The sequence below is a fragment of the Callospermophilus lateralis genome, chromosome 9, assembly GCF_048772815.1.
Source record: "Callospermophilus lateralis isolate mCalLat2 chromosome 9, mCalLat2.hap1, whole genome shotgun sequence".
Classification (NCBI taxonomy): Eukaryota; Metazoa; Chordata; class Mammalia; order Rodentia; family Sciuridae; genus Callospermophilus; species Callospermophilus lateralis.
Genome location: NC_135313.1, coordinates 40,671,223 through 40,743,311, shown reverse-complemented (window position 1 = coordinate 40,743,311; position 72,089 = coordinate 40,671,223).

Below are 72,089 nucleotides of genomic sequence, written 5' to 3'. Positions count from 1 at the left end.
TATATTTACATGCCACATATGTTTGTAACTTAAAAGTTCACTCAGTCACTTTAGTTGGGCTGTTCATTTGCTATAGCATTTGGCAGATTTGATGACAACCTCAGGCATATTAATTCAAATAGAATGGTGAAATGGCAACTCATGAGGTGATACTTTAAATGTGATAAATCCTGAAGTAATTCCTACTAGGTGTCTCTGTTCTGGGCAGTAGATGTATGTTCTATAACAAAAGACGTAAGCCTTTTACCTCCGATGAGCTTGAAAGGGAGATGAGGCAGAGACAGAAAAAATTAAGTAATTTTAGATATCAAATACGATAAAAGACAAACTAATATGTTAGTTTTGAAGACATCAATAAACAAGGTTGTGGGGAAATCAGTTACTTTTAAGTAGATAGAGACTCTTTTTAAAGGTTTGGTGCTTGGCCTAAGACATGAATATTTTGATAAATGAAAATGTGCTTAAGAAAAGTAATGAGGAGTTACAAACTCAGAGAGAGCAAAGGCTCTGAAGAAAAGACAGAATGCCTAACTCTTCAAATAAAAAACTCTGTAAATTTGAGGGAAAGTGCTGAGTTGGTTAGAATTCATCTCTTTCAAGGAACACAAACACCTATGTTTTTTTAAAAAAAACTGAATTAACTTAATTCATATTTTTATCTTTAAAAAATGCAGAGAGAAAAGAAGAGATAAAAGGTAAATAGCTACTGATGAAGGACAGGAACACACACAAGTAGAACTTTCAGTCAGGAGCCCATGGATCATTTCAGTTGATTTGAGCTTTACCTGAATCATTGTTGTGTTCCAGCTCATCCGGGGCTAAAGCCTAATTACTTTGATTAGATGTCCTGCTCATACCAACAGCAGGTAATAGTACATAAGAGGGGAATAAGTTTCAATAAATGGAATTGTTCCCTAAACAATACAGAATGAAATGTCAAGATTCTATAGGAAACAGGTTGATTTTACAAAAAGAATGGGAAAGCGATGCTGTACAGAAGAATGAAATAAATGTACACGATATGGATCTCATTGGTATCAGACGGATGGGGTACATTAACATTGGCTAAGCAGGCAACTTGTAAACATGAATTTTCAAAATTTCACTCTTTTCCTTTTCACAGTGCTTTTAAGGAAAAGTCCAGCGCACACATCTCAGTTCAACATTTTACACACCTGTAAATTTTGGATAGATGTATAAAATTTGATAAATTACTCACATGTGCCTGCATTATTGAAAGAAGCATATTTATAAATACATGCAAGGTTGATTAACAGACATTTTATAGCTCAATATTTATAATTGATTTCATTATACTTCTGATTCTTCTATATTCTTCTGATGTGTAATTGCATATAAAGATAGCTAATTCTCTACTATATTTTTAATTGCTTTGGTCAAGCCAAAATTTAAAAAACAATTTAAAAAATGAAAACTTGTTTTTCTCGATGTTTCAGGTTTAAACATATGCATAAATTCAAAATTATAGCCAGAAACATATGCTCAACATATGCCACAGAAGTAGACGTGATTTTATCATTATCAATTAAGTGCTCACAGGCTGGATATAATAGGTCCTGTAAGAAAATGTCAGGAGCTGTAACTCTTGAATCACAATAATAGGGCAAGGCAAAAATTTTAAGTTACAATATGCAGTAACATGTTTTCTTCCACTTTTAAGTCCTTTAAAAATGGAAAGTTTTATTACCACTTGTCAAATAATTATATCAATATTATTAAAGTGCAATCTGAATTGCTACAGATTATTTTAGTGTCAGTGTTAGAGAAATAGCACCTATATATGTATCCCAACCTCAAAATTAGTCATTCAAATGTATATGCAGATATCTGTATGCAAATATATTTTTATATATTAAATTCTCATTTTTTAATGTCTCATTAGTACCTTATAGTTATACATAATTGGGGTTTATTTTGGCATAATGATACATGGATGAAATATAATTGGCTCCAATTCAATCCCTAGTACCCCCTCCTTCCTTTACCTCTGCTTCTCCTCATTTCCCCTTCCTATAATCTACTGGTCTTCCTTTTATTTATTTATAGTTTTTAAAATTGCTGTTTTGCAGATACACATAAAGGTGAAATTCATTGGTATACTTATATATGTACATAGCATAGTTTGGCCAATTTCTTTCACTGGTTTCCCTTATATTTTCATTTTTACAAACCATTTTGCATAAACCATTCCTATATACAAAAATAAATTTAATAATTATAATAATGAAAATATTATCATTAAATATAAAGTTCATAAAATTATGCAATTGCATTTAAATATTCCCATAATAATACAAACAATGTAGTGGAAAAATCAGTCTATTACCAGTGAAGAAAGTTAGCTTTATCATCATAATAGAAAAGCCATTAGATACCATTTACCTAAAATATTCATTTGTCATGCCTTTTGTTATATGTATTATATTCAGGTTTTTAAAAAGGCATTATCAGTCTGAAGATTATATTTCTAATATTTATAATATAAATTGCTAGTCATTTCTGTCAAATTTATTTGATGTGCATCATGATTGCTTAGTGAAAATTAGTTACATACCTCTAATATTTTGTCCTGTGGGGATGTCATCAGATAGTATATAGAAAAACATTTAGGGTTAAGTTTTTGGTAAAGTAAAATTTTGAATGACATTAAACAATTTTTTTCGTAGACAAAATGAAAATCTCAAAAGAAGACAGAGTGTTTCTGAGAGATTTTTAGCTATTGAAACATTTTCTGGAGTCAATTTCAAAGGGGTATTATGCAGAAATACACTTTGGGAGCCTTTACAATATAAAATAGTAAGTGGTGGGAGGATAGACTAATTTAATTTAATACAGGGGTTTTGCTTCAGCTTTCCTGGAGTGATGAATATGAAATGAGGTTTTTATTATAAGAACACAAATGAAGGCTGATGGGGTGTGCTCATGTGAGGAAAAGGAAACCCCATTTGTGAAAGCCCAGAGGAAGCAAAACACACAGAGAGAATATAGATGGTAGTGCCAGTGAAGACTGGAGATATGGAGAGGGAGGAGGAAAGTAGTAGGTTAGTGGGAAAGGTAAAGTTCAGCTATATTATTTGGAGGTGATAATGAGATATCCAAGAATTAAAAAAAGAAAATAGAACATAGTTAACTATAGTTTGTAAGAATTTTAGAGTCATTTATAAAATTGACTAGACTAGGTTGATAACCTACCTGGTGTACTAAGAATTGAAACATCCATATTAAAAATGACCATGGATGGTCCCTAGGTGTTGCAGCCCATTGGGTAGTACATTACATGCAGAGGAAATCTCTAAAAGAGCATTATCATTTGTAAGACCAAGCTAAACAATGAGTCTCAAGGATATTGAAGGCATTATCAAAGCAATATACATACACAAATAAAATCTTTAAATATAGATAAAAAAGCAAAAGTTAAATCCAAAGAATGAACTACCTCCACAAAATAGAAAAGTTAAATTAAAAAAAAACACACATATATATATATATATATATATATATATATGTATTTAAAAAAACAGTGATTTGTTCTAATCCTGCAGACAATTGATCAGTTAAATTTCCATTATCTTATGCTAAAGCAAGTCACTTCAGGATGATAGTAAAGAAGTAATTATTTGACAAGTAAATAGTAGGGGAATTAGGGATTATGAATGTAAATAGAAACCTACATAAGCACATAGAATGAATACACTCTTGGACCAATTAATTTGTTTTTAATTAAGAGTTATGTACTAGAAATGAATGTATAAAGAGAGAGAAAAAAAGCAAGTAGAAATCAGCAACATTTCCATTATAATAAGCAAATGTAGGAATATGATAGTATGCAAATAGAATTTCACTGTCAGGAGACATGAAACTAAGCAATGTCCTATGAAATGGCCTTAATCCTCATAGTGAAAAAGGACAGGACACAAGGCAATTTTTGGAAATAATGTGTGAAAATGCTTCAAATTATAATTTAAGTAAAAGTTTAGGACAAAACTGGGAGAAGAAATATATAAAATCCTATGAAAACATCACTGGGTATATAAAAGTCAGGTTTAGATTCAACTGAGTTTGAAGAACATAGGTTGATATTCCCTGTATGGTAACCAATTTTTGTTGGTACTATTTCTATCATATCTAACCAATTTAATGAGTTTTTATATATTTGAGTGATTTAATTTATTTAGAGTTAGCATCAGTAGAAATATTTTAATTTCCTTTAAAGGGGGAAGCTAAGTGTAATTGTTTAAAGGAATCTTGGATAGATGGTGATTGAAGTGGAGTAACAACTGGGTACTCCTAATTCATCTGAAGAACGTAAAAAAAATAAACAGAGGAGAAAAAAAGGAAAAGAGGAGATGGAAGCTAGAAAAAAATGTGTTGTTAACTTTCAGGATGTGTATAATTCCAGGCTATGACAAAAATTAGTGTGTAAAATTGAATGAGAAATAGAAATAGAAGAGAAATAGAGGTGAATTATTTTTCATCTGTATGTGAAGACAACGTTATCTATTTCATAAAACAGTGGTAAAAATTGAAAAAGCAACCTGTATAAAGATCTAAAAATAATGATTGGCATGTAGTACACATGCAATAAATTAAACAATTTTTATGATATTTGTGCAGTTCCTTTGCCATCTATTTAGTAATTGTTAATCTTGGTATCCATTTGGTCCCTACAAGTGTAGCTTCCAGGAAAATGTAGCAAAACTTTTCTCTAGAAGAAGAGGATGACAAGTTTAACCTGAATTAACAGGAAATTATTCTTAGAAGTCAGAGAAATCATATAGTCAAAGAATAAATGTAGCCTGTGATTAATGATAAAAATTACTTTCCAGTCAAAGTATTTATGAAGTTACTTATGAAAACCAACATCAAGTACCCAGAAGATGCTCAATGTATCTATATCTATCTATCAAATTAATCATCTATATATCCATCTATTCTTCCATCCATCCAACCATCCATCACAATTTTCTATTCACTTATGTATCTATATAGCTAACCTTCTATCTCTATCTATCTACATAATCTTTTCTTTTATGTAATATAAGAAAATATGAATGAATGGGTGGTGAAACGAATGAGTGAATAAAAAATTCTCTAATAGAGAACAGAAAAATAGATTCTCCTGGCTTTAAGTGGACAGAATGAATTCTTTCTTTCTAGTATACCAATGAAAATACATTGAAAATACATTGATACAGTATGCAAGTGAATAAAGTTAATATTAATTAAATAATATGCTAGTAAATTTTAAGTAAATATATATAATTTTTCATAATTTTTCCATATGTATTCTCTATGCATTCTTACTATAAATACTGTAGATACCAACCCATTTTTGTTCACTTCTGTGATTTAATAAACTCATTACTTAATTACTTAATTTGTTATTTTTATAGAACCAGATGCTATTTCTCATTACTTTAACCCTGAAAAATGAATTTTCAATTTTTTGGCAATTCAGAAATTATGAATTTGAGCACAATGAATGGAGTAATTCTAAATGCATTATTTTACTTTGTATAGCTTATTGTAAAGTCTTTGTTGAATGAAATAATATAATCAGTGTACTATGAGGATATTTTTCTATATGAAGTATGTAGTTATACTGAAAAAGTGTCTCTTGGGTATTATAACGTCCAAATTTATCTTATGAGTCACCAGAAAGTATAGTGATTGCCACTATATCATAATTCAACTAAGATCTTTTTGATGAAATATAATCATGAAATATAGTTATCAATAAATATATGGTTAAAAACCAACTTATGCCACATGATCACTGCCTTTAAAACAGAATAAAATAAACATTTCTATAAATACATAAAGCTACTATTGCTCCTATTGCTCAGTACAGTGGTCCATGCCTGAAATCCCAGTGATTAAAGGCAGAAGCAGGAGGGTTCCAAGTTTGATCCCAGCCTAGGCAAGTTAGTGAGACACTGTCTCAAAATCAAACATAAGATAGGAATGTGGATATAGTTCAGTGGCAAAGAGCCCTTGGATTCGGTCCCCAATACTAAAATGCATATAAATAAATAAATAAAACCACTATTTAAACCTATTCATGCAACTTCCTGAAATTCAGGCAAAGCAAGACAAAGACATATACATTCAGGATAATTTTTGTTGTTCTTTTTAGATACACATGACACTGTTGTGTATTTTGACATATTACATAAACATAGAGTATAACTTATTCTAATTATGATCTGATTCTTATGGTTTTACTTGATATGGAGTTTCATTGATACTCTATTTATGTATGAACATAGGAAACATATTTCCAATTCATTCTACTGTATTTCCTATTCCCTTCCTTTGCTTAATTCTCCTTTTTCTACTCTGCTGAGCTTTTATTCTCCCCGATTCTTATTGTGTGTTAGAATTTAAATACCATAGAGAACATTCAGCCTTTGTTTTGGGGGGATTGGTTATTTTACTTTGCATGATAGTCTCCAGATCCACCTAATTACTGGCAAAAGTCATAAAGTTATTCTTTTTAATGGCTGATTAATATTCCACAGTGTATATAAACCACCTATATACCTAGCTTGGTTCCATTGTTTAGTTATTGTGAATTGAGCTACTATAATCATTGATATGGCTGCATCACTGTAGTATGCTAATTTTAAGTTCTTTGATTATAAACTGAGCCTTTGGATAGCTGGCTAAAATGCTAGTTCCATTCCAAGCTTTCTGATGAATATACATACTGATTTCCTGACTGGTTGCACAAATTTACAGTCCCACCAGCAAAATATATGACTGTACTTCTTTCCCCACATCCTCACTGATATTTATTGTTACTTCTATTCTTGACAATTGCCGTTCTGACTAGAGTGAGATGGAATATCAGTGTAGTTTAAATTTGCATTTTTCTACTTGCTAAAGTCGTTTAACATTTTTTCACATATTTGTTGACCATTCATATTTCTTTTGTGAAGTCTGCTCAGTTCTTTTGCCCATTTATTGATTGGGTTATTTACTTTTTTGGTGTTAAGTTTTTTATGTATCCCGGAGATTAACGTTCTATCTGAGGTACAGGTGGCAACAAGTTTCTCCCATTCTGAAGACTCTCTCTTTACATTTTTGATTGTTTATTTTTCTGTGAAGAAGGTTTTTAGGTTGAAACCATTGCATTTATTGATTTTTAAATTTTACTTCTTGTGCTGTAGTAATCTTGTTGAGGAAGTTAGTTCCTCAGCTGACTTGATGGAGATTTGGGCCTACTTTTTCTTCTAGCAGGTACGGGTTGTCTGGTCTATTGCCTAAGTTCTTGATCAGGTTCAGTTGAATTTTTTTCCTAGTGAGAAATTAAACTTTGTTTTCTTTCTGTTACATGTGGATTATCTGTTTTCCCAGCATCGTTCATTGAAGAGTCTATCTTTTCTCCAATATATGTTTATGGCAACTTTGTCCAGTATGAAATGACTGTATTTATGTAGATTTGTCATTGTGTTTTCTATGTTGTTCCATTGGTCTTAATGTCTGTTTTTGTGCCAATACCATGTTGGTTTTGTTACTATAGCTCTGTAGTATAGTTTAAGGTCTGAGATTGTAATGCCTCCCCCTTTGCTTTTCTCACTAATGATTGCTTTGGCTATTCTGAGCCTCATATTTTACTAAATAAAATTCATGACTCTTTTAACTAATCCTATATATATAAATAATGTCATTGGAATTTTAACAGTAATTTTATTAAATCCATGTAGCACTTCTTGGTAGTATGGCCCTTTTGACAATATTAATTCTCCCTATCCAACAGCATGGGAGATTAAGGTCTTCTTCAATTTCTTTCTTTAATGATCTCTAAGTTTCATTATAGAAGTCTTTTACCTCTTTTGTTAGGTTGATTCCCAAGGTTTTATTTATTTATTTATTTTTGAGGCTATTTTGAATGTGATAGTTTTCCTAATTTCTCTTTCAGCTGATTCATCATTGGTATATAGGAACACAATTGATTTATGGGTGTTAATTTTATATCCTGCTGCTTTGTTGAATTTCTTTATGAGGTCTAGGAGTTTTTTTGGGGGGTCTTCTAAATATAGAATCATGTTGTTGGCAAATAGAGATAATTTGAGCTCACTTTTCCTATTGGTTTCCATTTAATTTCTTTCTTATACCTAATTGCTCTGGCTAGAGTTTCAAGGACTACTTTGAATAGAAGTTCATCCCTGTATTGTTCCAGTGTTTAGGGGGAATGCTTTCAGTTTTTCTCTTTAGATTGATGTTGGCCTTCTGTTAAATACATGCTGCTTTTAGAGTCTATGATCCTAGTATCCCCAGTTTAGCTCGTGTTTTGAACATGAATGAATACTCTATTTTGTCAAATGCCTTTTCTGCATCTATTATCATGCGATTCTTGTCTTTAAGACTTTTGATATTTTGAATTAAGTTTATTGAGTTCCATATGTTGAACCAACCTTGCATCCCTGGGATGAACCTAGGTATGGGTTTATTGTGGTGCATTACCCTTTCAATATATTTTTGTATGTGTTTATCCAGTATTTTATTAAGAACTGTTACATTTATGTTCATCAGTGATATTGGTTTAAAGTTCTTTTTTTTCCTCCCTTGATGTGTCATTGTCTGGTTTTGGTATTAAAATGATACTAGCTTCACAAAATGAGTTTGGAATGGTTCCCATCTTTTCTGTTTCATCAAATAATTTGAGGAGGATTGAGGTTAATTCTTCTTTGAAGTTCTGGTAGAACTTGTCGGAGAATCTGTCTAATCCTGCACTTTTCTTTGTCAGTAGGTTTTTGATGGAATGTTCAATTTTATTGCTTGAAATTGATCTGTTTAAATTTTCTATGTCATCCTGAGTCAACTTGGGTAGGTCATATGTCTCTAGAAATTTGTTGATGTCCAAGATTTTCTATTTTAATGGAGTATAAATTTTCTAGTTCCAGATTATTCTGTATTTCTTTATTGGCTATCATGATACTTCCTTTGTAATCCCGGATTTTACTGATTTGTTTATTTTGTCCCTCTTTCTCTTAGTTAGCTTGGCAAAGGGTTTATCAATTTTATTTATTATTTCAAAGAACAAACTGTTTTATTTATTTTTTAGTTCCTTTCATTGATTTCATGTTGGATTTTAATTATTTCCTGCCTACCTCTCCTTCTGGTTTTAACTTGTTCTGTGTATTGTAAGAATTTGAGATAAAATGTTAGGTTATTTATTTGGTGACTTTCTACTCTTTTAATGAATAAGCTAAATGCGATGAACTTTCTTCTTGTATCTGCCTACATAGTGTTCCAGAGATTTTGATATGCTTTGTCACTATTCTCATTTACCTCTAAGTATTTCCTTATTTAATCCCTGATTTCTTCAGCTATCCATTGGTCATTTAGTAGTGTATTATATAGTCTCCAGATGTTGGAGTAGCTTCTATTTTCTATTTTATCATTGATTTCTAATTTTATTCCATTATAATCTAATAGAATGCCAAGTATTATCTCTCCTTTTTTATATTTCCTAAGAATTACTTTGTGGTCTAAGATATAGTCTACTTTAGAGAAGGAGCTGTGTACTGCTAAGAAAGTATATGGAATGTACACTTTAAATTTTATCACATGTGATCTTGTGTCAGATTTGATTTCAAGCACAGATACTTTACCAAATGATATTCAATGATATTGTATAGCCACACCATGTTTAAAATTTCCAATTGAACAGTGATGACCATGTAGGTTATTTTCATTGTCTAATTTATGAATAATGTTGCTATGAACAGGTTTTGAGTGAGCATATTTTCATTTCTCTCTCTCTCTCTCTCTCTTTTAACCAAAGATGGAACCCAGTAGCACTTAACTGCTAAGACACATGCCCAGCACATATTTATTTATTGAGTCAGGGCCTTGCTAAGTTGCTCAGGACCTTGCTAAATTACTGAATTTGAACATATGATCTTTCAGCTTCCCAAGCTGCTGGGATTACAGGCATGTAACACAATGCCTGGCTCATTGCTCTTGGGTGTTTATGTAGGCATGGATTATTTGGGGTCATATGATAGCTAAGTAGCTGACCATTTTACATTTTAATCAGCAAAACTACAACAGTTTTGCTACCGTTTATGTATAGATTATATGCAAATATTATCCATTTTATAAAAGAGATGTGAGCAAGCATGGTATTTGATATCTGTGGGAGATCCTAGAAAAGAATCTTTTATATTACTAAGGGATAACTTGTATATGTATTTCGCTTCTAATTTTTTAAAGGGAAACATTCATTATTTAGAAATGTGATATTTCTACCTACTTATATGTGATTATTTCAAATTCCTGGGTTTTTGTTTGTTTGTTTCTTTCTTGGTTTTTGTTGTTATTGCTACTGCTGTTGTTTGTTTTCAAATATCATTCCACTGTAGTGGAAAAAACATGTATGTATCATTTAATTAATTTTTTTAAAAAATGTTTTATGGTTTATTTTTTAACTATCCCAGAAAATGTTTCATGTACCATTAAGTAGCATAGGTATTTTGCTTTTGTGGGTGAATTGGTTAAAAGAATTCTCATAGGCCTAGTTGTTCTCATGATTATTCAAATCATCTTTTTCTCTCTTGTGTTGTTTTTTTTTTTAATTTATTTTCACTAATAAAAGGGGGATATTGAAGTCTCCAAATATTATTGCCAAACTGTCTCTTTCCTTTTTATTTCTGTCAGATTTTCCTGTGGTAGTGTACTCTTTTATTTGGAAGATATGTTCCAAATAATGAATTCATCATTTCCTAATGAAGTAATTCATTTATACCTTTAAATTATCCCTTTTTATCTTTAGTAAAATGTATTTCTTGCAGTTCTTCTTCATAGACATTACAGTATTTTGTGAATGCTATTTGCATGAAATATCTTTCCCCTAATTTTCTGTTTAATATTTTCTGTATTTTTGAATATCCGGCATATCTCTTGTACATAAAATGCAGTTGAGTGGTTTTTTTTAGTCTGATGATCTCCGCCCTTTCTTTAAAAATGTATAATTGTATTACTGATATGACCTCTTTTTTTTTCTATTGTTTCTTTGTTCCGAATTTACTGCTTTCTTTTTCATTAACTCTTCTAGTTAAAATTTTACTTTCAGTAAACAATTTTTTTGTGATATAGTTTCTTTTCTTTATTATTTTTTAGTGTTTACAACATCTGTCTTAAACAGAAGGAGCTTCAGATTTTACTAACTTTATATCTGTGTGATATAGAAATGCTACCTTTGAACTGCTACAGTCACTTTCATACACAGCCATGGATTTAAAAAACCTAATAACAATACTTCACATTATTTGACATTTTTAAAAAAGGCTCATGAGGAATATCAAGTATATATTTATAAATTTCAATTTACAAACTTTCCTATATCTCACTTCTAATTCTCTTTATTGGTTCCTGAGGTTTTTCTCTAGAGACCTTTTTTAACCTGAAACACTTTTGTTACTGTCTATTTTCATTGGGTTTTTATGGGCAAGTATGACACCTTTTTATATGTTAGATGCTTAATAATATACTATAAAGGTATTGTTCTCTTCAATAAATTTTTAAACCACTTAAGATAAAAATAGATATGTTTGTGATTAATATCTAAAACATATGAAATGCTAATTCAGATTAAATTTAGATTAACAGTAAAATTCAATTTTATTTTATAGTTAAAATTAAAAAAAATTCTCTAAGAAATTTAATGCTTTTTTGAAATTATATGCTAAACATACCAATGAAAATAACAGGGATTTAAGTGTTAGCATTTCTCAGATAACATCACAAACATATAATTACTCAGTTCAGAAATTATATAGTAAAATGATAGGAAATATCAGTCTGTCAAAGAAGTTGAATATTTCCTGATTATCACAAAATAATTCAATTAAATAATCTTCTGTCTCTGATAGATTTCCAACAGTTAAATTGTATGTAATTTTAATAATGTAGTTATTTCTCTCTCATTTTGCAATTACATTTTTGGAAAGAGATATGTTTTGTCAATGGAATGCTTGTGCACAAATACAGTTTTAAAATACTTTTTGTTTAAGAAGTAACAAAATGTCAATTTTCCAGGTATATATAAAATATGCATGGGAGCTCTTATGCTCATTACACAAAAGTGTAATCTTCAAAATTGTGAGAAGTAATACTACTAATGTACATTTTCAGTTAAGTTTAGTCCTTAGGACTAAATTAGAGAAGGCCGGTTGATAGAATATAAAATAAGTTTCAGTTTCATGACATTCATTAGATTTAAAATAAAACACAAATTACATTGGCAAATTTTATGTCAGATTCTAAGGTGAGTCTTGATCACAACTCTTTATAAGCTTTTGGACCGGTAAGAGATTGAAATCAGGAAGATTTTTAATAATAACACAACTAATATCACAATATAATATGTTGTGATATAATTTATTGAACACTTATGAAAATGTTGGCATACTACAAACATAGTGTACTTGGTTTCTTAATATCTTTTATGTCACTTATCTTCCTAGGAATTGTTTGGTTATTATTTTTGTTTTATTTTCTTTTATGGTACTGAGTGGAACCCAGGGATGCTTTACCAATGAGCTACATTGAGCTAAACACTCAGCCTTTTTTATTTGTTATTTTGAGACAGCATCTTATTAAATTGGTGAGGCTGGACTTGGACTTGTGATCCTTCTGCCTCATCCTCCGCACCAGTACCTGGGATTACATGTGCCACTGTACCCAGCGCCCAGAAATTCTTGAAATAATATTATCCCTATAATATGCTGAAGAAAACTAAGTGTTGGGGTCATAACACAATATGCAAAAGTTATACAGACACATACTTTTAATATAGACCCCTGTAATTCTAGAGTTATTATAATTCAAAATGAATGGATATTTTGAAAATTTGTTAGTGTACCTACCAATGGTAGATATGCTATGACTGCACAAACATTATTAAAAAATAGAGAATAGAATTGACACTTCAATTCTATTCTCTCTGAAAAATAAAATATTATATAAAAAAGGAATTGAATATTTCAAAACCAGGGTACAATAATGAGGAAAAACACAGTATCATTAATTGATTTACCCCATTTTTTTTCTTTTCAGAGATACTTTTATCCACAACAAATTGCTTGATGCTCTTGTCATTTCATGATGAAAAGAATGAGTAAGTATTTATGATTGCCTATATCAATTACATTATTGGATTAATATAGTCATTAGAGTAATAATAATGACTGATATGGACTTTTAGAAGGAAATGATGCATTTCTTCAAAGTGAAGCCTCTAGAAAACATTTCAATTTTAAGATTATATCAACTAAATGGAAATGACTATACACTTTTCTCTTGGAATACTTTTTTTCTTTTATGGTAATATCCCCAGTCATTACATATTTCATATATTAAAAACAAACTGAAAATATTCATATTGACCAAATGCTTATTTTTCTTTCTTAGCACTAAACTCAAAAAGCTATCTAATTAATCTGTAGTGAATCAAGCTCTCAACTGAATAAAAATCCCTCTAGTGGGAATACAATCTATATAATCTACTTAATATTACTTCTTGTGTTTTGCAAATACAGTTTCATCAAATTAAACTACTTTGAAATAATTTTCCTTCTTGCTGTAACTAACAAATTCCAGGAATATGATATATGTAATACTTCTTTATTCATATTATAATTTGCCATCAGGTATTGTGAGATAGTGAGCATTTAAAATTATTTAATTTACCTGTAAAATTTTGTTTGTGTTTCTGAATTTTTTTGTTAACTTTTCTTATATTATTAGCTCATAATTGGAGGCATTAGAATTATATGTCCACAAGTATATCACATGCAGAATAGTAAAATATTTTGACAATTTTTCTTTCACTTTTTATTGGGTTTATAAAACCAAATGACCCTAAGTATGGACATTAAAATTACAGTAAAATAAATTTTAAAATGGATCTTTATTGGCAGTGTAAAAAGTCAAATAAAGACACATAAAACCTGAAAGTAATTTTTTAAAAGAGCAAAATATTTTCAAATCCTTTGATGAAAAATAAAAAGACATATGTGTTGATAATCTGTATGAAAATTTATAAATATTAAATTAAATTTTTGAGATAAAGTTGTCTTAAAATCAGTCCCAACATTATTTATTATGCTAACTTGAAAACAATTTAACAGGTGAATAAATAATTCTAAGGATCTAAAACCAAAATAAAGATTATACATAGTTGTGTAGATCATTTATCTGAATTAATATAAATATTTCATGCATTGCTACATGTATAATCACTTAATAGGATATACTGCATTGATTTGTGCCCTTTAAGTGATTATGATACTTTAATGATTTTAGCTGCATGATATGTGTGTGGAGTTATAAGTGTGTTTGAATATGGGTGTGTGTACATATACACGCATACATGTATGTATATGTGACCTTAATGAATTTGGGTAGGGGAACATCTTTTGACATTAAATATATAAATATATACATGTAAATATTATCTAGAATAGCTTATAATTATAGTAATAGCTTATAATTATAGTACATAATAATTATGAGCATAGCATAGTATTCCCACATGCCCCACACCCAGTTACCCTATATAAAAGTATTAGTATATTTGTTCAGATTAATAAGCAGATATTGATATTTTTTGCTAGCTAAAGTTCACTTTGCAGAGGGGGATCTTGCTCTGGTACCTAGGTCAGCCTACAACTTTTGATCCTCCTGTCACAGCCTCCTGAGAATAAGGGACTTCAAGAATTTGCCTTTGTACCAGCTGTAAATTCCATTCCGTATTTAAAATATTTTCCCCATGCCAGGAGCCCATCTAGTAGAGTGCATTACAATTTGTTGTAATACCTGCATAGCATCCTTTGGACTGTGACAGCTTTCCTTACTTTCTTTGTTTTGTTTAACAGCTCTGTGTACGATCAGACATATTATAAAGTGTCTTTTGATTTCAGTTTGTCTGATACTTCTCTCAGGGTTAGGCTCCAGTGGTGACTCTCAGGGAGGAATGCAACAGGGGTAAAATGCCCTTCCCATCACATCTTATCAATGATACTCATGATGTTCACCTGGAAAAGGTGGTGTTTGTCAGTTTCATGAGGTTATTCTCCCTACCCCAGGCCTGTTGCTGTGCTTTTCTCTGGAAGGAAGTCCCTCTGCACAACTCAGAGTGAAGGGATGGGGCCTTACTTGTTGCTACACCTCTGGAAAGTAACTGTGGAGCTTTGTGAGTTCTTCTCTAAAGATTTTTTTTTTTTTTATTCTTCATTTACTTACATGAACATGGAGTCAAAGACTTTGTTTTGTACTCTGCTTTCTTTTTTTCTGATATAATACACTTGGTACACTTGGTAGTGCTTCCCTGTCGTAATCTCTCTTTACTTACACAAGTGTTAAGTACTCTTTTTCTTTCATTCTTTACTGAGCTTTGTTTTTGCCTTTATCTTAATTTGGAAAGTTCCTCTTGATCTGTGCTCAGTTGCACTCATTATTTCCTTGGACCTCATTTTAACTTTATTTTATTAGAAAAACTCCAAACATGCAATGAACTAATAAGTTAAAATGCTACCTGTAACTATGGCCAAAGTTCTGTTCAAATCTTCCTTGACATGACATTATAAAATTTGTCATTCTTTAGCCAGGATATTTGCAGGAATTTGTCTCTATCAAATCAAATAAGTATACTTAATATGCTAAATGTTCATGATAAAAATGAAAAAAGATAAAATATAATCCAGAGAAACTCGTTTTTTTTGGAAAGAACTGCTCTTTCACTATTTTCACCAAGAATGTTGGCTCTAAAAAACAATAATTAAAACAAAGCAGCTGGTTTTGTTTAGTTTTTCTTTGGTTTTGCATATGGAAATTGCAAGAAGTGAAGTTGTAGAGGTATCTTTGTGCCAGGAATTTAGATCTTTACAATATTTTTCTTTAATAGGGTCCACTCTCCCTGAACAGAAGGTAATTTCTGTTCCTGCAATAAGGACGTACACAGAAATTAGTTAATATATGTAATACTAACTGCATCTTAAGGGGTTTTGAATGTGGCTTGTTGAAGAGTTCTATAAGCCAAATATGAATGCTAAATATGAAAATGATTTATTACATAACAATCTGAAAAAAATTGGACAACCAAACATGAATCAAAATGTATGAAGAATATCATTCAGATTAGTTATAAATAAATAAATAGGTAGGTAGATAGATATATGGATAGTGAAGCACACATTTTGGTCCATGTAAAGAAAATTAGGTAAAAGTTTTGGTTGCATTAAAAGGTAATATATGATTTTTAAAAAAACTTTTTAGTTTGTATTATCTGTTTGAAGATTTTTTGTACAAAGTATATTTGACTCAAGTATGAATTGGATCTTCTTGTCCCCATCTTTGATACCAAAGTTCAAGCCATTCTATCAAATTCTATAATACAGAAAAATATCATAATAACTCCTACAATATCACAGTTCTCAACAACTTTAAATTGATGCTTGAACTTCATTGATTTATGTTTTGGGTCTTTTCACTTTCTTCTAAATCCTGTCTGCTTTCATCACTCTGCCACCCTGAGTTTTAAATATATCCCTTAGTCTCCTCAATATTCCATCTTCCCCAGACACTCCAACCCATTTTGGAGGTATATTTACTTACAATTTGTATGCAAGTGAAAGAGAGAAAGCTTTGCTTTCCTACAATATAACATAATTAGAATTTTAAGACAAGATGAAATTTTTCATAAATGCCTTTAGATCCTTTTGCCACAGACCTCTCTGTCTAATCTCTCCCATATCTCCAAGGTCTTATAATTCCTTTTGGAGATCATTGTTTCTACTCTTGATATATTTTGATAGTCCATGAAATCATGGTCTTAGTCATTAACCTAAAAATCTTGTTGATATAATTTACTATTCAATTATTTTTGCTATATTTATTTCAAGGTATTGAAATGCAGTCTACCGTTACAGTGCGCATGCATGCGCATGTACACAACACACACACACACACACACACACACAATATTCTAATATTTAAAATTCCATACAACATGAATTTGATGAACATTGGAAGGTGATGTTTTAAGGAGTTCTATGAATCAATTCACCAGCAGCGTGAGAACTGAAATAAAAAGAACTGTTAAAATCAACCTTTTTTTAAAATCTAGTCAAGCTAGATTTCAGGAGATTGCTTGGGAAAGAAAGACAAGGGTACATTTTTAGTGAATTCTGGTGTTTTGTAGAGCAACTACCATCCTTCATGGTCAACCCCAGTAACAGATAGCTAGGAAACAGGCATCTATGCTATGTGAATTTCTGTATTTCTGCATTTCAAAAAAACCTGTAACTCCAAAATATCTTAATTGAATGTTGTGATCAACCTTCTGTTTCCCTGAAAGACTAGAAGAGAGACAGGCTATTAGTTAAGTAAGGCCCCCGAGTATGACAAAGAGTTTAGTGTAGTGTTTGTTGAGAGGACACAAAAAGACAGAGCCACTTTTCTGTTCTTTTCTTTTTTGGATCCAAACATTCCAAGAATTTGAGATCTCTTGAGAGACCTCACTAGAGAGATTCAGTAGCAAATTTGTAAAGTTTAAGCAAACAATAACAAAAAGATAAGGAACCTTGAATGTGGGATAACTGAAATTATCCAGAACAGAAAGTAAAAAAAAAAAAAAAATTGAAGGAAAAAAATAAAAAATATGATGCTTTGTGGTTCCATCTAGTGTACCAATGTACATTGTATGGTAGTCCCAGATAAAGGAGAGACAAGTAAAGAAAAAATACATGTGAAGAAAAAAATGACTGAAACTTCCCTAATTTTTTTTGAAAAACTATAATAGATTCCCAGAACAATAAACTCAAAGATTTTTGCAAAAAGTGAAATTATAATCAATTGTTGAAAGGGTAAGAGAAAATCTTAAAAGTAACAAAAGAGAAGTAAATCCTTCTGTAAAGAGCACATCAGTCGTTCATAAGAAAAACAGAGCCCATAAGACAGTAGAATGATATATTTAAAGTGCTGGGCGGGGGAGGGGGGGAAGCGACAAAGAATTTCAGAATTCTTTATCTTCCAAAAATGAAATGTGAAAGCAAAAGTAGGAATATTACCACTTATCCAAAATGAAAGCAGTTTTTGCTAGTAGATCTGCTCTACAGGAAATATAGTACTTCAGACCAAAATAAAAGAATGCTGCACAGTTAATTAAAGTCATATGATAAAACAAATATTTCTTGAAAAGTCAACTGTATAGGCAAATTAAAGATGGTGTAACAGAACTTTGTGTGATAATTCTTATTTTTGTCCACAAAACTTTTAGTAAGAATAAATAACACAATGATTGTAACTTACTGTTAAAGGACATGCAATGTATAAAGACACAATTTATGACAGAAACAAAATAAAAGGGGGAAACCTGTATGGAGTACATGTAAGAATAAACTAGATAGGTATAAATTTAGTATGTTATCAGCAAAACCAAGAATGACCACTAAGAAAATAACCACAAAATTCAAGGAAAGGAAATATAGAGGAATATAAATAACATACTAACGTTAAAAAAATCAATTAAATACAAAATAGAGCCAAATTGAAAGACTTGAGGGGAAAATGATATAGGTATATATAAAACAAATAGCCAATGAAAAAATTAAATCATTTTTAATAGTAAATTTAAATTTAAGTGAACTAAACTAATTGGTTAAAAGACAGAGATTGGAAGAATTGATTAAAAAATGCTATATAATATATACTCCTTATGAGAGACTCATTTAGACACAAAGATAAATTCATGAATGGGTAAAATAGATATTAAGTAAAAAATTGTTATAAGAGATAAAGAAAGACCAAATATGTGTGTATATACATATGTGCAATAATATACGTAAATTACATGTGTACAAATATGTAAGTGGTATTACATATATACATATATATAACACATATACATTTACTCTTTACATATATGCATCCAACATCAGAGACTCAGAATATATAAATGAAAAACACCAAAGTTGAAGAGATAAGTAGACAATTCTACTGTAGTTGAAGATATCAAGGCCACCATCAATTGTGTATAGATTTCCTAGGCATAAGATCTCTAAAAAATAAAGGTAAGGATTAGTGTTAGGATTAAAGGGCCAGAAGAACACTGAATAATATTTTAAACAAACTGAACCCAGCAGACATATAGAAAAAACTCCACTCAAAAATAGCCAAATGTACTTTCTACTCCAGAGTACACGGTATATTCTCAAGGTTGTATATTGTGTTATAAAATAATTCTCAGTAAATTTGAAAAGATGAACCATAAAATAATCCTCTATACTCACAGTGGAATGAAACTAGAAATAAATAACATAAGAAAAACTGAAATTTTCAGAAATACCTGTTGAATTAACAATATACATTAAACAAAAGGTCAAAGAAAAATTTCTATGGAAATTAATAGTAAAACACTTTAAGATGAATTAAAAGAAAACAGAAACTAACAATAGATATGGAATTCAGCACAAACTGTACTCAGAGAGATGTATACCTTTGAACCACACATTAAAATTATGAAATCTTAACTGGGTGCAGTGGCACACGCCTGTAATCCCAGTGGCTTGGGAGGCTGAGGCATGAGGATAGCAAGTTCAAAGCCAGCCTCAGCAAAAGCAAGTGTGAGCAACTCAGAGAGACCCTGTCTCCAAATAAAATACTAAATCGGGCTGTGAATGTGGCTCAGTGGTTGAGTGCCCCTGAGTTCAATCCCCAGTACCTCCTCCCAAAAATAAAATTATGAAATCCAGGACTGGGGTTTTGGCTCAGCGGTAGAGTGCTCACCTTGCATGCACGAGGCGGCCCTGGGTTCGATCATTAGCACCACTTAAAAATAAATAAGTGAAACAAAGGTATTGTGTCTAACTATAACTAAAATAACTAACTAACTAAATAAATAAATAATGAAATCTAAAATCAGCAATGTAATTTTATACCTTAGATTTCTAAGAAATGAAGAGAAAACTAAACACATAGCCATCAAAAAGAAATAATGAAATAAAAAACAAGTTGGAAGAAATAATAAAAATTAGAATTGAAATAAACAAAATAGAGAGTAAAAAATAATAGAATCAACAAGACCAAAATTTGTCTTTCTGAAAAGATTAAGATTGATAAAACTCAACTAGACTGAAAAAGAGCAAAAGAGATAAGATACAAGTGAATAAAATAAGAAATAAAATGGGGAACACTATATGAAATGAACAACTTTGTAGAAACACAAATCACAAACGTTGACACAAAAAGAAGTTGAAATTTTAACACCAAAAATGGAAATAGAGAAGCAGTAAACCTACTCCCCTCCCCCGCAAAAAAAAAAAAAAAAACTGAGTGTATGGTTTAATTCAAAATGTACAAAACATTTAGAAGAGAATTAACATTAACAGTTTCTAAATTTTCCAAAACTAAAGAGGAAGGAACCATTTATAATTTATATTATGAAGCCAGCATTACCTTGATGCTAAAGCCAGCAATAAATAATATTGTTAGAAATAAAAACTAAAGACCAATATCCCCTAAAAATATGGATGCAAAAATTTTCAATGCAATACTAGCAAATAAAATCAGGTACATTTAAAGTGTATACCCTATGACCTAATGTCATTTATTACACGATGTAAGGGTAACTCAGACTCCCAAAGTCAATTAATAAAAAAACATACTTATTAAGGAAAACATAAAAATTGATCATCTTAATATGCAGAAAAGTCATTTGCCAGAATTCAGCACTCTTTTAATGTTAAAAATGCTCTCTATGTAAAATAGGAATAGGACTTTCTTAACACTCAAATGTAGTTCATGAAAAATCCACAGAGAGAGAGAGATAAAGAGAGAGAGAAATAGAGAAGGAGAGACCTAATTAAGTAGAAGAACATTGTGTGGATGAATTGAACACTTAAACATTCAATGCTACTAAGATGGTAATTATTTACAGAGAGATCTATAAATTCAATGCAATTGCCAATAGATTTCAGTGGCCCTTTTGTAGACTTGAAAAGTCAATCCCTGAATTCATATGAAATTGCAAGGAGTTTCAAGTGGACAAAATGATCATCTAGAGGAAGAAAAACAAAGTTGAAATTTTCACAGTTCATTTCAAAACTAAATACAGAAATATATGGCCAATCAATATCAGTAATAATCATTCAATATGGAAATAATACTTTTCAACAAATGCCCTGGAACAAGGGAATATCTGCATTGTATTCATTCCTTTCTATTAACCTTGAGGAAGAATTCTTATCCTAAGGCTATGTAAAAACTGAATACATGTCAATCATCACTTGAAAGTTTTAAAGCAGTTTATACATACACTCACACTCACACACACACACACACACACATATATTTAAGAAGTTAATTAGATACACACACACACACACACACACACACACACACACACACACAGAAAGAACCAGGGAGAAAAAGATACCACACACTGTGCAATGTCATACTGGAGGTGCCTTCAGGAGTAAACAACCAAGTGCTAAGCTAGGCATACTTTGTTCTACCAAGGGGTTGCATGACTCTTATTCCCTGCATTAAGATGCAGAAGGTTTGTTTAAATAATTCTGTGAACTGGCAGGAAGCTGAAAGTAACCTACTCAAGGATAAACAGGTGCTGTACATGGTTCATTTAATAAGGTGACTTATTAGAGGGAGACCTTATCTGTTGAAGCATATGGGGAGGGGAATTGGAAGTTAGGCCATTCAAGGATTTCCCTCTTTGATCAGATGTTAAATCATCACATAGTATGGAACCAGGGTTTTAGGGCAATACCACACATATGCCAAGGAATGAAATTGGTACCCTAACTCACTACCTAGCAAAAATTAACTCAAAATAGATTGATAGTTTATATGTAAAAGAACAAATATTTTATAACACTAGAAGCACATGTAGGGGTACATTTTCATGACCTTGGATTTAACCATGATTTTAGACTTGACATCAAAAACATAAGCAACATAAGAAAAAAAAAGATGCATGCATTCCTCTATTTATTGTAGTATTACTCAGAATAGCCAGTATATGGAGAGGTCCTAAGTATCCACTGACAGATGAATGAATCGGAAAAAAAATGTATGCGCATCATGGAATATTATTAACCTTACAAAGAAAGACATATTACTTTGTGCAGCAAGACGAATAAACGTGGGAGAGAAGATGTTAACTGAGATACACTAGAACATCCAAAGGATATGATATAAGCACATTCAAGTGTCAGATGGAGGCCACACACCTTTACAAATAAGCTAAATGCCACTGAATTGTAAAAACTAAAATAGTTAATTGCATTTTATATGAACTTCACACTCCATAAATAATAGAGAACACACAAATGTGAATTGGATATTTTATCAATCTTTTTATCTGTGTTGTTAACCATTCCATTTTCTGGGTAAAAAGTAGTTTGTGGAAAAATTGCTTGTTTTTCTGAAGTTTTGAGTTAGGATTATAATTATAATGCAGTTCTTTTTTGGGGGGACTGGGATTTGTAAAAGTGAGATAGATATCTAACTTAAACTTGCCCATGATATAAACCTATATCTCCTGAATTCTTTTTAGCTAAAAGTATACTATATAACTGATAGAATGTGAGCAATATGTTCACTTACAAAGAAATAACTTGACTTAGAGTCCAATAATTTCTTGTATCTTATGTTAATTTTATAGTATCAATAATTCAAACGCAAACAGCCTTAGGCACAACTTGTCTTGTTCCCTGTCTTACACACACCCATTTATGGGTTAATGTAAATGATATGTTTAATGCTATTTTCTGAAATATCTTAATGTTTGATCTCAGGCTTCTTCTCAGGAATGCTGTGGCACTTTAGGGAGTTACTACTTACATGCAAAATGAGCATGCAGCTATTTCTCTATCTCATTGGCCTACAGGGAGCTAGAGAATGAATACCAGGTGCATCCTGTGCTGACTGAGTACTGCTTCTCTTTATTTTATTTTAAGTTGAAATGCACTATGCAATCTGTGACAGATACTGACAGAAATCAGAATATTTTTCTGAAGGAAAATAAAATAGTGTGAGGGAAAAAACAATTAACAATGAGTAGCTGAAGTGAATTAGTGGAAAGAATATTAACTTGACCTTGATTTTTTTCCAAAAGATTTCCCACACCTAAGTACCTTTCCCTCAAGGTTTTTTTTTTTTTTTTTTTTTTTTTTTTTTTATGGGAGTCTAGTATTTGTGACATAACACATGTCAGGGCAAGGTCACACATAACAGGATGCTTCAAGAAGTACCAATAACTGGGGAATATAGATTTTAATATCAACAGGTTCAAGTTGCTGACAGATTGGACATACTTGCTAAGACAAGCAGTCCCACAGGACAAGTGTGTTTCAGAAATTGATAGCTTATCTGACTGTTGCAGTGTATTGGGAAAAAGAAAAAGAAAAGAATGCGTTAAGGCTGAATAAACTTAAATTTTTCTGATTAAACATTGCGATTTTGTCAGATTTTAATCTAAAAATGTCTTAAAAACTAAAATAAACAAGCAAAACCTTTCATGAAAACTGGTTATCTTTTTCTTGAAAAGGTTCTATTTTTCTTCTGAGACAGAAATAGGACTATAAAAATTCATTTGTCGAGATTTTGTTCTGTTCTATGAAAAATTAAAACGTAGATATATTAAGCCCAACAATGTGTGTCACCATTACAAGGAAAGAGTAGTACAGAAAATACTAATAATCGGATGTAGTAAAATCCTTAAATCAAATAAAATCATGTCTCTTAATGGATTTTCCAGCATGCCTGAGGATGTCTGTAATAGGAAGAAAGACTCTATCCAAAGCGTTATAAATGAGAGCTTGTCTGTCACTGGAAATTAGTGCTAATGCTAGGTTTCAAGTGAGGGTATTGATTAGCTTACAAGTGGAAGGAAGCCACTTTTAGAATTTGTGACAGGATATTTAGAAATTCTCTTTGAATCTTTATGTTCAAAAGATAAATATGTTTCTATCTTCCTTTCTCCAGAACTTGCAAAAGTAAAAAATAAAGGCACATAAACTACTTTTAATGAAATCAAATGACAACATATTAAACATTGTATTCATGCATTATAGTTTGTCTAACTCAATAAATGTGTATACACATTCATTTCTAATACACATATAAGCTCACAACATAAGTACATGCATATATACATTTAAATATATGATGCATTTTTAGTTAGAATGAATAAAAACAATGTACAGTTAAGCAAAAATATACAATCTAATCTTTTTTTATGATATAATGCTATAAAATACCTGTCATTTGTAACTGTTTATTTTCTTTTTTGCTTACTTGGCAGGTCATGGTTTATCTGTATTTGAAAGCATATTGTATGTGCATCCTTTAGTTTTGCTGTTCAGTAAAACAAATAAACAAACAAACAAAAAATGATGGATTGTGAGAACAGCCTTGTTTCATGGACCAAGGATTTCTAACTTATGTGAAAAGGAGCAACAAATTCAATGATGCTGTGGTACACACAGACAAGAACACATGAAATAAAACCAGACCATGAAGAAATAGATATTTGTACCTGGAAAATATTTCTTTCATCTGAGAGCCATTCCAACAGTAAATGATAAATCCTGATCAACAAATAAATAAATATTTATTTATTTATACAAACAACTAATCACAGGAGGCTGAACAAGGATATTTTATATCATAATATTTTTCTGTTTCCTAAATATAAACCAGCAATAACATTAAAATAAAGTGTTAAAATAACATTGTTGTTGATGCTCACTCCCCAATGAGAATTCTTTAGCACTTTGACCCCATATTTCCCAAACTACAAATTTATCTTACATTTTTTCTTAATTTCTCTAAATTTTAGTGGTGTCTCTTATCTGCTTTTATTTTTTTCCAATTCCTTTGTCACTTGCAGGGCAGAGAGAGAGGGAATTAATTTAAGGATTAAAATGATTATGTTTAAGTAACTCCTTTTAACTATATTTCTGATATAGTTAAATAAATATATTTTGTGTATGTCTGCAGATATTTGTTGAATGAATGAATGCATCTAACATTAGAATCAACAAAAGAATCATAGTTTAATTTGTTTTTATATTATTTAAATGTAATACATTTCTTTTCTATTTGAAAGTCATAGCAAGAAGTTAAATACTGTATTTTTTCTAAATTTAAGAACTAATAATATAAATCTCATGAGAGGAAAAAAGGGTTGTGGTGAATTTATGATTACATAATTATCTGAAACGTTTTGAAAAATTACCATTATTTTGTACTTTTCAATTTATAGTAAACTGAAATTAATAATCATATTTTTGTTTTAATTTTAGACAAATAATATTTGCTTATTATTTCCTCAAGATTTCTTGCATCCTTTCTTAGCTACCTTAAAGATAGCATCCGTCCATAAGATCAGATGGCCTGAATTTCTGCATTATATTTTTATCATTAGATTCATTGTACCTCTAGATCATGAGAACTAAACAATAATGAAAAAAATGATTTCAGAAAAACATTTTTAAACGCTAGAAATACTTATAATCATATTTATATTGGTAGCTATTAAAGCAATATTTTATTAATATTTTAGTTTTAAAATGTTCTAGAGTACCCTATGCATAGATTCTAAATTTTAAAATGTCTTAGATAAAACAAGCAAAATAATACAACTTCTATTCGATATAGATGATTCCTGAGATAGGGAACCTAGAATCCAACATCTTCCAAATAAAGGCTCTACCTTATTTACATGAATAATATTTAGCAAAAATAAAATTAAATTATAGATGTTGGTTGTTCCTGAAAGAAAACAAAGCTTGTATATTATCAGACTAGTGGCTTAATACTAGTTTCTATTCTAAAAGCTCAGATTTAAAATCTACAGAAATTGAAAACACTCAAAAACATAACACCAGCTTGTAGAGTTTATGCATGCATTTTTATTTTGGACAAAAAATTTTTTATTGGAGTTTTATTATGCCATGAGAAGAAATAAGGGAAACGGAACAATTTGGAAGTTCATCAAGGGTTTTTAAATGTTTGATTTGTGTCATTAGCAAGCTCACATATTAACATCAGAGTTATATTTATTTTTAAAAACGTTAATACCAGTACATTTACATTCTGTGAGACATAATAAAATGAACTAACATAATAACAAAGATAATTATATGAAGAAAAAAGTGATCTATGTATTAAAACAAAAGGATAAATAATTTTACAGCAATAGAAAATACATCATACAGACTGAGAAATAAGTTAGGCTAGACAATTAGTACCATGCACTGAATCTATATTCTGGTCCATTAACAAGGTTCATTTGTTGGTTATTCTAAGAGAAAGTCTTGCTTTTGTAAATGAAAAGATGAAGTCTCTTTCTATTTATGCATTTTTGATTAGAGATGCCGATAATATTTACAGAAGATTTTCACTGATCACAATTTTATAATCAGCTATTGAATATCTGGGCTTTTATCTTATTTTATTTTATTTTGAAGTAATGGTTAAGGAAGCACCTACATGATTCCATTACTTATTAATAAAACTAATGTAATGTAAATATCCAGATCAATGGTAGTGGTATGATACTTAAGGACCAAGGAACCACAAAAGCATGTGGAGTAGGTTAAAAAATGCTTTAGTCCACATCAGTAACTTAGCAGCAACTCCTTCCTGAGGCTAATGATAACTCTAGGAAGCAATTAGCACGGATGTGACTGCTAAGCGTGTGAAAAGGCAATGCATCATGTGTAGGAAAAGTACCTCATAAGAAAGGTGCTTAGTAGCATGTGCACTTCACCTAGAGGTAGAGAAATTTCAACACGCTAATTGCTTCCATAAACAGAGGTTTCCAGTATACAGAGGAAGCTGTGAAAATGACTTAAAAATATGTATCAGATTGTGTAATATTTCACAAAATGGTAATAATGATAAAACTCCCTCTTCTTCTGTAACAAAGTAGAGTCATTTTGATGTGAAGGTCTTATGCATAAAATCCACTCATAAGTAATATGTGAGTCTATGTTACATTTTGGCAATAGCATCATGCTTGATTTAAATTAGTAATTTAAGAATAATCCTGAAAACATAATCAATATCATATAAGTCATTATTTCAGTTACATAAGCATGAACACAATAAAAATGTGAACAGTGTTAAGTTTCTGTATTCTATAATAGAGAAAAAATAAAGATTTTAGCTCAAGAAGAGTTAATAAATTTTCCAGGTCATTATAACAATGTCCAAGGCCAGCAACTTGAGGTAGCATATTCTAAAAAGGAGCATGAATTGAATTTACTAGAGTGAATAAAATTTTTGTGTGACTTGGACAATGTTGCTATGGGTAAATAATAAAGATAAAATTTATTTCAACTCCTTTATTATAATTTCACCTCAGAAAGATTAAGATCCTACTTACATACAAGCTATTGGAACAATTCCATATTATTTAATTGCACAATGCCTATGAAAATAGACCTGAAGCCCAAATCTAAAATCTAAGAGGCATTTTACTAAATTAAGAAAGTATATTTAAGAGGCTATCTTATTTCATATATGTTATTGACACCTTTGTTTAGTATGAGGTAACTGTATTTGTGTGGGTTTATCTCTGTGTCATCTGTTCCATTATTCTTCTTGCCTGATTTGGTGCCAATACCATGCTGTTTTTGTTACTATCACTCTATGATATAATTTTAGGTCTGATATGATGCTAACTACTTTTCAACAAATGGTCAATAAATACATGAACAAAAAGTTCAACATCTTAAGTAATTAGAGCAATGCAAATTAAAACTACAGTAAGATTCTATCTCACTCCAGTCAGATGGCAATGATCAAGAATACAAGTAAAAATAAACATTGGTGAGGATGTGGGGGAAAGGTGCACTCATACATTGCTGATGGGACTGCAAATTGGTCCAACAACTCTGGAAAGCAGCATAGAAATTCCTCTGAAAACTTGAAATGGAACAACCATTTAACCCATTTTCCCCAGTAATCCTCACTACATACCCCAGGGATTTAAAATCAACAAACTACATTAACAAAATCACATAAATGTTTATTACAGCTCAATTCACAATAGCTGTGCTCTGGAACCAACTTAGGTGCCCTTCAACAGCTTAATGGGTAAAGAAAATGTGGTTTACATACACAATGGAGTATTACTTAGCTATAAAAATGACTTTGTGACATTTGCCAGAAAATGGATGGATCTGGAGACTACCATTCTAAGTGAAGAAAGCCAGTCCCCCCTAACAATGGCTGAATGTTTTTGTTAATTATGGAAGCTAACCCACAATAAAGGGGAGCAAAGAGGGGAAGAATAGGAGTGCAGTTGATTAGACAATGGGGAATCGAGGGAAGGAAGAGGGTAGAAAAAGGATAGAAAACAGTGGAATGAATCTGACATAATTTTCCCAAGTACATATATGAAAACAGAACAGTGAATCCTACCATAATACACATAAATAATAATGAGATCCTAACTAGAATAATATATATTCCATACTTGTGAAATTATATCAAATTGGGTTCTGCTGTCATGAATATCTATAAAATCAAAAATATAAAGTATTTTTAAGATATATGTTTCAGTCAACAGGGGAAATCCTATTAAGACTACTTTGAATCAACTCTGGATAGGGGGAAAGAAAAGACAGGAAGCTAGATTTATCACCATGTAGTTCTAGTCCAATATATTTAATGTATTGGCATATAGGTGAAATCTCATTTGATCAAAATATTTCATGACTGAAAAATTCACACTAATAAAGAATGTTGGTTAATCAGTTTTCATAGTAAATCAAAAAGCAAGATTAAAGGAGCTACAGAATCAATTACTAACATTAATACACAAGGAAAAATGTTTTAGGACTTTTTAAAAAATTACTTTACAATATAGGCCAGGTATCCATAATAAAACTAACTACAAATTTAGTTAATATTTTGAAATAATGTGTAACAATTAGTTAAATAAATTCATATGGAAATGAAAATTCCTATTGACATGATTAATTCTGAATGTCCAGGTGGCTATAGGGAAGAAATTGTTGAATAAATGCATTTGTTGTGATCTCATTTGCAGATTTGAATGTAATAATTTCAATCCCAGTATTTTTTTCAGTTGAACATCACACATATTTGTTTTTATATCAATAGAAAATGTTAACATAAACACTCCTTCTTTGAACAATGGTATCAATTTCTAGCTATTGCCATCTTATTATCAATTACTATTTTGAGTAAGTTTACATCTTTTTTCCCCTCAATTTAAATAGAATATACACTCTATAAAATTAGGATGCTTGCTTATCTTATATCTGTGTCTATCAACATACACTTTAGTAAGCATAACTATATTCATGTGAATAGTATACCTTCAATACATAGAAGAATTTCTAGGTCATAGTTAGACAGTCATTAAATTTTGTGAAATGAATAAATCATTTTGTTCCATTGGTTTAAAACTTAATCTCTTTATCTCGTAGCTTTATAATCTGTAAAATGAAACTTTAAAGAAGGAAAATGGATATTTTTTACTGGTCTCAGAGAACTCCACACTTTTTAATAGCTAAACAATTCTAATATCTGGAAATTGTGAAGGAAGCTAAGTGAGGATGGCAGAAAAACTATTACTAAATACAAAATGCAACTTATTTCAACATGGAAGAAGCCAGGGACAATGTTAGTGCTAGTTATGAGGAATTATTTCTATGGTGGAAGACTGTCCAAAAATGTTGTGTTTAGACATGGATAAATTATGGACATTCTAAAAATAGATGAAAATAACCAATTCTGCATCCTTTCACTCTTACATGCTAACATTGATAAGATGAACATAAATATACAAATTATAAGTACATGTGGAAATATAGAGAAGGAAATCAGATATAATAAAATATATTAATGCTCCATGTTAAAGACACAGTCTATAAAATTGCATGCTAATTAGATAGCCCTTTTTAAATATTATGGATAAAAATACAAATAAATCAATGTGCTTAAATCAAATAGTCAACTATCTTGTTGGAAGACGAAATTACAACTTTTAAAAAGAAATTAAATATTTTTCACTTTATTTCACAAATCATTTTACATTTGGGATTTGCAGCATGATCAATATTTTACTTTTCCAATGTAGTTTTTATGCAAAGCAAAAGGATATTATAACTAATTTGAGATTGCATATTATTGTTCACTCAGTGAGATTACTTGATTTATTGATGAAATATTTTATTTCTAATCATTTAGTTAAAATGATTTTACTATTTAAATGAATAATTTTTTATCATTAAATATAATACAATTAGTCCATTCAATTAAAATATTTTTTCATTAGAAAACCTTTTTTTTTGTTTTTCAAATTGATTTAACGACTAAAAAGCTTCTGAAAAGCAAAGGAAACAATAAATAGTTAACATAGAGAATGGGAGAAAAAAATTTTTTTAATTTTTAGTTACTGATAGATCTTTATTTTTTTTTTAATATGTGGTGTTGAGAATGGAACCCAGTACCTCACAAATACCAGGCACATGCGCTACCACTGAGCCACAGCCCCAGCCCCTAAACTTTTACATTATATAACAAAGTTTTATACAGAGAATAAAGAACTCCAAAAACTCAATAACAAAAGCAAACAAAAAAACCAAAACAATACAAAGAACCCTAAATAACTGATTCAAAATTGAACAATAGGTATAGGTAGATTTCTTGAAATAAGACATATAGAAATATAAACAATAAGCGTACACTAAACATCTCTAATAATTAGGAAAAAACAAATTAAAACCACAATGAGGTATCACCTTATACCAGTATGAATGATTATTTTCAAAAAGACTGAAGTTTAAAAATCCTGGTGTTGGATGTGGAGATAAATGTATTCACATTGCTGGAAATGTATATTACAGAAAAATTTATGCAAAACAGTATTCAGTATGGAGGTCCCACAAAAAATTATAATGGTACTATCATATGATCCAGCAACCACATTCTTGGGTATATATCCAAAGGAAATAAAGTTGCATCAATCTAAATGTTCATTAACTGAAGAGGGATAATATAATATGGAAAATATGCAGATTGGAATATTATTCAGTCATGAAGTGAATAAAATCTTGTACCATGTGACATAGTGCATGGAACTGGGGCTCATTATGTTAAAGTAAATATGCCAGGAACAGAAAGATGACTACTGCATGATTTCACCTATATGTAGTCCTAAAAATGTTCATCTATTGGAAGTTGAAAATAGAATTTTAGTTACCAGAGGTTGGGGAGAGGAAAGTGGATGGAGGGATGGGGAAAGGTCAAGCAGTCAATACTAAAATAGAAGTAGAAAGTTCTGGGAGTGCTTTTGTACAGTAAGATGACAATAGGTAACAATAATGTGCCATGCTATTGAAAATGAAGATGTGGTTAAGCTTAACCTGGTTTAAGCATTATACTATATGAAAACACACATGGTGTCCCATTAATATGTAAAATTTTTATGTCTCAGTTAAAAAATCAATTTAAATTAAAAATTGATTTAAAAATGCTTTGAGTTGAACTTTGAAGGATTATGTTTAACCTGATTACTGAGTGTTCACATGTAAATTTTAGTTAGGGTATGTTTTACAAAATATGTGAAAACACATATATAAATCTAAAAGCACACAATGACATATAAACTATCATATTCTGCTGTATAAAGAAGAAAGTGCAGCCCCTTTTTATAAAGTATTCATGGTTGAAAGAAAAACAATCTTATCTACTAAAACATCCAGCAGTACTAGTTTAAGGACATCAGGGGACTAGAGGAATACGATGAAAGGAATTAAGACATTAACCAAGTTCTAACTATGAGAAAATATATAAGGCAGATCTTAACTTTGGTTTCCCTGGAAGCAAATTCTTGGACAATGTTTAAACTGCAGAAACCATGAAAGGGAAGAGGATGAAATAGGGAGTCATAAACCTGCATTACATGATATTTACCACTAGGAAAATCAAAGCCCAATCTTATTACATTGAGAAACTATAGTAGAAAGGTGCATAGGATATTCTTCAAAGTCACTCTGCAAGGGGTGAGGAAACAGACATTTCTGCACCAATAGATGTCAATTTTTGGTTATCATTTGATTCCAGTTTGTCATACAGGGTTAGAGCAGCTTTTCTGCAGCTTTAATGATGCTCCACCCTTTTTTGTTGCAGATATATGTCAAATCTCATAAAATTGTGCAATTTAAATATGCAGTTTATGATAAATTGCTTATTCCTTACAAAAATAGTTTTAAGCAAGATTACAATAAAAAACTTAGGAATTCTGATCAATGGAGTTAATAAAATAGCTCATTTGAAACGATTAGAATAAAACAATTTTTAAAAGAATACATTTGTATGATACAATTTAATCAAACAGATTGACAATAGATGGTAAGGAAATATTGTTAATACTGTTGACTATGATGATAATATTATAATGGTATCTAAATTTTTAAAAATGCATTTATTGGTAATTCTGCAAATGTGTATATGTAGTAACTAATGAAATATATATTTTTGTAAGGTGAAGTAGGTCTAATAAGTTATTCTAAGTTACATTTTCCTGGGCAATAGGCATAGCACACTTTTTTTGCCATTTATGAGTGTAGCTACATTAATTACTTTGGACACAGCTAGTTTACCATTCTGTCTTTCTTCTTCATTTCACATTCTTCTCTAACTTGCTGATTATAAAGTCAGCCTTATTAAGCTCTTCAGAATACATTTTCAACAGGATAGACTTTATTCCAAAGGAAGATTTTATTCTCTTTTTTATAGATCTATGTGTATTTCAACACACAACATGAATTTTGAATTCATATATATATATTATATATTTATATATAATTTACATATAACATAAACATAAATATGTATTATATATAAATATTTGTTATATAAATTTTTATATAACATAAATTTATGTATAAATATCTATTTATACATTTATATATAACAGACAATTATATATTATATAATTTATATATATATATAATTTATATATAACATATATTTTACATGTTCACATGTAAATTTTAATTAGGGTATGTTTTACAAACACACACACACACACATATATAAATAAATATATATATATATATATATATATATATATATATATATATATATATATATATATTATGGTTGACTTACTACTACCTTACTTACTACCTGCACAGAGTTTGTTTTATTATGCACTTTCACTTTAAAACCTCTTTCCTATTTGTTCACACAATAATAAGGATATATCATTCCTGAATTATAGTAAGTTGAAGATCACACTCACTGAGTCCAATTTGTCATTTGGTATAAGGCAGAACTTCTGAAATGCAAATAGAGTGGAACATATTCTTACTACTTTCTAAAGTTAAAAAGGAATAAAAACATCGGATGAGGAAAAAGACAACATGGAAAACTATGTTAATTTAATATGCAGACAGTTCAATGTGAGTGTGTTGAAAATCCAATAAGACATTGGCATTTTCTGTAAGAAATGTACTTTTAACACAACCTAATAAGTAGAGAGGAAGACAGTCTGCTAAAAGAATAATTTTACTTTTTCTTCAAGATAACTACTGTATCATAATGATGAAAGATTTCTTGTATGTGTAAGACAAAGCTGATCTATAATGAGGCTATTCATTTTTCCTAGACCAGCAAATAAATGAGCTATAAGTAATGAGTTCCAATTTAGAGTTCTTTTTTCATGCTGAAAATAAGGACTTTGCAAAACTGTGATATATCTTTGAGTGCCTCTGCATGCTCTTCAGTCATTAGAAATGAATTTATAGGGGTTGAGGGGGAAAGGGAGACTAGAGATCTATTTATATTCTATAATATAGTAGCATTGTCATGAAGCCCCGAGGCTAAACTTTCTAAGGAAAATAAAGAATGTCTACAATGAATAAACTAGAAAAGAAGCTGATTCTTTAATATCCTAATTGACACTAAACCAAATAAAGCAAATTTTAAAAGAAACACTTCTGTAAAAATCTCTAGGAAATGAAACAGAATAAAGGCACAGTTCAAAATATACTGGATAATAAGAAGAAAATTCAGGTTATTCACCATCTTCTTATGCATTGCTAAACAATATTAAATTGTACCATCTATGTTCTGTTTGCTCATCCTGGGGTCTTTAGATGTATATGTCCAATGTTTGGAATTCCTTTTTGTTATCTTTAATGCTAATGAGATTTCTTCCTTCTAAATCAACTAACATGGTTCTGTAATTAAAAGAAAAAAATATAACACACACATATTTGAAAGGAAATTGGAAAGCTAAATCCGTTTTAACACTGTATAATGGAATAGTTTTTCAGAGATGCTATATTAGAATGTTAGCTATTTATATTTTTCTTAGAATTTGTTTTGCATTTCTCATAATGAAAATTGATCTGAGGTACAGACTTGCCAGGAAAATTGTAAGAAGATTTTCCTGACACACTGATTTATTTCTAGTATTCACATAGTTACTTGCTAACTGATAGTGACAGCTCCTCTCCTGACATTTCTAACATCAGATACTAGATAGCAGTGGTGATGAACCATATCACTTTGGAAAACAAATATTTATGGAGTAATACTCATATTTTTGAGAACTATTAAAATATGTATGGAAGAAAAGCTTATTACCGTTAACTGAATTTTTTTCAAAATAGATATTAAAATTGATATTTTTTCTCTCTTCAACTTATATATTCTCCTCAGAATTTAATTTTTCATATAAGAGTAGACTAAATTTTATATATCTAATTTTCCTAACGGCATGTAACTCAATTAGAATTAGAAAAAGAAGTCATACTAAACAAAATGTGATTCATCATAAGACATTAATGATAGAAAATATGCCATGCTTTTCTTTCTATAAATGTTTTTATTTCAAAGTCACAGTTTCTTTTACTTCTATTTTGAGTATGTAAACTTTTATTATTTAAAATTTGACATGTGTAACTAATTCTTTATAAGTGCAAATTTGTCTTTATTCTCATCAATATAGTAATTATTTTCAATAGACATATCCTGCATAACTTAAAATTTTTTTCAATAAACATTTGAGTACTTAAAATATTTTAGATATTTTACAAGATGCTAGTAGTATAAAGATTAATATGGACTTATAGATACCTATAATGCAAGGTAGCATATGAAAATATGCATTAACAAAAATATAAAGATAATAACAAAATTGTGCTGAACACAAAGATTATCTACATAAACATATGGTACACTCAGGGAAGAATAATAATGTTTTCAGAAAAGGGAACACTGCAACACTGTGGAAGCTGATAGGAGAGGGGCCTGATTTATGGCCAGCTCCCTAAGGGGTGTGGCAACATGTAATTGGCAAGAGCTTTATCCAAGATTCCACAGTACAAAATTCCAGATTCCACATGCAGCTGCAAGGAGATAATGTGCTCTGTTTTCTTATCTGTAAAATGGAGATGGAAATAGCATGTGTCTCATTGGGACCCTGAAACAATTGCTTGGCCTGGCACATGAATGTACTTAGTAGAGGTTACCTTTTATTACTGTTTTGTAAGTTTTCTGTACACTGCAACTCCATATTACTGCATGAAGCCTTTCTTGTGGTCTACTGGGAAAGTATGCCCCAATTCTGCATTTTGTTGTTGTTTGGTTGGTTGGTTGGTTTTTCATACTGGTGAGTGAGCCCAGGGGTGCTTTACCAAGGAACTACATCCCCACCCCCTTGGACTTATAATCCTTCTGTCTCAGCCTGCTAAACTTCTGGTATTGCAGGCTTGTGCCACTGTGCCAATCAACACTGTGTTTGCTCTTGGCCTTTCGTTTTCTCCGTTTTCTTTCCTGTATCAGGATGTAGCATTTTGCTTCTCATCTTTCAGTAATACAAAACCAGTTATGAGTTTCTTTTGTATATCTATTTACTAAGATTTAAATGATATTTTAGATGAAAGTAACATAAATGCATTTGTTTACTGTATCAGTTTAATGGATTCTTGAAGATTTTGTTTTTTAATTTTATTTATTTTTATTTATTTTTGAATTTTGTTTGAAATGTTAGGAACAGCAATTGAACAAACAACAATGAAATAAAAATTATTGAGAAACCCCTAATGGAGAATATATCTTGCATCCCCAAACTATTATTTCTTTGCTTAGTTTAGCTTGATACATTATAACATTTATTGTATAATAACCTATTTGTATTATATTATAACATAATATAAATATTTATTCTCTCAAAAAATTGGTCATATTAGTTCTTAACAATCTTTCAAGGCAGACTGCATTGAGAAATTAATAAGGGAAACTATTTTCATCTTATCACCTAGGGAGAAGGAGCTTCAGGGATCTATTTGGGGGAATTTTTGAGATTGTATAAAGGATCTTGACACACATTGTAAGACAAAATTGCTTGTGTCTTACTAATAGAAGACCACAAAGGGAATTATTTAGATATGTAAATGTATTTCTATAATTATGATTTGAAGATGATAGATAATTTTTAACATCAGAAGTGCATTATTTCTTATTGAAGAGAACCTTAAAAACAATAAGCAAGATTCTTGAAGATATTTTCCCATTCACTCAAAATAATTCACTCTCAATTGCTGGTTGATTTTGTATCTTATTTATAAGATTTAATCTGATTCATTCAGCACTTCTAAAATCAGAGACTTGAATAATTTTATTTTATTTAAAAGTTTAAAGTTTTATTTCTAATATGGTAAAGTATCCTTTAAATTTTTAAATTCATTTTGTAAAAATATTATTGTCTGAGTACATATCATTTATTTTCTGACTTTGATGAATATGTCTAAATGAAAATATGTTCAAAATTTCAAAACTACTCATAGTGTCTTTTTCCTTGGGCATTACAAGAATCCTCTATCTAATCACAGATGGTTCAATTTTGTCGTATGGCCATCAGGTAAAATATAGGATTGCATGGGCATGATTATTGTGAAAAAGTGAAGAGAAGTCACTTTAAACCTTTTGGGTCCTAGCACAAAGCAGATAGCAAACTAAATTTGGGTTGTTTTAGGGATATTCAACAAAAGGACTACTTGCAAATTGTGAACCAATTTGAGAAGCAGAATACTGGCATTAGTATGAGCAGGGAGTCCTTATCATCTACTTTGAACAAGTTTGACATGTCAATATTTTTCTCTGTTTTTCATACCTGTACATTCTAACTTTTCTTAAAAACATTTGAAATTCTGTTGATCAAGTTATTTTTGCAATTTCCTTTTTCTGCCTGACACACAATTTTGCAAATCCTGTCTGTGATGTATCATGTTTGGTATAGATCTGCCTAAATTTAAAATAATAAAAAGATAGAAGAATGTAAAATAAATAAACACATAAGAGCATAACTAAGTAAAATAAATTAAATAGTAAATAAAAAGTAGAAGTCTTTAAACTTGTAACATTTTATTCCACTAAATTCATGTACCCAGATCACATTAAAAACATTTATCTATGGATGATTATACCATACACTTTATTATATTATGTGATTGACAAATGATTTGGCTACCCTATTACAATATGAATACTTTTAATAACAACAATCATAATGACAACTGTGAATACTACTTGGAATACTTATTAAACACCCAAAACTTTAAATGCTCATTTTTACAAACTAAGTCTATCTATTCATTCAAATACATGAGGGAATACTCCCGATCTCATATCATCTTTCCTTTTTCATCTCAAGGAAGTACATTCTAAAATATTTCTAGTTTTATAAAGAAACATCTCATTAGAGGTTTGACTATGACTTCAGCTACAAAATCATGTCTGGAAACTCACTAATGAGTAACGCTAGTTTCTGATCCTCTTGCAAGTGCTTAGTCTAATGAGTTATTACTTGTGTGCTTCTTGTAGAGTATTTCTATTATTGCTTTATGTATTTCTTTGAATTAAGGAAACAACTTTTTTCTTTTCTTTTTTTTTTTTTTTTTTTTTTTTTTTTGCACAGCACCATCTATTTCTTATTTAATCTTGCTGGCTTTTCCTGATCAGTTTGGTATGTACCAGGTTGACAGTACATTTCAGAAACAAGAAGTGGGAAGAGAAGCCTGGCTCAGCCAGCATAGTAAGTGACTTATGTCACTTATTAGGTTTTAGGAGAATGAAACTGTAATGGAATTGTCTAACTCTCTTCCCATATCTTCTACCATTGTGTCATTAATAGTATGAAAGATTAGGTAAGTAATTTGTGAGGGAGCATATTTGTTTTAACCAATGTGTTCATAGCACAAATAAATTTTAACACACATAAAATTCTAAAAAAAAATTTAAGCATTGTGTTCATCCTGTAAAGTATGGTTTTGAAAACATATCCATACATATTGAATAAGGAGTAGATAAGAGGATTTGTTTATGGTTTAGTGATAGAGTGTTTGCCTAGTTTGCATGAGGCCCTAGTTTTGATATCCTACGTGGCAAAATTAAAAAATATATATATGGGATTGTTTGTCAGGGGTGATAAAGGAAAGGATAAGTAAGAAAGTAAAATGAAAACAACAACAACAAAAACAAAAATAGAATTATTTCAAGAACCACTCATCCACCATAGCTAAGCTTATCAACATGTGAATATAATCTATTTAGATTTGTTACGTAGGCTATATTTTGATGATGTGATGAAGGATATGACCTGCCTATTATTTCAAAACCTATCAGACTGGATTTGGATTGAATTTATACTACCTACATTATATTTATATATTTATACATATATATGCTTTTCTAACTAAGTTGCTTCATTGGTTTATTACTGGGCTTTTGGAAATTTTTTAGGACTTACTCCTCAGGTGACTATGTCTAAAGGTATCCCTAAAATAGCCATTTGTGTAAGTTGTCAGTTTATTGTTTCTAGGTTCCAAATGAATACTTCATCTCTTTGATAAAATAATTTAAGAATTTCTCCTTAAATAAACAATAGGGGTGCTTAAGTAATAACACAGGAGGAAGAGGATCAGCAGCAAGATGTCTACATATCTGGCAGAGCTTGCCATGGTCACCTCCCCAGCCTCGGATCCTTCTGTGGCATTGCAGCCTTAGCCTGGCAATGACCTTTCCACAGCCCTTTCTTCCTGGAAACCCCAATCCCTCACAGGTTGTGTGCTCTGAAGGCCTCCAGCCCTATTAGTTGACTGGCGTCTACTGTGTGCTCACACCTGTAGCCATTGATGCCCTGTTGGAGTCCTGTACCCAGGAAAATAGCCACTTGTTTACCAAATAGTTGGGGTCAGTCCTGTTTGGCAAACCTAAGAAATTTTCTTGCTATCCCATAGGTTTCTCCATGTCTTCTCCAATTTGGTCTGAACCCCTTATAAGTTTGTGCTTATTTAGATACTTCCTTTCTGTACTAGAAAACAATTTTACTACATCTCACCATTGCCTACATTTTTACCATAGTTAATATTGCTTTGTGTCAAACATTAGATATTTAACCTGCGTGTGCTGTTTACATCTTAAATCAACTCAACTGCCAAATCCTTTTAGTTTATTCTTCTCATTCATAACGTTCTCATTCACATGTTTCTTACAGATGATTTAATAATGATTTTCTGTCATCATAAGCAAGATAATTCAAGGATAAAATATTGGAATATTGTAAAACACCCTTATGTACTTTCTGTTATGTGTGATTTTAATAATCTACAAAATGATGTGCATTTTCAGAGAAGAAGTATCCTAATTAATATATTACAGGTGGGCTCCTGAAATAGAAGATTATGTATAACTTAATGGAATTGTTTGAATATCTGATTGACTAAACTTTCTATTAATTTATGAAATTAAACTTTCTATTAATTTATGTATGCCTTTGACATTATCCTATAATTAACAATGGTAGCTACATGCAATTGCACATGCCAACAAATGTGAGAAAATTCTACATTAAAAAAAAAAACATTAAAATATGTACCATTTTCTTGAGAGTTCATAAAATAGAAACTTTGGTTAGCATTTCATTTTTCTTTCTTATTTTCATTAATAGACTTGACAATTTTAAAGTAAGAAGTTTCTAAAAATAGGATGGTAGTGCTTATTTTAATACTATTTAATACTATTTTACTTTTATTTATATCACTGAGAAGCACACTTCATCATTATTACACTTTTAAATTTCCATTTGAGAAAAATTAATGAGAATTGAGAGAAAATATATTTTGCAACTTATGTGAAGAAATTGTACTGTATAGAGAACAGATTCCTAATTCCAGTGATGCCTTTGTGGTCATTATAGATTAAAGTACTGGTTGTTCTCTTCTTGACTTGTTCTTTTATTCTGGCTCAGCATGGAGAAGCTCCTGTCCAGAGAAGCATACAAACATTATTTAAAATTAATGCTTAGAAACACCATTATTCTCTTAGCTTTAAAAGTACACTCACATTTATCATTTCTGTTAACTCTTATAAAATAAATCACCCAAATCCAGGAGCACTCTTTATGACTTACAATTCTCAGAGACAGATGGGATCATGCCCATCTTTCACTGTACATTTTTGGATGCAGAATTGAATCAAAGTTTTATATGTAATATACTATTTAATTCATCTAACAACTCTTTGATATTACTCAGATTTCAAGATTATAATTCCATAACTTAAAAAAATTAAGTAATTTGTCTATATGTGTAAAATTCAATTCTTACATTGAAGGAAATATTTCAGATTCCAACTAAATTCCTATACAAATTGAGATATTTTCAGATTGACTCAGTTTTTTTCCACTTTAATTTGTTATAACCTCTTAGTATTGAACACTTTTCCCATGAACATATAAAGCAGAACACATCCTAGTAAAACTAGAGAGAGAAAAATTTTGTAGAAAACATAACTCTAGTCCCAAAACTCTCATATTGATTTGTTTATTTGATATTTTTTTATAGTTCTCATTGAACTCATTATTGAAATTTAACTATTTCAGAGACTTATAGTGTATAAAATAAGCTATGATAAAATAGTATTTAAGTATTGTTAAAAGACTTCTTAACAAAGTGTTGTAGCACTTTTATAAAAAATTATTTATTCTTATTTATTATACATGATGGCAGATTGCATTTCAATTTATAGTACACATATAGAGCACAGTTTTTCATGTCTCTGGTTGTTCACGAAGTAGATTCACACCATTCGTGTCTGTATACACAGTACGTGTATACAGACACAAATGGTGTGAATAATGAAAATAATGAAGTCCATCTCATTCCACCATCTTTCCTACCCCCAAACTCCTCTCTACCCTTCCCTCCCCTTTGCCCTGTCTGAAGTTCCTCTATTCCTCCCATGTTCTCTACCCCATCCCCATTAAGGATCAGCATACACATATCAGAGAAAACATTAAGCCTTTAGTTTTGGGGGATTGGCTTACTTTGCTTAGCATAATATTCTCCAACTCCATGCATTTACCTGAAAATGCCATGATTTTATTCTCTTTTAATGCTGAATAGTATTCCATTATGTATATATACCAACATTTCCCTATCCATTCATCTACTGAAGGGAATCTAGGTTGGTTTCACAATTGCATTAAGTGTATATAGTGCTTTCGGTAGAATGGTCATTTTGACAATATTAATTCTGCCTATCCAAGAACAAGGCAGAACTTTCCATCTTCTAAGTTCTTCTTTAATTTCTTTCTTTAGTGTTCTGTAGTTTTCATTGTAAAGGTTTTTTACCTCTTTTGTTGATTCCCAAGTGTTGTATTTTTGGGGGGGGCATTATAATGGGGTGGATTTCCTAGTTTCTCTTTCAGAGGATTTATCACTGATATACAGAAATGCCTTTGATCTATGTGTTTTGATTTTGTATTCTGCTACATTGCTGAATTCATTTATTAGTTCTAGAAGTTTTCTGATCCTCTAGGTATAGAATCATGTCATTGGCAAATAGTGATAGTTTGAGGTCTTCTTTTTCTGTCTATATCACTTTAATTCCTTTTGTCTCTCTAATTGCTCTGGCTAGAGTTTAATCTTTTTTGTCTCACCAGAGGAATACCTCTATCACCCATGAGAATATTTCAATGTATGTCTACATTTAGGATGCAACATTGATTTGTTCTTTTTCTTTTTCCATAGCCAACATGTTTGTATTCACTTATTTGTTAATATCCATCCCATAAATAAATGTCAAATAGTAAAGTGAAAAAAAAAGAACTATGTTAGAACTAAATAGAAGTGGTGAAAGTGGGCATCTCTGTCTTGTTTCAGTTTTTGGAAAGAATGCTTTTAATTTTTCTCCATGGTGGCCTTGGGCTTAGTATAGATAGCTTTCACATGTTGAGATATGTTCCTGTTATCCCAAGTCTTTCTTGTGTTTTAAACATGAAGGGGTGCTACATTTTTCCAATCCTTTTTCTGCATCTATTGAGATGATCATTTGATTTTTATCTCTATGTCTGTTGATTTGATGAATTACATTTATTGATTTCCATATGTTGAACCAACCTTGTACCCCTGGGATGAACCCACTTAGTCGTGGTGCATGGTTTTTTTAATAGTTTTTAAATTCAATTTGCCCAAATTTTATTAAGTATTTTTGCATCTGTGTTTATTAGAGAGATTGTTCTGAAGTTTTCTTTCTTTGATATGTCTTGGTCCGGTTTTGTAATCAGGGTGATATTGGCCTTATAGAATGAGTTTGGAAGTGTGCCCTCTTTTTATGAAATAATTTAAGGAGTATTGGTATAAGTTCTTCTTTTAAAGTCTTGTAGAACTCAGCTGTGTGTCCATATGGTCCTGGGCTTTTCTTGGTTGGTAGGCTTCTGATGGTATTTTCTATTTCATTGCTTGAATTTGATCTGTTTAACTCTTATATATCATCCTGATTCAGTTTGGGAAATCATTTGACTCTAAAAATTTGTCAATGACTTTAATATTTTCTGTTTTATTGAAGTACAAGTTTTCAAAATAATTTCTAATTATCTTCTGCATTTCTGTATTGTCCATTGTGATGTTTCTTTTTCATAACAGATGTTAGTAATTTGAGTTTTCTCTCTCTTGTCTTTCTTAGCATGGCTAAGGGTATATCAATTTTATTTATTTTTTCAAAGAACAAACTTTTTGTTTTGTTAATGTTTTCAATAGCTTCTTTATTTCAATTTTATTGATTTCAGCTCTGATCGTAATAATTTTCTGTCTTCTACTGCTTTTGGTGTTGATTTGTTCTTTTTTCTAGGGCTTTGAGATGTAATGTTAGGTCATTTTTTTTTTTTTTTTTTGTTAACCTCTTTTAAGGAATGAACTTAATGAACTGAACTTTTCTCTTCATACTGCCCTCATACTGTCCCCAGAGATTTTGATATGTGGTATCAGTGTTCTCATTTACCTCTAATAATTTTTTAATCTCCTCTTTGATGTCTTTTTCAACCCATTGTTCTTTCAATAGCATATTATTTAGTCTCTGGGTGATGAAGTAGATTCTATTTTTTTTTTATTTTATCATTGATTTCTAATTTCATTCCATCATGATCTGATAGAATACAGGGTAGTATCTCTCTCTTTTTTTGTATTTGCTAAGAGTTTCTTTTTGGCATAAGATATGGTCTGTTTTAGAGAAAGATCCATGTGGTGCTGTAGTGTATTTACTCTTTAATGGATGAAATATTCTATATTTGTCAGTTAAGTCTAATTTATTGATTGTGTTATTGAGTTCTATAGTTTTTTGTTTAGCTTTTGTTTGGAAGATTTATCCAGTGATGGAAGAGGTGTGTTAAATTCATCCAAAATTATTGTGTTTTGGTCTATTTGACTCTTGAACTAAGAAGAGTTTTTTGTTTTTTTGACAAACATAGATGCTCCATTGTTTGGTGCATATTTATTTATAATTGTTGTATCTTGTTTGTGTATTTTTTTTTAAGCGGAATATCCTTCTTCAACCCTTTTTACAAGCTTCTTGTATTTGATTTTCTAATTCATTCTTTATGTTTGGGAAATTTTCTATTATTATTTTGTTGAAGAGATTGTGCATTTCTTTGGTTTGAATCTCTGTGCCTTTATTACCCCAATAAATCTTAGATGTGGTCTCTTGATGCTGTCCCAGATTTCTTGGATATTCTGTTCATGGTTTCTTACTATCTTCATTGTTTGGTCAACATTATTTTCCAGATAATGTCTTCATTATCTCAGGTTCTGTCTTCCAAGTGATCTAGTCTGTTGGGAATGCTTTCTACTGAGTTTTTATTTTTTGTTTATTGTTTTCTTCATTTCATGAATTTCTGATTTTTTTTTCTTTTGCTACCTGTATTTGCTCCCTTAACTCTTTGTTGGAGTGATCAATCTTTTCCCGTATTTGCTCACGTAGGTCATTCTTTAATTTGTAGATCATTTTAATTATGTACATTCTGAACTCATTCTCTGACATTTCATCAACCGTGCTGTCCATGGATTCTATTATTGTAGTATCTTGGCTTGTATGGGGCACTTTCCTCCCTAGTTTTTTCATGTGGTCCATGTGTCTTCTTTTCTTACAGTGCAGATCTGAGGCATAACAGTTTCTACCCTATTATCTTCTAGGTTCCTGCAGATTACCTGTACCTCACCTTGGTGTTGGGATACTAGACCCCAGCCAGTGTCCCATCATAAATGCTACTAGAACTAATGGTGGTGGTGGCAATAGCAGAGAAATAACAGAAGATAGCAGTAAGGGTGTCCCAAGGTGGTTGCAACCACTTTCAGAAATGGGGCTGAAAGGGTGGGCTGCTTATTCAGAGATGCAGCTGCCTCTAGACCCTATCTGTTGTCCCAAGGTGCAGGCTACTGCATAGGGAGGTCTATGATGATGGCTGCAGTATTCCAAGATTGAGGTGGGGTAAGCCTGGTTTCCAGCATGGGTCTGCAAGTCATCAGGGTGGTACCAGAACTAACCTTGGCCTTGGCTCCTGAGCAGGTCTGTGGGGTGATCTTATGCTTGGGCTGGGATCTGGTGTGTGTCTTCCCATTGGCAGGGTGGTCATTGGCTGGGGCCTGGGCCTTGGCTCCCACATGGGTCTATGGGGTGGTCCTTGTTCTAGTACTTTTTAATTGAAATATAAAATATATATACACTGATTTTAAGCAAATACCTTGATTAGCTTTCACAAAAGAAATAATCACAGGAAACTTTCCTCAGTTTAAGAATTGAAACAGAAGAAGCATCCCAAAAACTACAGAGCGAAGGACACAATTGTTAGGAAATATCATTAGATAGGATTGTGAAAATTTTTCTTACTATTACCTATTTTACTATTGATTGTGTATAGTTCACTTTTCGTAATTTTTTTTTGAGTTTTGTATTTTAACTAAGTGTGTTTTCTGTATATATGTAATATTTCACACTTCACTTATCTTTATAGAGAACAAACTGACATACAGAAAAGTTTTCTTGAGAAAGTATGATGTTTTGTTCTTATTTAACGATGTTGATTTTTTTCCCTTGTCAAAAATTTTGATTTTTTTGTAAGAGTCTTTAAAAATTTACTCTACTTAGTTCTTCATATCATGTAGCATTGTTAAATATCACTACAGGTCTAAAAGTCTATAAGTACACAAAGATTTTTTATATCTACTTTAAGTACATTAAAAATATTACCATATTTGCCATTTCCTTAATAACTCTCAGAAGGTCAATCCATAAGTTTCCACAACAGAGTAATTCTGACTTTAATGTTATTTACTCTGCATGTATGTTTCAACATATTGTTTTCTATAAATAATGTATAAATATTCTTTCTTTATTATTCCAAGATTTTGAATATTTTCAAAGTAGATTAATTACATTATGACTTTTTTAAATTTCATCAAGGTATTTCCCCTTTCTTGCTGTATTTATATAACATGAATTGCAAATAAAATTGTATACAATGGATTATGTAAAAATTATTTCCACACCTAGAAATTTCAAACAAGTCTTTAATTCTTTGGTTATAGGTGATAATAATAATCCTCTATACAGTATTAAACTGTTAATATGTAGAAAGGTATAAACAACATTAAGTGTTACATAATTAATTTTCTCATTATTTTTATATGATTCCACCTGCCTAGTCTGTGCCTTTCTTCTGGCCTATTTATCTACTGTGCATTCTTTCTAATTGTTTTCCTCCCCCTGTGGAAGAGGTTCAATTGATATGATCTGACACTTCTTTAATTAATTTGATGAATAGAATCATCTAAATTATTGACTAACACTTTATCCTCATACTAACAACTGATATATTAAAAATAAGTCATTCTTGAAATTAGAGAAAATAGGACATCAAGAACTCCAGGTAGGCTGGGCATGGTGGTGCATGCCTGTAATCCCAGCAGCTCCTTAGGCTGAGGCAGGAAGATTGCATGACCCAAACCAGCCTCAGCAAAAGTACGGTGCTAAGCAACTCAGTGAGACCCTGTCTCCAAATAAATGTAAAATAGGGCTGTGAATATGGCCCAGTGGTTGAGTGCCCCTGAGTTCAATTCCCAGTATCCCACCCTACAAAAAAAACCTCCAAGTAGACATTCAAATTTTTCTTCAATATTAATGCATTTTATGTGCTTCTTTAACTACTAATTTTTCTGTTAACATATATAATTTTGTTTATTTCCTTTACATTGTTCTGAAGCTACATCAATACTTATAAAAAATAAAAATGCTATTGAATATAGCAATTTTGATTTATACACTTTCTGTTATAATTCAACATCGGAACAAAAATATGATAAATGTGAGAACATATAGCACTCTATATTTATGACCTGTAACTGGTATAGATTTTTTCATTGAACCCTATGTCTCCTACCTCCCTGTAATCAAGTCCTTTCCATAACACTTTAACTATAGCTTGACATTGGGCCTTGTCATGTAATATGATGTGACCAATTGGATGTCACCAGATGTATTTCAAGCAGGAGCTTGAAATGTGCCTACATTATTAGATCTCCTCCACTCTCATTCTTCTGTCAGTGTATGAATATGAATATATGCCCAGATTAGTCTTCTGAAAACTAGGTTGTTCTACTCATCCAATGTGCTGGTGGCTTAGCTAAACCAATATTCTAGTAGACATCTAAGTGAGCCCAGCAAAGAACAACAGAGTCACCCACAGACCCAAACACAACTGGTAAGAGGATTGAAGGTGGATATTTCCTATAGTTGTTGTGCTTCTTCAAGCATTATTTAATGTTTTTAGGTACAATTTGTAGAATATTAATAGAAATCAGAATTCAATTTAAAACTTGATATTTTTGAAATGGTTATTTCCAAAACCTGCCTCTGTTCTGATTGATATTCTTAAAAGTTAAAAATAAAAATCAATTTTATATCCTTTCAAAGCATTCTATTTACTATGAACAGTTTCATACAAAATAAAACTGCTGTGTGCACTTGATAATAGCAGCAGCTGCTTACTGATGGAGTCTGAATCCTGAGCTCTTCCGAGGGCTAAACCCCAGTGGGAACTCTGTCAGTGTCAATACCTATTAATAATGGCTGACAAATTAGCAACCACCCAGGAGCAAGTTTTCTGTTGATAACTTGCAAAAAACAAACATATGGTAACTTTGACATTATCTTAATTTTCTGTCAGTAGATGTTTCCCTTCAATATTAAGAGAAGTCTATTTTGATCATTTATATGATATTAGTAGGGAGTTTAACGTTCCTTTCAATGTGTCTGTTTAAATTGTTGTTTATATATGACCTTCTGAGATGGAGAAGGTGTATCTGAAAATCACTGAATAAACTCAAGCCAAACACTGAAGTAAATTAAAAACAATCCATTAGTAAATTGTGCTTTACTGCTATTAACTTATAGCATCTTTAAATGTATGTATTTATTCATACCATCTGAACTTTCTTTTTCAAAGACACAAATCCATGCCATATGGACTCCTTGTGAAACCTATGAAATACCGAAGGAAAACAGTGCCAAAATTACAAACTTTCAAAACGGAAGAATGTGGAACACTTCTTAACCACTTTTATGTTGCCTGAATAACTCTGATACTAAAATCTTAGCCATTTAAAAGTAAAGATTTAAAAATTAATTATAGGTAAAAAGATTTAAAAAAAGAATTACTAGTCAATACGTCTTTTGAACATAGAAACAAATATCCTCAATAAAATATCAACAACTTCAACTCAGCAGCATCTAAAGAGGGTAACATAGCTACTCATGTGTGGCTTAACTAGAAACTAATGATTGTTTTAAAAAATCAAATTCTATAATGGTAATTCACAATGCTAATACAATAAAAAAGAAAAAGACATTATTGTCTTAAAAGTTGGATTAAAAGAATATTTGAAAAATCCAACATTCATTTTTAATTGAAAAAAAAATCCCTGTAAACTAATACTACAAAGGAGCTTTAAAAGTATTTTATTGTGTTTTTATAACAAACCTGTAAGAAAAAATTTGAAATGCAAATATACTCTCTTTTTTAAGCATTTTTTTTAATTTCACATGAAAACCTATGAACTAAAGGGAGCAGCAATTAAAAGAGCACACTTTATCATATATAAGGAAAATTTATCTAAGCAGCAACCAAAGCTATCAAAAAAAGTTCAGCAATATTTTTCAGATACAATGTTATTAAACAAAAACAACCGAATGCTTATATTGAGTATAATAATATAATATAATAATGCTTACGTTTATATTTGAGAGCATGAAGTTTCTTTAGATTTCCTACTAAAACTCGCTAGTCACATTTTGGACAACTATAAAATATTTGTGATAATATAAAATGACTTTTGCAGAAAAAGTTCTGAAATCTGGTCTTTATGGACTTTGCTTTTTTTGTGTGTGTATTTTAAGGTTTCATGGTGAGATATATAAAAAAGGAATTCAATATTCTCTCTTTACAGTAATGGCATAAGCAGGGTTATTATGTCACATCCCATGGGTGTTGATAGGCTGACAGATGTGGTCCAACATTTTCATTTACTTAAATTTGTCCTTACTATATTGAAGAGGCATAATGCTTTCATAAAATTAACTACTATAAAATGAAATTGCAATATTTCTCCTCTTTCTTTCAAGGTGACCACTCCTTATGTTCTGAGGCTCCAAGGAAAGCTAGATATAAGCCTCAGCTGTGACTTGCAAAGAGCACAGTATTCTTTGACATCTGTGCCAGCTGTTCCTCCATTTGAATGACATTTAGTTTCTGAACACACAAAAATATTATTTTTAAATAAAAAGATGATTGGTACTTAACTATCTCTTCTAAATAAAATACACATATTTAATTTTGACAATTTGAGGTTCAATATCTGATATTAATTGATAGACTCTGATTACTAGCATTATTATTAACACAATAAAGGTAGAAATCTTGCAAAACACCTCATTTAGCTTAGTGCCTGTAATTCTTGCTAGGCATGCAATTTCCTAAATTAAAATGTGTTATCTCTCAGTATATGACATTCTCTCACACTTTAGAGTGGGTGAGTTTTCAGTATGCCTGCCAGAATTTGGCATTTCCATGATTTCTTTGCAGGTGCTGTACTGCAGACTAAACCTTTAAGGTAGAAAAACAGAGAAGAATGTGTGCATGAATTTCATTGATTAATATAGCAGGAGAATTTCTGAAATTTATGCTTGGTGATTTTTTTTAGTTGTAGAAGGACACAATATCTTAATTTATTTATTTTTATGTGGTGCTAAGGATAAAACACAGTAAGTACCTCACATATGCGAGGCAAGTGCTCTACCACTGAGCCAAACCCCTGCCTTGTCTGGTGATTTTCGGGGTATTTTTTTTCAGTTCTAATATTTTAATGTCAATGCCTAATTAGAATCATTATGTTGTTGTAAGGTATCAATATATTACTTAAAAATCTTTTTTTTTAAAGAGAGTGTGGGAGAGAGAGAGAGAGAGAGAGAGAGAGAGAGAGAGAGAGAGAATTTTTTTTTTAATATTTATTTTTTAGTTATCGACGGACACAACATCTTTGTTAGTATGTGGTGCTGAGGATGGAACCCAGGCCGCATGCATGCCAGGCGAGCGCGCTACCGCTTGAGCCACATCCCCAGCCCACTTAAAAATCTTTATGCAACTTTTTTAAGTTTAGTAATTTTTAAAAATTTTTTATTCATTTTTAATTTATATATGACAGCAGAATACATTAAAATTCTTATTACATGTGTACAGCACAATTTTTCATATCTCTGGTTGTATATAAAGTATATTCACATCAATTTGTGTCTTCATACACATACTTTGGATAATAATGACCATCATATTCCACCATCATTTCTAACCCCATGCCCCCTCCTTTTCCCTCCAAAGCCTCTGCCATATCTAGAGTTGCCCTGTTCCTCCAATGCTTCCTCTCCCTATCCTACTATGAATCAATCTCCTTATAAGAGAAAACATTTGGCATTTTTTTTTTTTTTTTGGCATTGGCTAACTTCACTTAGCATTATCTTCTTTAACTTTACCCATTTACTTTCAAATGCCATGATTTGGCATTTGAAAGGATTTTTAAGGCTGAGTAATATTCCAGTGTGTATATATGCCACATTTTTTAATCCATTCAAGGGCATCTAGTTTGGTTCCACATTTTAGCTATTGTGAATTGTACTACTATAAATTGATGTGGCTGTGTCCCTGGAGTATGCTGTTTTTAAGTCCTTCAGATATAGAGCAGGGGAGTGGTATAACTGGGTTAAATGGTGGTTCTATTTCTATTCAAGAAATCTACATACTGCTTTCCATATTGGCTTCATCAATTTGCAGTCCCACAGCAGTGCAAAAGTGTACCTTTTTTCTCCACATCCTCACCAACACTTATTGTTGTTTGTATGCATAATAGCTGCAATTCTGACTGGAGTGAGGTGAAATCATAGAGTAATTTTGATTTGCATTTCTCTAATTGCTAGAGATGTTGAATATTTTTTCATATATTTGTTGATTGATTATATATAATCTTCTGAGAAATATCTGTTCATGTCCTTGAACCATTTATTGATTGGGTTATTTGGTTTTTTGATGTTTAACTTTTTGAGTTTTTTATATACCCTAGAGATTAGTGCTCTATCTGATGTGTGAGGGGTAAAGATTTGCTCCCAAGATGTAAGCTCTCCATTCACCTTATAAATTGTTTCTTTTGCTGAGAAGAAACTTTTTAGTTTGAGTCCAACTCATTAATTGATTCTTGATTTTAATTCTTGCACTATAGGAGTCATATTAAGGAGTTGTGGCCTAATCCCACATGATGAAGACTAGGGTCTATTTTTTCTTCTATTAGACACAGGGTCTCTGGTTGTATTCCTAAATCCTTGATCCATTGTAAGTTGAATTTTGTGCATGGTGAGAGATATGGGGATTAATTTCATTTTGTTGCATATGGATTTCCAGTTTTCCCAGCACCATTTTTTGAAGTCTATCTTTTCTCCAATGCATGTTTTTGGCACCATTGTCTAACATAAAATAATTGTAATTTTGTAGGTTAATCTCTGTGTCCTGTATTCTGTACCATTAGTCTACCAGTCTGTTTTGGTAAATATACCATGCCATTTTTGTTTCTATTGCTCTGTAGTATAGTTTAAGTTCTGGTATAGTGATACCACCTGCTTCACTCTTCCTGCTAAGGATTGCTTTAGCTATTCCAGTTCTCTTATTTTTCTAGATGAATTTCATGATTGTTTTTTCTATTTCTAAGGAGAAATATCATTGGGATTTTGATCAGAATTGCATTAAATCTGTGTAGTGCTTTTGTAAGTATGATCATTTTGATAATATTAATTCTAGAGCCAGGTAGATCTTTCCATCTTCTAAGGTCTTCTTTGATTTATTTCTTTAGGGTTCTGAAATTTTAAATTAGAACAACAGAGAAGAATGTTTGCATGAATTTCTTTGAATTTCTATGAAATTCATAGATCTTTCACCTCTTTTATTAAGTTGATTTCTAAGTATTTTATTTTATTTATTTAATTAAATTATTTATTTTGAGGCTTGGAGTAGTTTTTGTTGTTTCCCTTTCTAAGGATATAGTAAATTGGGTAGTTTTCCTTGTTTCCCTTGTATATCTATGTCATATCCAGAAATGCCTTTGATTTATGGGTGTTGATTTTTTTTTTTATCCTGCTACTTTGCTGAATTCATTTACAAGTTCTAAAAGGTTTCTCTTGGAACTTTTTTGGGTCTTCCAGGAATAGAATCATATCATCTGGAAATAGTGCCAAGTTGAGTTCTTCTTTTCCTATGTGTAGCCCTTTAATTTCTTTCATCTGTCTAATTGCTGTGGCCAGTGTTTCAAGAACTATGTTAAATAGATGTGGTTAAAGAGGGCATCCCTGTCTTGTTCTAGTTTTTAGAGTGAATTTCTTCATTTTTTCTCCATCTAGAATGATGTAGGCCTGGGGCTTAGCATAGATAGCCTTTATGATGTTGAGATATGTTTCTGTTATCCCTAGTTTTTCTAGTGTTTTGAACAGAAAGTGGTGCTGTATTTTGTCAAATGATTTTTCTGAATCTATTGAGACAATCTTATGATTCTTATCTTTAAGTCTATTGATGTGATGACTTACATTTATTGATTTCTGTATGTTGAAAAAATCTTGCATTTCTGGGATGAATCTCCCTTGAACATGGTGCAGGATATTTTTGATATGTTTTGTATTCAATTTGCCAGAATTTTTCGAGAATTTTTGCATTAAATATTCATTACACATATTGGTCTGAAGTTTTCTTTTTATATATATATCTTTGCCTGGTTTTAGAATCAGGGTTATATTGGCCTCATAGAATGAATTTGGAAGTGCCCCCTCTTTTTCTATTTCCTGAAATAAATTAAAGAGTATTGGTATTAGTTCTTCTTTGAAGGTCTTATAGAACTCAACTGTTTATCCATCCAGACCTGGGCTTTTCATGATTGGTAGACTTTTGATGACACCTTTTTTACTTGAAATTGATCTGGTTAAATTGTGCTTATCATCCTGATTCAATTAGGGCAAATTATGTGACTCTAGAAATTTGTCAATGCCTTTGATATTTTCTATTTTATTGGAATACAAGTTTTCAAATAATTTCTAATTATCTTCTGTATTTCTGTAGTGTCTATTGTGATATTTCCTTTTTCATCACGTATGTGATTGAGTTTTCTCTCTCCTCTTTCTTAGCATGGCTAAGGGTCTGTCAATTTTATTTATTTTTTCAAAGACCAAGCTTTTTGTTCTGTCAATTTTTTTAATGTTTCTTTTGTTTCATTTACATTGATTTCATCTCCAATTTTAATTATTTCCTGTCTCCTACTGCTTTGGATGTTGATTTGTTCTACTTTTTGTAGGGCTTTCAGATGTAATATTAAGTCATTTATTTGTTGACTTTCTGCAATACATTGTTCATTCAGTAGCACATTATTTAGTCTCCAGAATTGGAGTGGATTTTATTTCTTTTTTTATTATTGATTTCTAATTTCATCCCATTATGATCTGATAGAATGAAGGGCAGTATCTCTAGGTTTTTTAATATTTGCTAGTAGTTTATTTTTGGCATATTATATCGTCTATAATATAGAAGAATCCATGTATTGCTGAGAAGAAAGTGTATTATCTCATTGAAGGATGAAATATTCTATATATGTCAGTTAAGTCTAAGTTTTTGGTTGTATTATTGAGCTCTATAGTTTCTTTGTTCAACTTTTGTTTGGAAGATATATCTAGTGATGAAAGAGGTGTGTTAAAGTCACCCAAAATTATTGTGTTGTGTTCTATTTTACTCTTGAATTTGAGAAGAGTTTGTTTGATGAATGTAAATGCTCCATTGTTTGGGATCTATATATTTGTAATTGTTAAGCTTTGTTGGTTGGTGTATGGTTCCCTTGAGCAGTATATAGTGTCCTTCTTTATTCTTTATGATTGACTTTAGTTTGAAGTCTACTTTATTTGGTATGAGAATGGAAACCCCTGCTTGCTCCCTCAGTGCATGTGAGTGGTATGATTTTTCTCAACCCTTCACCTTCACTCTGTGTATGTCTTTTCTTATGAAATGAGCCTCTTGGAGGCAGCATATTTTGGGGTCTTTTTTAAAAATCTAATCTGATAGACTATGTCTGTTGATTGGTGATTTTAGGCCATTAACATTCAGGATTATTATTGAGACTTGATTTGTATTTCCAGTCATTTTTGTTTATTTTTGGTATTTAACGTGACTTGGTTTCTCCTCTGATTAGATTTTTCTTTAGTGTAATCATTCCCTCTGCTAATTTTCATCATTGTTTTTCATTTCCTCTTCATGGAATATTTTGCTGAGGATGTTCTGATGGGGCTGAAAGATTGTAGCCTTTAAACTTTTTAAAAAAATTCTTTAAACTTTTGTTTATCATGGAAGGTTTTTATTTCATCATTAAATCTAAAGCTTAGTTTTGATGAATGTAAGATTCTTTGTTGGAATCCGATTTCTTTTAGAGCTTTGTATATGTTGTTCCACAATCTCCTGGCTGTGGGGTCTGGGTTGAAAAATCTGCTGAGATACAAATCGGTCTTCCCCTATATGCGATCTGATTCCTCCCTCTTGGGCTTTTAAGATCCTATCCTTATTCTGTATGTTAGGCATTTTCATTATAATGTGCCTTGGTGTAGATCTGTTGTAATTTTGTACATTTGGTGTCCTGTAAGCCTCTTATATTTGGTTTTCCTATTTGTTCCTCATGCTTTGAAAATTTTCTGAATATTATCTCATTGAAGAGATTATGCATGCATTTTGTTTGATACTCTGTGTCTTCCTCTATCTCAATAACTCTTAAATTTGGTCTTTTGATGCTTTCCCAGATTTCTTGGATGTTCTGTTCTTACTATCTTTAGTGTGTGATCAATTTTATTTTCCAGATTGTATACTTTGTCTGCATTATCTGACCTTCTTTCTTCCAAGTGATCTAGTCTGTTGGTTATGTATTCTACTGAGTTTTTTATTTGGTTTATTGTATCCTTCATTTCAAGGATTTCTGACTTTTTTTTTTCCCCTAGAGTCAGTCTCTCTCTCTCTCTTTCTCTCTCTCTCTGTCTCAAAGTAATTTTTTATGCACAGGGGCAGTTCTGTGCCAGACCTATATTTACTCTCTTATCTCTTTGTTGGAGTGATCAGTTTTTGCCTGTATTTGCTCATTTAGGTCATTCTTTATTTCACATATCATTTAAATTCTGAAACTTCTGACCTCTTTTCTGACATTTAATCAACTTTTCTGTCCATGGGTTCTGTTATTATAGTACCCTGGTTTGTTTGGGGCACTTTCCTCCCTTGTTTTTTCATGTTGTCTGTGTCTTCTTCTCTTACAGTGTGAATCTGCAATATTACAGTTGATTTCTTATATTCTTGTAGTACCCGTGCAGATTGTGTATACCTCACCTTGATTTTGGCTTCCAGACCCTGCTGGTGTCCCTCAATGTATACTACTGCATCTAAATGTGGTAGTGGCAGTTGTCAAGGTAACTCACAATAATAATAGTGCCCCAAGATGGAAGCAATGTCTTACAGAGATGGGGATGAAAGGGTGGGCCTCACACTCCCTTTGGGATGCCTGCTCTGAGATGCAGCTGCTTCTAGGCCCTGCCTATTGTCAGGAAGTTAGGGGCTACTGTGTGGGGAAGGCTATGGTGATGACTGCAGGGTCCCAAGATGGAAGTGGGTTAGGCTTAGGCTACCAGGTGGGAAGGGTGAATTTGTACTTATCCTGGACCTGAGTCCTGTGCAAGTTGGATGGATCTGGCCTGGGCCTGAGCTTCTATGGTATAGTCTGCTGGTTGGAGGCTGGGCTCTGGCGGGTACCTGCTGGTGAGGGATGGACCCGGGCCTATTGTGAGCCTGGGTTCTGCAAGGGCTGGTATGGGTCCTCTGGGCTGGGCCTGGCCCCCCACAGTAGTCTGTTGGTAGGAAAGGGCAGTACGGTGTCAGTGGCTAGACTCTGGTGAATGTCTGCCCCACAGGTGGAGGGTTGGATTCAGGTGTACTGTGAGCCTATGTCCTGCACAGGTCAGTGTGGGTGGATCTGTGTGCACCTATTTTTAAAAGAGTATCTTTGGTGATTTGGGAGGTAATATTGTTATTATTTCCAAAATTGATTTAATATAAAAGTTTAGTATAAAAGTTTAAAAAAACACAAAATGTATGATTAGTAAATGCAATTCTACCAGGCACTTGGGAGCATTTTCATGGTATAGGAAGATGTTTGAAAATAGGAAGATTTTTCAATATAATGAAGCAAAGAGTAAAAAACTATTTTTTAAAGAGTGTAGAATGTCAATCTCAGTCTTTCCTGCTCTAAATAAAGTGTTTCAGATAAACATAATATTAATTCCATTAACAAGAAATGTATATATTTCTTAACAGAATAATGATTTCATCCTTATTATTTTGTTCTATATAAAGAAAATGAAAAAAATGTTTAAAAGTTTTGAATATACAGACATAAGATCAAGAAAAATCTTAAATATGAAGAAAATATTGTTGAAGAGTGAATTAGTAAACTGTGCATAATTCCCAAGACAACACAATCCTATTATTTAAAATCAAGGCAGAGAAATAATCACCATTATTACATTGTTCCAAATCTTACATTGACTTACATGCAACTACTGATTCCACTCTCACAACCAGCAGTATCTATGCTATGCAGTTACACTGGAGGGTATTTCTTGAAATATTATGAATATATTTAGTCACATAACATAGGCCATGTTTATTTTCTTTCCATTACATTCTACAATTCTTTTTCCATGTTATTATTCACTGTGTCCCTCAATATGGTTCAGACACAAAATTTTCAAAGTGGTCCTGGGTTGTGTAGAATCCATGAGAAAATGGGATTGCCTGGATTCCATTTCAAAAATATGTAGAATGCCTACAGTTTGTCCTGAGTTTGCCATTATCACATGAACATCAGAAGAATGCAGCTAAAGTTTCAATTATAGAAAGACTGTTAATCCAAAGTGAAGCTTCTGTAGCTCTTTCACTCTTGCTCTTCTTCTTTTGTAATCATTTCTTTTCTGTATGCTATCCTAAGGAAAATATGGTATTGACTTAAAAATATGAACTTTCACTATTGGAACAGAATAGCCAAATAGTCATCCTACACATCTACAGTCCACTAATCTTTGAAAAAAGTAACATGGGGGGCAGCAGGAGAAGACAGTCTCATTATTAAGTTTTTCTGGACACATACTCTGCAACCAATAAACAAAATCAGAAAAAAATGTTTCAGGATATTAGAATGAACAACTATTTTTTTATAAGATTTCAAAACACAAGCAATAAATGCAACAATAGAGAAATAGTATTATATAAAATTAAAATCTTGGGCACAGTAAAGAAAACAATCAAAAGAGAAAAGGCACAGCTTATAGAATGGGAGAAAATATGTGAAAACTATAACTTTTTACAATGGCTTAATATCCAAAATATATAAGGAGCTTCAAACACTCAATTGTGAAAATGAAAACAAACAAAACAATAAACAACAATTAAAAATAAGCTATAGGTATAAATTGAACTTTTCTCAAAAGAAGGCATACAAAGGACCAATCTGTAAATTAAACAACTAGAAGAAAGGATTTTGAATGTGTTCACCAAAAAGAATGACAAATGTTTGAGGAGTTAGATATATTTAGCCTTATTTGAGCATTTTACATTATATACATGTATTAAAACACCTTATTGTACCCATAAATAAGTACAATTTGTGTGTCACTAAAAATATGAATTTTTAAAATTAAAAAAAAACAAATATTGTGCATCACAATCAAGTAGGGTTCATCTCAGAGATGCAAGATTGGTTCAACATACAGAAATCAATAAATGTAAGTCATCACATCAATAAAGTTAAAGATAAGAATCATATGATCATATCAATAGATGCAGAAAAAGCATTCAACAAAATACAGCATAACTTAATTTTTAAAACGTTAGAAAAACTAGGGATAACAGGTACTTATCTCAACATTGTAAAAGCTAGCTATCTAAGCCCCAGGTCAAGATCATTATAAATGAAGAAAAATTGAGAGCATTCCCTTTAAAAACTGGAACGAGATAGGGATGCCCCTCTTTCACCACTTCTATTTAACATAGTTCTTGAAACACTAGCCAGAGCAATTAGACAGATGAAAGAAATTAAAGGGTTACACGTAGGAAAAGAAAAACTCAAATTAGCACTATTTGCTGATGATATGATTCTATACATAGAAGAGCCAAAAAATTCAATCAGAAACCATCTAGACCTAGTGAATGAATTCAGCAAAGTAGCAGTATACAAAGTCAACACCCATAAATCAAAGGTGTTCATCTATATATCAGTGACAAATTCTCTGAAAGGGAAATAAGGAAAACTACTCCATTTACAATAGCCTCAATAAATAATATAAAATACTTGTGAATCAACCTAACAAATGCAGTGAAAGACCTCTACAACAAAAAACTACAGAATGCTAAAGAAAGAAATTAAAGAAGACCTTAGAAGAAGGAAAAATCTCCCTTGTTTTTGGATAGGCAAGTTAAAATTGTCAAAATGACCATACTATCAAGAGTACTATACAGATTTTATAAAATTCCAATCAAAACCCCAATGACATTACTCATAGAAATAGAAAAAGCAATCATGAAATTCATCTGGAAAAATAAGAGACCAAAAATACCTAAAACAATCCTTAGCAAGAAAAGTGAGGCAGGTGGCATAACTATACCAGACCTTAAACTACACTACAGAGACATAGAAATAAAATGGCCTTGTATTGGCACCAAAATAGACTGGTAGACCACTGGTACAGAATAGAGGACCCAGAGACAAACCCACATAAATACATTTATCTTATATTAGACAAAGGTGCCAAAAACATACATCAGAGAAAAGATAGCCTCTTCAACAAATGGTTCTGGGAAAACAGAAAATCCATATGTAACAACATGAAACTAAGCCCCTACCTCTCACTATTAACAAAACTCAATTCTAAGTGGATCAAAAATGTAGGAATAAACAAGAGACCCTGCACATAAGAGAGAAAAAAGTAGGCCTAAATCCCCATCATGTTTGATTAGGCCCCAACTTCCTTAATGAGACTCTTAATAGCATAAAAATTAAAATCAAGAATCAATAAATGGACCTATTTCTTTTTTTTCCCCTCATATTGTCATACCTGTATTCTGTATAACGAAGGGGATCTCCTTCCCTCTTCCATGCAATTCCCATTCTCCCTCTCTTTCCCTCCCACCTCTCTTCCTTATCTAGAGGTAATTTTCTTCTCATGCTCTTCCTCCCTATCCCATTTTGAGTCACCTCCCTTATATCAGAGAAGATATTTGGCATTTGTTTTTTTGGGATTGGCTAACTTCACTTAGCATAATCAGCTTTAATGCCATCCATTTCCCTCAAATGCCATGATCTTGTTATTTTTTAGTGCCGAGTAGTATGTCAAGATCATCATACTGTCATGTGTAACTAATTAAAACAAATTTTTTAAAAAGAATCAATAAATGGGATGGATGCAAACTCAAAAGCTTATTCTCAGAAAACAAACAAACAAACAAACAAAACAAAAACAGTGAAGTGAATACAGAGCCTACATTTTGTGAGCAAATTTTTACCACATGCCCATCAGATAGAGCACTAATCTCTAGGATATATAAAGAACTCAAAAATCTTAATACAAAAAAAAAATAAGCCAATAAATAAATGGGCCAAGGAAATGAACAGAAGCTTTTCAGAAGATGATATACAATCAATCAACAAATATATGAAAAAAATGTTCGACATCTTTAGCAACTAGAGAAATGAAAACCAAAACTACTCTAAGATTTCATCTCACTCCAGTCAGAATGGCAGGTATTAAGAATATAAACAATAATAAGTGTTGGTGTGGATGTGCAGGAAAAAGGCACATTCATACTTTGCTTATGGGACTCAAATTGGTGCCACCAATATGAAAAGCAGTATGTCGATTCTTTGGAAAACGTGGAATGAAACAACCTTTTGACCCAGCTATTCCACTCCTCTGTTTATACCCAAAGGACTCACAAACAGCATACTACAGGGATGCAGCCACATCAATGTTTATAGCAACACAATTCACAATAGCTCAATTGTGGATCCAACATAGATGTCCTTCAATAAATGAATGGATAAAGAAACTGTGGTCTATATACACAATGGAATATTACTCAGCATTAAAAGAGAATAAAATCATGGCATTTGCAGGTAAATGGATGGAGTTGGAGAATATAATACTAAGTAAAGTTAGTCAATCCCAAGAACCAAATGCCTGATGTTTCCTCTTATTTAGAGATGCTGATTCATAATGGGGATGGGACAGAAGCATGGGAGGATTGGATAAACTGTAGATAGGGAAAGGGAAGGGAGGAGAGGAAAGGTAGGAAAGATGGTGGAATGAGATGGACTCATTATCCTGAGTACATATATTAAACAACATGAATGGTCTGACTCTAGTTTGTGTTAAACCAGAGACATTAAAAAACATGCTCTATTTGTGTATATGAATTAAATTGAATTCTGCTGTCACATATAACTAATACAAATAAATAAAACTTTAAATATTTTTTAAAAAATTAAATAACATATTTCTCAAATGGTGAAACTAACCTTCATGTGAAAGTCAAATGATGAAAGCATGAATACTATAATTCTTTTTTATATTTTTTAAAATTATGCTATTAGTATTCTATAATTAGGCCTCATCAGTTCTATATTAGTATTATTTAATCATAAATATTCATAACTGTACAGATCATAATTCTGTTCTCATGGTATCATAAGAAAACGATTATTATTTTAAAATTTCATGTAATTGGTATTAATACGAGAGACAACTTTTGCTTTTATGTTTTTTATTTATTTTACCAGTGATTGAACCCAGAGATGCTTAAACACTGAACCACATCTAGAGCCATATTTAGAAACAGGGTCTCTTTAAGTTATTTAGGGGCTCACTAAATTGCTGAGGTTGAGGTTGGCTTTAAACTTGAGATCCTCCTGCCTCAACCTCCTGAGCTGCTGGGATTTCAAGGTGTGTCACCACACCCCACTGCTTTTATGTTGATAATAAAATTTTATATCAAGTAGAATGATTTGTGTTAAAGTATGAAAATTTTATAAACTATGTAATATCTATCACATTGACTCTCATTTCTAATGAACTGTTTCCCAAACTAAACAAAATAAATTACGCAACACATTGTATTCTAAAATTTTGATCTAAAAGCCTATTTCCTTACTTTAATATATTGTTCATAACCCTAAGTAAAAGTACTTTAATCTAAAATGTCAGAATTCATTTGAATGCTTTTACTTATTTTAATACATTTGTAATGTGGAGAGATACTCCATTATATTAAAGTATACACAAAGAAGTGATCATATAATTGTATTTTTGTTAGCTGCTGATGCAACCTTCATTTTAGATTTTAGTCGACTGTATGCACCTCAATTTATTTAGAAATTAATTTCCAATGTTTGAACATTGGTGGTTACAATAAAATTACTTACTCTCTAATTTAGGACTTGTCATGTTCTCCCAAAAGATACCCATCTTAATTCTTTAGAATTAAGAATTGGTTTGGATTAAAGATCTTTGTATTTGTGATAAAGTTAAGGATCTTGAGATGAGACTATTTATTGGACTCTAAATCTACAAATGTACTTATAAGAGAAAAACAGGTGAAGAGTTAAGATCAGTAGAATGCAGGACACATGGGGAAAAGACCATGGAGACCGAGATTGGAGGGTTGTGGTCATAAGTCAAGTAGTGGGTAAATACTGGAAGCTAGCAGAAGAATACACTGAATTCTTTCCTGTAGTGTTTGAAAGGAATGCACACTTGCTGACACTTTGATCGGTCATCTTTGGCCTCCAGTATTTTGAGAGTACAGATTTCTGTTGTTTTGAGTCACAATGCTTGTGGTAATTTGTTCTAAAAACCCTAGGAAAACAGTACACTCTCTTAAATGCCAAATTGATTATTGTTCCAATAACTAATAGGCCAATTTTCTCCTTTTCTACCAGTGATTATTTTTATAATACTTTAGGGAACAAAATTTCCATCAGAAATGGATATGCCACCAATATGGATGACTTCTGGTGATAAGGAAGTATGCTACCATTATATGTTAAAGGGTTTATCATTTGTATCTGGCTTTCTCACTATGAACATTTCTAATTAGAGAAGGAAATTCTTTTTTTGGGAGGAGCATCCCATTTATAATAAGACTTTTAAAAGCATTCCTGACTTCTATTCACTGGATACCAGAAGCAATTTCTTAATTGCAGAGCCAAAAGTGAATCCAGAGGCTGTCAAATATCCATTATTACATGACTTCTCTCCTAATTGAGGGCCACTTTTAAAAGATTATCTGAAAACATTTCTAGTATTTAGAACAAAATTTATTGTCTAAAAAAGGCAAAACAATTTCAACCATGAACAGTCTTTCTTTCAATGTGCCTTTGGTGTCTACACTTGAGAGTACAGAGTCTATGTTTTATCTCATGGATTTGGATACACTGGTGACTACAGTGGAGTGAAATGATGTGTGACATAAAGGAAGATACATCTTTCCATGTTAAATATCTGAGATTGATTCATAGAAATCAGGTGTTGGTATGATCAAGAATGAGTACATTCATGAATGCAATTAAATGTGATAACTGGAGAGATTAATATCGCCAAGGAGTCTGGAAAATAAGATGAATAAATGACTATAGACAAGACATGGATATTAAATTACATAGCTTACACATTAAGAAGTTCAGTACTTGAAGACTGATATTGCAACCAAAAACAAACAGCTTGCTAACTACCCCCAAATTTTTAATTTGAATTAAATTGATAATGTTGCCAAAATCTCAGACTCTCTAGTGTCATATTTGAATAAAATATAACATTATAAAGAAAAATGCCTTATTTATTTGGTGAATAACAATAGTAAACTTAAACTACAATTATGCTTGAATTTGGAATAAACTCATGTTTGCATAGTAAATAATAATAACAATAAAAGCTAATGTTGCTCTTTGAAATAAAGTGATAATACAGACAGAGTGAATTTAGAAAATTCTAGAAGTAATACATTCAGGTGCCTTAAAACAAATTGTATGAATGAAAAGAATCAAGAGAATTTCAGGGGAAATGTATATTTTAAAAGAAGTAGTATCTTTCTGTAAAATCAAAATTCTATAGTTACATATTCACAACAATATTTATAGCAGCAATATTAAAAATAGCCAAGTTATGGAACCAACCCAGGTGTTTGTATGCATAATAGCTGCCATAAAAGGTATCAATGTTGTCAATTGAATGGGATGCTATATGTCTAAAATTAATAATATTTCCTAAGCTTTTTTGACCACAAAGTAGGCCCCAGATCATCTGATAGGGCCTATATTCTGAAGAATGCACTTCAAACAATAAACATGTTTATGATCAAAGAGATTAATCTGAGAATACAACTCAGAATTCTGTGAGTACACAGCTCCTGAGATAAATCGGTGTGATTTAGCCAAAATTTGGTTACAATGGCAAATAGTTTTTTAGGCATCTTAGAGCACATCAAATGAATTTGGACTATTTGCCATTGAGTACAAAATGATAAAATCTTAATATTAAGACAGTTATCTATGTTTTCAGTAATTACAGGATAAAGCAGATATTAGAAAATAAAACCCTCACATGAAGAGATTGTTTTTTTCTGGAAATGGAAAAGAGCAAGGTCAATGATGGTTAGAATGTTTGAGACAATACAGACAATATTTTCAAATGTGGTAAAGTGTTTTCAGGTTGATTTCTGGCATATGGATTGTTTTACTTGGCCTGAAGCACAGAATTATGAACAACTGGTATTTTATATATTATTTTACAACTTTAAGTTCATGCTCACCAATATCTATTTTTCAAATTTTCTTTTGAAAACAATGGTGCTTAGATGCTTAATATAGCCTTCATAGTTAATAAAATGCAAAAGCTTCTGTAGCGGGGTAATAAAAAACCATCAGAAACTTACAGTGTATTTTCATTTTATATTTTAGACACATTCATCTATGTTATGAGTTTTTAAATGGCTAATCATTTTTATGTGTAATGTCACAATATTTTTCATCCAGAGAAAATATGTCTTTTTTGACTGTTTAAATACCTTTGCAGAAGTTCATAAAATGCTCCAAGAAAAATTATAATTTCATTTCAATGTGTATTAATCTGTCATTCATTGTTCGAGAAAAGGAGTTATGCTCTAACTCTGTATACCTATATACCATACATAGACATTCTTTTTAGCTTATAAAAGAAGTTGGAAAATATGAAATATCTCCAAGCTTACTGGATTCTGCAAAACAAGACCAGACAATAGTGATGTAAAAGTTATCTCCAAATCACTTTTCATTGCAAAGAAAATTAAACTGAATGACCTAATCCTTTGATCATATTAGTGCAAACTATTTTATTTATTTTAAAATTTATTTATTTTCTTGCACGAATAAATTCAGATGTTATAATAGCAACACTTCAAAAACAAGTAAGCTCTGTCCTGGAGGAGAGGCAGGAATATGTAAGTCCTGCACTACAGATGGAGGAAGTTGAGAACACATTTGAGGATTCAAATTCTCACAGACTAATATTCACTGGACCTACTTATAGAGAATTCTCCTCTCCCAGACCCCATCACAATGTTACCATACACAAGTAAAACTAACAATAAAACATGTTGGAACGGGTAATCTCATATGCACAGTCTTTCAAAACCTTCTAAGCAAACTGAAATTGTGAGTCATTAGCCCTTGAGCATGCCCCAAATTTCCATGGTCAATGAAGACATGGGAAGGGAGCACAACAGCAAGAGAGGTGTGAATAAGGCCAATTGCTGACCATACTTTTGTTCTTTTTTCTACATAAAGTGTTCAACATAGTGCTTGACTGTGTTGTGTTTTCCTTGATGACTCTAATACCAAGATAGAATGGGCAGCAGGTCTTGGATTTGAATTCTTGGTGGTTGACATAGTGAAGATTGTTTCTATCTTCCATGAAGTTAAGTGGTACTCTAGCATCAGTAATCAATACACTGTTCTGATTCACAAAATAGATCAGGGAGGACAAGAGAGATAAATATCCATATCAATATTTGTAACTTCATCTAATACGTTTATCCCTGTTTTTACTCTTCCATTCTTATACATGTGTGGTTTTCAATGATCAGAAAAACAAAACAAAACAGAAATAATGTGACACAGAAGACATTGTCTATCTACAAGACAGTCTGAAATTGCAAACCAGGGTCAGACTCAGTTCAGACTTCAGTATTATGAGATAGGGAATTTTAATAAATTTTAATAAATGTCATTCAAATGTTAAAAGCTCTAATGGAGTAGTTTTCAGACACCTTGCAAGATCACCTGGGTAATTTAAGTGATGAGAAAAAACAGTTAAGAATCAGATGGAAATAGTAGAAATAAAGTGAAGGTCTTTAATGGACTTGACATTAGATTCAACACTACTAGAGTTATTGACCTTAAAGACTTAGTGACCATGAAGAAAGATGAGACAGGATTTCCCAGAGCCCTTAAGACTGAGGCCAACCTGAGATTGCCCAAACTTATTTTCTACAGGATTTAATGTAACTAAATTTATTTGTCAATTTTTGTATTCTTTTCTGGATCCTCACCTCTTGCTTGATATTCTTTTAAGGTGCATAAAGAAAACATCACTCTTGTATATTTTAGTCAAATGTGACAAATGCATAGTTACGAATTAACTGCCCCCAAAGTTCCATCATTTTACAATTTCCCATTAGATACCCTTGATAGTCAAACATCTTCCCTGAAGTAAGCCTGATAGCCACTTTTAACCCATATTTTCTTATATTCAATATGATTTCTGCTACACAGCCTTAAGTCAATTTTGCTATTTTATCCAATATATTGATTTCTGTCTTTAACTGGTATGTTTAGATTGCCTACATCTGAAATGATTATTGAAATGATTAGATTAAAATTTATTATCTTCACAGGTATTTTCTGTTTGTTCCATTGGTTTACTATGTTTTAAACTTCTTTGTCCTTTTTAATGCCTTCCCTGTTTAGTGGAACAAATTTTAAGACTCATATTATCTCCTTTATTGATATATTTTGATAAATTAAAATATTTTTAATTGCCTTGTGTATGCAGTCTGCATTTTAAATAAACTGAGTCCACTTTGATCTAAATTGAGTGTGTATGTGTGTGTGTGTGTGTGTGTGTATATCTTTATGTATAATACAAAAAATTACAAAATTATAAAAAGATATCTTCTTTTTTTTCTCCCATTCTTTATATCATTATCATATGTATTTACCTATATATAGTCTCTAAAGACACATAAGTGATTGTTTTTGATTCAAAACCCTTAAGAACAAAGTGTGGTGACATATGTCTTAGTTGCAGATACTGAAGAGGCTGAGGCACGATTTCCTGGACGTCAAAAGACTGAGGCCAATCTGAGAAATACATTGTACATTGAAGTACTGCCTTCCAAGAGGAAAAAAAAAAAAAAAACAAAAATCTTTTAGTGCAATTGAAATGAAAAAAAAAAAAAAAAAAACGGGCATAGCAATAGCACAACATCAGAACATTCCTATAATTCCAATGACTCAGGAGACTGAGTCAGAAAGATCACAAGTTTGAGGACAGCGTCTGCAACTTAGTGAAGACCCTGTTTCAAAATAAAATAAAAAGGGCTAGGAATGTAGCTCAGTGGGAAAGCACAACTGGGTTCAATCCCCAGTACCAAAAATTTTATTTCCCATTCATTTATTCCATTTCCAATGCATGTGTATGTATGTATGTGTTTGTGTGTGTATGTGTGTGTGTGTGTGTGTGTGTGTGTGTATTTATGTTAGGGTCCATAAACAAGTCAAGATGGCGCCTGATATTTTGCCAGAGGGAGTGGTTTGTGAAGCAATGCCAGAGAGCCATTAAGATGATAGAGATTCCTTAATGACTGACTGCTGTGTCTAGATGATGTCAATTAAGTTAAGCTGTGTGTAATCCTTAAGATGATGAGGATTCCTTATTGGTTGACTGCTGTATCTAGTTTATGTTAATTAAGTTAAGCTGTGTGTAATTAGTTGGGTATATATACTTCTCTGTCACATAATAAAGCGGCTCCTGCTATATCAATCTTCTCAAGTTGCTTGTCACCTCCTAGTTATTTTACCCAGCCAGACTGTGGCGCATATATATATATATATATATATATATATATATATATATATATATAATTCATTTCCATCTTATCTCAAAGAGCTTTCTAAAAAAATGTTCAATATTTAACATTTTAATTAGATTAATGTTTAAATTCTGATAGAAAGGATCTGCTAGCAAAAAGTTCCTTGTTTTAATTGTTTTAAATAATCTTTACTTTCTCTTGCATTTTGAAGGATATTTTCATAAGTGTACGTTTTTTATTATATTCCTTAATCTTATTTGCAAAGTTTCTGAAAATAAGCTTCCTACAATTCTTTAATAATTCTTATAAAGAATTATAAAAGACATATAGGCTATGTGTCTTTTTAAAAAATCTGACTGACTTTTATTTTTTAAATTTTTTTCTTTGCCTTTGTACTTTGAAAATAATAAGCCTATGTCTGAAAGTTTTTGTTCTTAACTCTCTTCATTATTCTCTCCACTTCATACACTTGCATTTTTTTTCCTAACACAGATTTCAAACAAGGTAGATGAATATTTCAATTAAAAACAATATCAAGAAGAGCATTTAAGTATGCTAAGATCTGCTACATAAGACTCTCTAGGGTTAAAAAAAATAAACAAAATAGTATTTCCCAACAAATAATTTAGTAGAAAAATCAAATAAGAAAATAGTAGTGCTTGAAATCCAAAGGAAGACCTGGAAAACAAAATGGAATAAATATCTCATCCTTATAAGGAGTTTTTTTGTTTGTTTGTTTAAGTTTAAATCAAATAAATAAGTTAAGCAAAACACATAGAAAGCTAAAAATCAGGAAGGACTATATATCTGGAAGATTGAGCCAGGATAATCCCATATGAATCATAATTCCCAAAGGAATTTCAATGTAAATTGAACAAAAACCAAACATTTGGAAAAAATGAAAACTCTCTTGGAGGTATTTATCTGTTAATGAGACTAAAAGTTGATATAATAACAGAATAAAACCGAAAGAATGGAAAAGATATATAAACTTAAATATTTTAAAACTAGGAAAAGCCCTAGGAATTTAAGAAGTAAAAGATAAATGAAAAAGGGGAAGGGGTGATTATAGTAACAACCAAGAAAGAGGACAGATTAATGAAAAAGAGATGAGGGGATTTTCAGTACTATCTAAAAACTCAATTAACAAGCAAAAGGAAATGATTAATTTTCTAACAGTATGAACAGTTGGAAAATGCTTCCTCAGAATGCAAACTGGTGCAACCACTACAGAAAGCAGTATGGGAACTTGAGAAAGTTCAAATGAAACCACCATTTGACCCAGCTATCCCATTCCTCAGTTTATACCCAAAGGACTTAAAACTCAGCATACTACAGTGAAACAGCCACATCAATGTTTATAGTAGCTCAATTCACAATAGCTGTGTTATGAAACTAAACAGGGTGCCTTTCAACAGACCAATGGCTAAAGAAAATTTGGTATACATACAGAGTGGAATTTTACTCAGACATAAAGAAGAATGACATTATGGCATTTGCTGGTAAGTGGATTGAATGAGAGACAACCATGCTAAATGAAATAAGCCAATCCACCAAAATCAAAATCCCAATGTTTTCTCTTATTTGTGGATGCTGACACATGATAAGCAGTGGTGGGCATGATTAGAAATTCACTGGATTAGACAAAGAGGAATGAAGAGAAGGGGGGTTGAGTTAGGGAATACAGTAGAATGAATTGAATAAAATTTTGCTATATTCATATATTAATACACTACCAGTGTGATTCCACATCATGTATAATCTCAAGAGTGGTCTCCTAATTAGAATGTTATACTCTATGCATGTATAATATTTTAAAATACACACTACTGTCATGTATATCTAAAAAGAACAAATAAATAAATGCTGCTCTGAAATTTTATTATTTTTCAGAAAATTTTTATACCTTATTCCATAAAAACATCTTTCTGTTATTCTTTCTTAAAGCTGAAAATCTCACTTCCTAATTCCCATAGAATATGGTAGTCTCCAAAAGTCTTCACAAATTGCCACCTTCTCAGCCTCCTTTCTAGTGTATTTCTCTTCTTCCTGAACTCTTTGAGATGATATTTACCTAGAAATATCCAACCATGTCATCTGTTTGAATCAATGGTCAAATATTACCATTTTAAAATAAATAGATTAGATTTTACTAGATGACTCAAGGAAAAAATAAAGGTTTAATGCTGCGTAATAAAATGACAAAATCTTGGAATTTGCAGGGAAATGGATGGCACTAGAGCAGATTATGCTTAGTGAAGCTAGCCAATCCCTAAAAAACAAATACCAAATGTCATCTTTGATATAATGAGAGCAACTGAGAATAAAGCAGGGAGGAAGAGCAGGAAGAAAAGATTAACATTAAACAGAGACATGAGGTGGGAGGGAAAGGGAGAGAAAAGGGGAATTGCATGGAAACGGAGGGAGACCCTCATTGGTATACTAAATTACATATAAGAGGTTGTAAGTGGAATGGGAAAATAAACAAGGTGAGAAATGAATTACAGTAGAAGGGGTAGAGAGAGAAGATGGGAGGGGAGGGGAGGGGGGATAGTAGAGGATAGGAAAGGTAGCAGAATACAACAGTTACTATTATGGTATTACGTAAAAATGTGGATGTGTAACCCATGTGATTCTGCAATCTGTACTTGGGGTAAAAAAGGGAGTTCATAACTCACTTGAAGCTAATGTATGCTAATGTATGAAATATGATATGTCAAGAGCTTTGTAGGGTTTTGAACAACCAATAAAAAAAAAATTAAAAAAAATAAAGGTTTAATTATTACATTTTCTAGGAATTTCTAATAAACAGCTTATAATTGTCATAAATGAATATATATATATATATATATATATATATATATATAATTTATTTGTTTTATATCCTTGTAATATATGTGACCCCCAGAGAGATACATAGGAGAAAACAGAAGGTAATTGATTTGAAATGTGATTCACAAAGCAAGTGGAAGCATGTCATTTCACAAAAGGCCTATGATTAATTATATCATGGTTCTTTCTTTCTTTTTGTGGGGAAGGGAGGGTACCAGAAATTGAACTCAGGGACACTTGATTATTGAGCCACATTCCTACCCTATTTTGTATTTTATTTAGAGAAAGGGTCTCACTGAGTTGCTTAGCACCTCGGGCTTTGAACATGCAATCCTCCTGCTTCAGCCTCCCGAGCCACTGGGATTACAGGCATACATGACTGTGCCCAGCCATGTTTATTTCTTGTTTATTTCTTGTTAGCCTTTTATTTTTTGTTTTTATGTCTCCACTTTCATTTTTCTATCCTCATCACAATACTGTTATTATTTTCCACATTTTCAACTTCCCATATTTTTCTCCATATTCATATGATAATAGATAAATACAGACAAAGGTACAAATCACAATAGCAAATACTTCATTTATGCTAAATCCCAGATTCTGTTCTGGGTGTTTTATTAAACATTACCTCATTTAAGGTTTAGAATAACTATCAGGCTCTTTCTATCATCTCTATTCCCCATGTGGAAAAACTGAGTAATAGGTAAAACAGCTTACCCTCAGGCAGGCAGCTGGGAAAATGCAGATTTAAATTCAAAGCAGGCTGCCTATGCCCAGCACCTGTATTCCTAATTACCAGACTCTGCTGCCCTTCATGGTCTCCTCACCAGGAAAACATGAAGCATCCAACATTCCTCCAGGATGCATTCAAAGATATGTTGTCCTTTCTCATATGTTAATGTGTTAGAAAAATTAGGGAAATCCTTTAATCAAATTGTGCATCATATTAGGTTAATTAAATGTACTTTAAGAAGGAAAGGAAGAATTGTTTTTTTCTTTTTCTTTTTTTTTATGGAATGGAAAATCACTAATGGGCTAGATAAAATATTTATGGAGTTTTTATTAAACTGTCTCATTTAATTGTCTTCACTGACTTGACTAATTTTGTCTCTGGCAAATTACACTCTAAATTGTTGTTATTTTTAGTATCTGTTAAGTAAGACTTTCTAATGAATGAAATTTGGCGACCAGTAAGAATAAATAAGCATATGTATCTCCATAGTGATATTGTATACACAGAAGGATGCTCTCACAATTGTACAAATTTAGTTTTTTCCTCAAATATCTTATAAATGTAAAGGATTTTAGTATTTAAATAGGTATTATAAAATAACATATATGGTAAAATTCAAAATATTGATTTTAAAATTATGTGGAAAAATAAAACACAAGGCTTTGTTGAAAAAAGAACAAATGGTAGATATATTAGAATTTTGATTATATACATAGATATGTATATATTATATATGCATATGTACTTCAATAATTGTAACAGCAGAGTATTATTGCTGGAAGGGATAATTGTATTTGATTTGTTCCCTGCAGACCAACACAACCTTAGCATGTGTCACTTTCCGTCTTTATTTTCTATTTTGCTGGTACACTAATGCTAGACTTGGCCAATGTTCTTCCCATCCTGTTTTATCTTCCTGGAATAATGCTCATTTTACCTTATTAAATCCATCTTACTTCTCTGGTTCAAATAAAAACCAATTTCTTGATTTTTTCCCCCTGAAATCTGAATGGATAAGAACTGATGATTCACTTTATGAACTTCATACTTCTCTTATGTAATTCTTTAAAAAATAGCAAATTTTATTTTCATGTACAATTATTTGCAGTGATATACCATCCTCTATTAATTTGATAGGATAAATTATTTTTAAAAATCACAGACAAGTGTGGCTAAATATAGTAAAATTGTGCTCTGGAAACCAGCAGCCCAGTTGTCACAGCCCTGGAAACTAGAAAGTCAAAACTGATGTGTTGGCAGGTTTGGTTTCACCTTTGCTTTCAGGTGGCCTTCCTCTTGCTATGTCTTCACATAACT